The 59,162-nt window shown below is 46.8% G+C and overlaps 2 protein-coding genes across 3 annotated transcripts in view; one reads left to right on the forward strand and one right to left on the reverse strand.

The window, feature by feature from the left end:
• DRGX (dorsal root ganglia homeobox) overlaps positions 1 to 15,957 on the forward strand; it is a gene marked incomplete at both ends in the record, with an annotated part of 22,277 nt that extends 6,320 nt beyond the window's left edge. The window contains 2 exons of the mRNA XM_081326416.1: positions 1,199 to 1,311; positions 15,683 to 15,957. Of these exons, the coding sequence (XP_081182542.1) occupies positions 1,199 to 1,311; positions 15,683 to 15,957 (388 nt within the window). The remainder of the gene's footprint in view (positions 1 to 1,198; positions 1,312 to 15,682) is intronic.
• A 6,808-nt stretch (positions 15,958 to 22,765) lies between these two features.
• LOC308667824 (cardiac-enriched FHL2-interacting protein) lies at positions 22,766 to 50,076 on the reverse strand. 2 transcript variants are annotated; one of them, XM_081327341.1, is made up of 3 exons: positions 49,801 to 50,076; positions 36,737 to 36,885; positions 22,766 to 28,568 (listed from the first exon to the last, which is right to left on the reverse strand). In XM_081327341.1, the coding sequence occupies exon 3, from the start codon at positions 28,425 to 28,427 to the stop codon at positions 24,099 to 24,101; it is 4,329 nt and encodes a 1,442-aa protein (XP_081183467.1). In that variant the 5' UTR covers positions 28,428 to 28,568; positions 36,737 to 36,885; positions 49,801 to 50,076; the 3' UTR covers positions 22,766 to 24,098. The 2 variants fall into 2 exon arrangements, with proteins under 2 accessions (XP_081183467.1, XP_081183468.1); XM_081327342.1 differs by lacking the exons at positions 36,737 to 36,885; positions 49,801 to 50,076 and adding an exon at positions 35,705 to 35,770.
• Between the last annotated feature and the right edge of the window lie 9,086 nt (positions 50,077 to 59,162).

Consider the following 59,162-nt stretch of genomic DNA (forward strand, 5'->3'; position numbering starts at 1 on the left):
GGGACACCAGTGAGGCCCGTCGTATTTTCTCACCTTTCCCATGTTCCTCCATGGGTGGAAAGTGGGTGGCAGGACTAGTCCTTATTTCTGTAATGTCTTTTAAAGTTGAACTTTAATTTTGCTGTTGCTCACCTCCTGACAATAGCCAGCTGTTTCCTTACTTTCCTTGCCAACCGCACTTCTTAAGTCAGATGCTTCTGCCCTTCCTCACCTGCGCTTCTCACAACTTCTGTCCCAACGTTTGCCCGTTTCTCTGCCTATCTTGTTGCGTTTGTGCACCTTTGCCACATCTGGCAGGCTTCCTATCTGGCTCACCAAGGGAACTCCAAGTGGACAAATTGGGTGGATACTCTATGCCCCATGGGAAGATGCCAAAGCATATAAGCTGCTTGGATGCCAAGAGCTGCCACAAAGCCTCGTGTAGTTGTCCTAACGTAAAAATGGTGGTTTTACAGCTAATGACCGAGAAGAGATCAGAATGAAAGGGATAATTGCATCTTTCAGGGTTGACACAGAACTGACTGGGGAATTCTGGGAGTTGAAATCCACAAGTCTTAAAGTTGCCAAGTTTGGAGACCCCTACTCTAGTTTCCACCAGCTACGGCTAAACTGCTCTTTGGGACATTTCAGGATGGGATCTGCCATCTTGTAAATTCAGTCCATTGTTCCATATCCCACACTGTGGAGAAAGAGACAGCCTCTTCGTAGATCCCCCCTGCAAAAATAGAAATAGGTTGAAAAAGTAAGCACTAGACTAGTAGCAACAGGCAATCCAAAGAAGAGGAATTAGCAAATCATCTTCCAAAAGCTTAATGGAATTGGTAAGCTTCCATTTGGCTTTGAAAGGAGCTTGCACGGAAGAGGACCTGCCTGTCTGAGGTAATGGGACCTGGAGAAGAACTTAATGGTTGACCGTGAAGCCCAAGGGGGAGATCTACTGGAGGCACTCCAGTTCCGGGCCACTTAGCATTTAAAGGTCAACACCAGCACCTTGAATGAAACGCCCAACACAAACTGGCAGGTGGCTGCTCTGGAACAGGTGTCCAAAGTGGTGTGACGGTCAACATTCATCCCCAGGCAGGCAACCATTTCTCAGATTCTTGATGTTCCTGAAGGCGGATAATGCTGAGACGACGGTGCATTGATCCGTTCCTGAATTGCTCACTTGTCATCCCACCCTTCCCCTCCCCCGTTGCAGCCTCAGCAGAGCAGTTGGTGCTTCTGGATCTTTCTTCCCTTCCTGTCTACCAGGGACCCTCCTCAACTCAGCGACGTACGCCCAAGCCTTGTCACAAGTGGCCTCCCTCAAAGGTAAGAGACACCGTGTGCCGCGGGGCAGAGTCTTCTTCAGCAATCGCCAGCTGGCACTCGGCTGGGCCGGCGTTCACTCCCTGAGTGCCACGGAGCTGGCTGGGCTCTCTTGGCAGAGCCCGTGTTTTTAAACATTACGTTCGGACTGCATGGTTAAATGTTCAATTTTATTATGGCATGTTTGGGACCTAACTCTAAATGAAATTAAATTTTATTAATTTTTTAAGATGCAATCTTACTTGGGAGGAGATACAATTAAAATCAATGGAACTATTCCTTCTGAGTCAACATTTGTGCTGTTGCTATATTTGGCTAAGTGCCTGCAGAGAAACGGAGGCCTGATTGGAGAGGCAGCTGGGGACACCCTGAGCTGAGAAGGAGAAACCCTATGAAGTCTTGGGGGGGGGGACACAATCCAGGTGCCCCACTGGACTTAGGATCCTTAGACTATTATTTAAAACGTGCTGGGAAAGGATAAGTGCCAGTGCTGGACTGACCAGGCCACTAACCTCTGCCGCCTCCACTCCCAAGGGTTCATGTTCCACCTCAGAGTGACGGAGTTGGAAGGGGCCTTGGGGTGTCAGGTCCCCCGCTCCCCCTCCCCCCCTACCCTGTTCCAGACAACTTCTGTCCCAACGCAAACGTCCTGCGTATCAAAGATGTATGTTCGTGATGAAAGTTCTCTGGCAGAGCTAATCTGCCTGCGCCCTGCTGCCTGCCCTCTCTTTGGGCCAAGCTGAACGCGCAGAGGGAACGACGGAAAGCCAAAGGGCTAGCAGAGTGCAGAGCCCAGACTGTCAGCAAAAGCTCTGATTCAGTAAAACGTCAGTAGTCCTTGCCCTGTTTCTGGTGGATGTCTTTCCCCTGCCTCTTTCTAGCTTCTCTTTAAACTGTCTGAAAAATCACCTTTTTGTCTAAAGCAGCGTTTCTCAGCCGTGGCAACTTTGAGATGCGGGGGCTTCAACTTCCAGAATATGCAGATGCTGGCTGGGAAATTCTGGGAATTGACGTTCCCACAATTTCACACTGGCAAGTTGGAGAAACTTTGCTCTAAGGGATTTCCCAGGGAGCCTTATTTCCATCTTAGGATTTGCCTGCATCCTTGCCTTCCCCCCTGGCAGGCTTGTGTAACAGATCCGTCCAAAAGTCCTCAGTCTCCCACAGCCTCTGGACATTATTTTAGTGGCTCTGGGTGGGTTTATGGCTAGTATCAGACGGTGGTGGAAGGCCCCACCAACTCCCAGTCTGTCACTGCTTTGCCCCTTGCGAACAGGAGGGGGGGGGAACGAAAGGAAGTCGCAAACTAGAAAGAAAGCACAACGGAGCAGCAGAGTGCGAAAAGGGAAATAAAATGGAGAGAACGGGAAAGAAAGAACACCGGGAGAGAGAAAAAGGGATGATTTTTGGTAGGAAAATGTTTCCTCCCGTTCTGATGTTTCACGAGAACGTTGCAGTTGACTGAAGGAAGGAAAATGTCCTTTGCGGCCAGAGAATAGGCTGCAGAAGATAGGGCTTCTCCGCCCCGGCACCGTTGAGCAGGGACCGTGGCCCCCACCCAGGCAGGCAGGCAGGGCAGGAAGACGCCGCCCATCCGCTGCCTTGCCAAGGGAGGCCGGAGGGAGCTTTCGGCTCAGTTTAGCCCGTCAGGAGAGGCTTTCCTCTCCTTCGGTCAGTGGAACAAATGGACAATCGTGTTCCAAAAGTCGCAGGAAGTCCACATTTTGTGAAGGACCCAAAAAATTCATAGCCTCGGAGGGCTTTTTTCTCCCTATTGATGTCAGCTCAGCAACGTTCCTGACTGACTTTAATGGCGGGGTTGGCGAGCGGGGCTGAAAGCCGCCCTCCCTCCCTCCCTCAAAGCCCCTCCGGCCCACTGCACCTCCCACCCAGCGTTTCCCCCTCCCAGCCTGGCCAGTGCAGGGGGGCCTTTGGCCCGGGGATGCCCTGACCTTGCAGCACTTATTGTGTTTCAACAGGATGTGGCAGCCTGCATGACTTTCCCGGCCTGAGCTGTGAGCTGCCATGTAAAGCCAGGGACTCGAGGGGCCCCTCCAGGCCTGGGCAGCTGTGACAAGGTGACCGGAGCCACGGCTGGCCTTTCAATGCGCATTGCATGGTCAGCTTGCCCTTCAGACCTTTTTTTTTTTGGTCGTACCTAGTGGACATCTCTGCAGGTCTGACTTTCCTGGCTTGCCTTGTTTGTTTCCGTCACCCTTTGCACATAGGATAGGTGGAGATAAGAGCCCCGTTTGCTTCCGATGGCGCTGGGACCCGGAGAGCGTCAGCTCCGTCTTTCCTTTGAGATTTCAGTGGGGGAGTTTTTGCCCCAGAGGCTTCGCTCTTGTCTAAACACAATTGATTCACCATCAGTTTTTCCCACTTCAGTATAAAATGTTCACAGAGTGCTATAGACTAAATTGAATATCCTCTGGATTAATATGTTCTCTTATCCGCTTGAAGAAGTCTTCCTTACTTCTGTAAGTTTATATCAAGTTGTGATATCAACAATTTTATCATTGATAAACATTGGTGTGTTACTTAAAGCTTAGATTAAAGGCACGGCTAAAGTTGTTTGCATTAAAGTCACTTGTGGGTTTGATTCTCTGTTACACGCCCCTTTTGCAAAATGAGAGGGTTTTTTGCTTGTAATTTATACAACGCACCCACAAGGCATAAATATTCTGATTCAGAGATTTGCTTTCATTTGAATGCCTGAACTGAAACGACAAACGGAGTCAAAGTGTCAGATCAAACTGGACATTGCTGGATCAACGTAGGCCAGCCTGATTCAGTTGCCTCGGGCTCAGGGCCATGGGAACTGAGTCAGCCTGATTCAGATGATGGGAGTCAGACTGACTCCAAGGACGTGAGTAGAGAACCTCATCCAGGATACTCTGTCTCTGGCAGCCAGTCTCGGCTTGGTGCACTCTGGGGATCGGAGTCCAAACACGGAGTTCCAGGTCTGTAACTCTTACGGGCAGCGCCGGCTGGCTCCCTCTGACTGTCAGTAGAGTCTGTTACTCTCGGCAGCGCGAGAGAGAAGCCGGGATTTAGAGAGCAGCTGAAAGAGAGATGCCAGCAGCGCTAGGAGTTCAGACTGCTTCTAGCTCAAGTCTTTTTCTTTTTTCTGGGCGAATAAATTAAAAGAAAAATAGAACAGGGTGTGGTTTTTAAAAATATAATTTTATACGCGCAAGTAAGGCCCAGCATTATATTCACAGTGTGATTTGTGGGCCCTCTGGCAGAGGACAGGTTGCATCAGCCGTTAAGTAGCATGCTGCATTCTTGCAGAGAGGCGGGAAGTGCAGCATTTGGTACCGGGCAGGGTGCACACCGGTTTTGTAGGATTGTTTTTATGCAACGTTGTTATGCAGGCACTGGAATAAAGAAAAGAAGGAATGGAGAGGAGGATTCAGACTGTACTTTTAGCCAAACTTCTCTGAAATTGGTTCATATTAAACAAGTGATGTGTTTTTAAAATGTAATTATAGATAAAATGATGCTGCAAAATTGCAGATATATTTGCATTTACCTGGTATTAAGCCTGCTTAAGCTGAGTGATGCTTGGCCAGGGAATTGTAGGGGCCGCCCGTGCCCTGGGCCTTTTTTGTCTTCAGGGCCACGGGGAAGATGGAAGCCTGCAGACAAGGCAGAGGAGAAGCTCAAATGTTGAATATTCAGAAAGGCTTTTGGGAGTTGATGGACTTTGGGAGTTGGCCTCCATTTATTTTCCAGCAAGAAATTCCTTAGTGGGAACCGCAGGTATCTTGCCTCTTTTACAGACAGAGCTCAGAGTAGTGTGCATATCATTTATGATGGTGGAGGTGCTTATTTTGAACTGATGGAAGTAATGTGTAAAAGGGTTATATTTTCTCAAATATTTATTTTAATATTTATTTATATTAATATTTATGTTTAAAAAATCCTTCTTTTTTAAGTGAGAGGCAGATTAACACAGAAGCAGCGCCAGGTGGTGATGTTCCCATTGCAGGGATCCTGGCAAGGGAAAAATAACCATATTTCTTAGCCTTTCTTTTAATGCAACCCAAGGTTGCAAGTGATGTGTTTCTAGAGTAGAAAAGAGCCAATTTGTGCATCCCCAGAATTTTGAAAGAGCTGGCCTAAACAAATCCTGCTACGGTCTCTCCTGCTCACCTAATCCCAGCATTTCGCTTCCATGGGACTGACTGATACCCAGAAGGAGGGGGAGGGAGGCGTCCAGGTGAACTCCCCGAGCATTGTTCACAGGCCTGAGATTCATACCTGTCCAGGAGTGTATTTAATCTTGTTTTAAAAGCTCCACTCTTCTGGGAGTGGGCAGCTGGGAGTGTGTGTGTGTGTGTGTGTGTGTGTGTGTGTGTGTGTGCGCGCGTGTGTGTCTCCTGCTTAATCCTTTAACCATCTGCTGTTTTTTTATGCAGAGGCCCCTGGGGCTTCCCTCACTATAGAATGCAAACTGAAGATTTAATAAATGGACACTAAAGCTGCAATCCTTTACTTACTTAGCCACAAGCTTTATTGAAAGGGGTTCCTTCCCCTTTGAGAAGACGAGGCGCCCTCATCCCTCGGTGATCGCGCCCAGTGAGGCTTTCTCTTCCAAGCAGGAATTAACCCAGCCCTGCTTAGCTTCTGGGACAAGCCCCCCCCCCCCGTCCAAGGCTGCCATTTCAGGGGCATCTGAGGAATGGGGGTGGGGCAGTCAGCAAAATCAAGATGGCAAGTGTGACCACACAAAGGTTTGTCCTTATTTTAAGTGTGTGTTCCTTTTTCTCTGTTGCAAAATGGCAGAAGGAATGCCAGTGAAATGCAGAAGTCAGGGCCCAGCATGAACTGGTTTGATCCCGTAGAAAACGTGAATTGGAACTGAATTGCAGAAGGAATATAGGAAGGGGAAGGTTGGGAAAGTGTACCAAACGATGTCTACACCTTGTGGAAGGAAGGACCCTGCGTGGATTGAAAAGTATGGAAGGCACAGTGAAGGATGCTGGGCGGGGTGTGTGTGTGTGTGTGTGTGTGTGTCAGCAGGATTTCGCAATGTTCCTTTTTCCCATCTGAGACCTTCCATCTCCTTGTCCTAACAGTTGGCATTCCTTTCTATCCCCTGTCTAACGTTGCTTACCCTGGAAAGGAACAGCCTGGCGTAGAAGCAGGTTGGTATGGATGCGGGGATCCAAAGTTTTTGCTTCTCTTCACAAGGCAACAGACAACCCCCCACCCACCCCCGGTACTTTTCCAAGCAGAGCGGCTGTGGCTGCTCAAAGGGAAAATCCTTTACATCAAGGTTTCTCAACTGCAGCCTTGTGAAGATGTGTGTTCCCCAGCCAGCAGGCTTCAGCAACACACATCTTGAAGTTGCTGAGATTGAGAAACATTGCCTCACACCACTTGTTTTATTTATGCACTAGGTAGAGACATGGGCTGGCCAGTATAAATTAGCAGGCTTAAAAGCAAGTGCCCAGCACAGTTCCTTAATGGACAGAAACAATTCATTAATTGCAAAATCATTAATGGAGGCCAACAGGAACCTCTGGTTTTTTCAGCTCTCAGAGAGTCTCACTCTCCTCACCTGGAGCAAATTGGAGGGAAAAGCAGAATTCTTTGCTCAGGGCATGATTTGCACTGTCGTCCCCATCCCCCCGTCCCCCCCTCGTGGCGGTTGTCCCCTCTCTTTTATGTGGCTGCTCCTGCCAGGGTACATCCTCCTCCTCCTCCTCCTCCTCCTCCTCCTCCTCCTCCTCCTCCTCCTCCTCCTCCTCCTCCTCCTCCTCCTCCTCCTCCTCCTCCTCCTCCTCCTCCTTGGCCATTGATGGGAAAGTAGCTTTTGCATTATACATCAAAGCAGCCATGGGATCGATCAGGACCATTCAGGGCTTTTGAGCTGCTCTGGTGGCAGAAGGGCTGCTGGACCCTTAATTGCGGTGCTTCTGAGGCAGAGAAAGGGCCGAGCTGTAAATTAGCCTGGATTAATAGAATTTGTCAACTCATCCAACTCTTTACAGGCAGGAACAAAATGGGGGGCTCCGAGTCATTTTGTGCAGGCAAAACCAAGCAAAACATTTTCTTCTGGATGGCGTTTTTATCATCTCCCCACTAACACCTCCTTGAAGGCAAATTTATGCCTTCAGAGAAAGAAAATATTGGAAGTTGTTTCATGAATTCGTAGGAATTCCAGATGCTTTTGATTCAAATTCCTTGCTAGCTGATTCAAAGCCATCCTTGTATCTTCATTATATTTTTGATCGTCATGGTAGGCCTAATCCTGAATGGATCCATTTTTTTCAGTCAGGGCTGCTCCTAAGTCTTTGTACGTGGTCTGTTTTATATGTGTTCAGGAGATGTAGAAAGGGAAGGGGTGTCAGTTTAAAGAAACAGTATTTTATGAAGTGTGAAGGCTCATCTTTTTGTTTTGCAAAAGAAAGTCAATTACCGTAGCCAGCTGATCCCACCATTAATGGAAGCAAATTATAAAAATAGTGAGCCACAAGATGTTTTCATACATCACACTAAGCCGGTATATGTTTGCTTTGATTTTGAACATCCTGTTTCAATCCTGATATCATATGTTTAAGTATTTCCTCATCCATATCGCCCTTCTACAAAATGGTACATTTCAGACATTCTCTGAAAAGTCCAGCAGACGTGGAAAAGGAGCTCTAGTTGAGTTAGTCATATTGTAAAATCCTAAAAAATATACTTCACGTTTTAAAAACATATTGCCATTAATTAACTTGCATAGAATATTTTACCTCCTTATTCCAAAGATAAATAATATCAATTGTAATAATAATCTATATTATAAAAGGTTTGGACACAACTAAAAGATGTTTCCATATTGATGATACTTTAGGAACTCTAGATGTAGCCAAGGCTTCAGGGCCAAACTGTAAATTAAGGAAGGGTTTTAAGTGAATATGCTGCCATTTTGCAGTTTTAATTCCTCCTGTAATATCCCAAGTGGCTTAAAAACCCGATTTGCATTTCATTTCACCCTCAGTGCTGGCCGTTGGTGGGAATGAAAGAAGAAATCCAGGAATCAGAGAACGGTGAAAATTAAAAAAAAAGTTTTTGATTAAGCTCCTGTCGACTGAGCGGCTGAGCTCCTGGGAGCCCTGGATCCTGAACCCAGGGAAGATTGGGCGCAGGGCAGCGGAGTTGGGCCTAATTTAGCATTCCAGAAAATATCCCACTTGGTGGAATAAGAGGCAATCTTGGGTGAGAAGTCAGATTTGGGAAACTGAGTTTTTCCTCTTGACTAGAAGGAAACATCACAGGGAATTTTCAGAATAGATGAAATTTCCAACTACAACGTGTGGAGATGGAAATGAGGAATTTGGGAACTAAGCGTTCAGTGGATGTCTGTCTGCGATAAAGTGAGCGGCAAGTCCCCCGCTTTCTCCATGTGTGCCTAGCTTCGGGTTGATAGGTACAAGGAAGAGCAACTGGAACTGAATGGGGATTTATTTTGCACTGATGGGAAGCAGCCGGGATCACCTGGGATTCAGCCCCGCACAGTTCGTTCTCAGAGAACAAGGCAGCGCTTGGTTAACAAGGAATCCCAACAAAATACATGGGAACCAGTTTGCTTCCGGCCTCTTTGTGCATCGTATGGAAATTGTAAACACAGAAGGACTTGCCACTCACATCTCACCTTATCCCAAGTTGCTTTAAGCCAGAAGTGCAGAAATTCCATTGGTTCTTGAACCGTGTGGAGGCTGGGATCCAAAATTCATTATACCCCCTTTAAAAAACTCACCTCTTTTAGCCCCCCTCTTGCCCCTTGAAGCAGCCCCAAGCCTTCCCATGTATGGCTTTTGGGAGCCATAAAGGGGTTCTCTTGTCTTGTACCGGTAGTTTTGCATCCCTGCCCCAAACTCTTAGGAAGAAGAAATGGGGCAATGGTGAGCTGCTTCTTAAAACCCAAAGCTGAACTGCCCAGGCTGCTCCCGTTTTCCTTGAGTGGCAACTGTATAAATGGGATCCTTTGTGAACCAAACTATAATTCAAGTACCTGGAGTCAAAATGTGCTTTTGGCAGAAATGAGGCAGGACTAATTTAATTTTTCCTGTCAGTCTGTCTGTCGCAGATCAATTAAACTGTCAAGTGGATCAAATATTTCAGACTGTATTTATTACATTAAGTATTTATGTCCGAGCTCTGCCTTTCAAGCATGATGTAATATAGCAACAGTAGGTGCTCCAGATCAATTTTGCAGAATTTGCTCTAACCTAATGGAAAACTAATTGTGTATTTGTAATTTAGAATATGGGAGATGGCAGATTCTTGGAACGGATGAGCAAAGGCCCAGTTAAAAGACTGGGCCTCCAAGTACATTTTGCCGCAAGTGTTCCAGGGTGTGCTGAGAAGTTTGATAGAAGATCTACCTGCTTATGAGGTGTACTTCTTAGCTGGGGAGGAGGGAAGTGGGAAATGGCATGCTGGCTTGCAAAGTAATCTCTAGATTAGAGGTCCTGGCGCTCTGTTTTAGGAATAGTGTGAGGATATTTGGGATAAAATTGGATTTTGCTTGTTTCTGTGGAACATACTGGCCGGAGGAACCAAACTGACGGCACCGTTGCCTAATTAGTATCAAGGAATGGGACAAGGATATGACTACAGCTGGTGGTCTAATCTCCTCTTAACTTAGTAAAGCAAATGTGAAGGTCTCAATGGATCAAGGCCGGGATGGGTGGTGGTCAATAGCCGTGAGTCCATCTGTTATAAGGCAATAGAAACAAAATGAAGTTGTGCTGTTATTCTCACCAAAGTGCATATTTTGCATGGGGGTTCCTTCGGGTGTGCCTACATACGGTGGCAGAACCTTATTAGTCAGGGCAGGGCACTTGGGCTGTACTTATCACGTTGGTTAAGTAACCCACCGGACTTAAAAATGAAATACAGGCATTGCTTAGGCTTTGCCTAACACGTAGTAGAATTTGACTTTCTTTAATGATTTTCTTATTTCTTTTGTCCCATGTTAACAATTTTCCAAAGTGATGGAGCAAATCAATTAACATGCTTTATAATCAGCAATCAACTCTTGAGAGTATCAAATGCATGTAAATAAAAGGCCTCGTTAGTGCCCTCCTCTGCACAGGACAGAAAGCAGAAAGTATGGAAAGCAGCTGAAATATTATCCATCACGCCCGGTGCTCTTGTGCCCCCCAGGGGAGGAGAGGACGGGCGATGCGTGGCATCCTGGCGATGTAGCCCAGGTGTGTGTCATCCACGCTGAGAGGCTGGGTTTGGGGGAAGAAAACGTAGCAGTTCAAGTTGATGGTTGTAGTAGCAGCAGAAGGTCTTAAAGAGAATCTGGGCGTCCCTAGGCAGCTGTCGTTGTTTCTTTCTTCTTCTCCTATCCTCCTGCATTGAAAGAGACCCCTCCCTGTTTTTTAGGATCCCCTCAGGTACCATGGAAGTAAAATGTTGCATTAGGAGGATGCAGAGTACTTTTCCTACAGAGCAGGACTGAGGGGTGAGCTCGGACCAAAGGCTGCTCAAGCCAGGGAAAGTATTGTATTGGGTGTATTCCGATGCTCACGGAGACTAGCAGGAGCAAAAATGAAGATAAAAGAGAATTAAACAAATCAGTTAAAGAATTAAAATGCATTGATGAAAAGAAAAGAAAGCCCACCTTAGCAAACTTACCTCTGATGGAAGTGGAACCAAGCAAAGTGCAATTAGCGGTGTCAGAAAGCAGCCCACCTTGGAGAGCGTGATCTTAATCCAAACAGGATCTTAGGTAAGGAAGGTAAGGCCCATCCTGGCCAGACTACCTGTGAGCCGCCCCACACCCAGCTCTTCTTCACCTCAATGCCTCTAGGATTCGTCGTTTCCCTAATGCTGGAGCCCAGAGGACATCTAGACCCCAGCAATGGCTCCATTCCTCTTACTTGGTCTCCTTTGGGCTGGCCACCAAGATTAAGTATCCATTTCTTTTCATCCATCCAATTTGTTATGTAAAACAAGATTCTGGCAAAATGTCCTAAATACTCCAATTGCTGAAGATTCAGTCTGTCAGTAGATTCAGTCTGTCAGTAGATCTGGTTTGTGCTACTCAGGCACCAGAATCTTCAGAATACTGTTTCTGTGATGATATTAACAGGTCTTTTTTAATTAAATGTGCAACCAGACACAAAATCTGCAGTTACAAGAGCATTTAGTCCCAAGAGTGTTTGTGCATTAATACAAAAGTTTGCTGGGCTAGCGCATAGAAAAGAAGTAGCTGATCAACAATGTGAAATTAAAATAATGGCCAATTCCCCACCCAGTATATGCAATTCTGTTCGGGCAGAAGACAAAGGGCAGAGAGGGCCCCCCCAGACCCACCGCTGAGCCCACCAGAGTCTTCCCCATTGTTTTGAAGATGGAGGAGGGGGGGGGCTTTCTGTTTTGCATGCAGGAAGACTCGGTTGGGAGACCTCTGAGGAGGGGTTGAGAGACTCTCCCAGTCTTGCCGTGGCTCAGCACAACGTGGCTAGAATTGAATCTGGAGCGCAGCTCAAGAACTGTGACTAGTACAAACAACAGAACCACTCAGGCTGGTTCCCAAACTCAGGTCCAGTGCCTCTTCTCCTCTGTAATGGTAATTTGGCCTTTTGCTTCCTACACTCGCTCATTTGTCATAGGTGCCCGTGTACATTTTTCATGTTTCAGATTTGGGAATTTGTAGCTACTAGCAAAACCCTGAAGCGAAACATTTTCAAAGGAAAAAAAACCCAAGAAAGTCCAGTTGCCTTTTGGAAAAAGAACCTTTGGGTCAAGATGACAGCCACAACCAGATGTTTGAAGGCCCGCCCCTTTACATCTGCCACGACAAGAAGCAGGAGCTTCGGTTGCCTGCTGTGACCACCACCTTCGCTTTTTAACTCCTGGGCTGTGCCAAAGGCAGGCTCCCCATTCCTTCAAAGTAAGATGGAGGGCAGGTATGGCCCTCCCCCTTCCCCGGGGCATCCCTTGATGCCATATCCGGAAAACTGGGCATTTACTCCCCCTCACAATCCGCAGGAACACCCAAGCTCAGCGATTCCCAAAGCATCTCAGCAAAAGGGAAAAAGAAGGCCATGTCATTCTTCCACTAGATTTCGTGGCCGGCTACATGACCTCCAACACAAATTGCTTAACTTTTGATTTATAGTGAAGAATAGTTTGCTGGTAGAGACTAAAGGGCATCTGAGGAACAGGAAAAGAGATGCTGAGAGACTCCAGTGTTGGCACTTCCAAGACTGGAAGTTGCATGAGGAGATCTATGGGCACACCACAGTGAAGCTGTAGGAGAACATCTCTTTTGTTCAACCCTACGTCAACTGAAGCCTCCATTTTGTCTAACTTAATCTTACTCTGGGACTAATCTTAGAGAGGAAGCAAGGCAAAGTCATTTGCTTGAGACCACTTTCCCAAGGTTGGAGGTTGATTTTGTTCCCCAGCCGGTCAGTGCTGAAAGGGAGGTCAGGACTGAAGACAAAGGGGCCTCTGGGCATGAAATCAGCCACAACCCACCTTGGCCTTGTCGTTGTGGAGTTATGCCCGTGTGGGAGTCTGAGCTGCTGTTCTTCTCTGGAGACCAAAAGCTTTTTGGTAATTCAGTCCGTAACAGACGAGACTCCAACCAGCGCAGACTTCTAGTCTTGGGGATTCTCTCAGGGACTCTGGAAAGGATTTTATGAGGCCTCCTTAAAACTCACGTTGCTCTCCTCAGTCCACAAAAGGGGCTTAAATTCACCAAGCAAGATTTATGAGTTCCACCGTAATGGGTACAAATGTCTATTAAGGGATCGCCAGTGTGTAGTTCTACTTAAAAATGAAAAAGTTATTACTAGAACAGTCCACGGCCTGCCCACCACATCCTGCTTCTTCCATGAGTCTTTCAGAACTGCTCCTGTTGTGTCAGGGGATGGCGACTTTTCTACCTACCGTGTACTTTTACACTTTTCTACCTACCGTGTACTTTTACACTTGTTCATTTACCATCTTAGTGCAGTTGGTGCCTGGTGGTAATGCTTCCTCGGGGCATAAAGATGTCAGCCCTCCCTTTTCCAGTTGTTTATTTATGTAGTTATTTGTTTTAAAGTAAAATATATGCATTAGGCCAGTCAGAGGCATAATTCACCTGTTTACTATTCCGAGGGAGAAAGAAATGCTAAACGAACATTTGCACTGCCATTATTTATGAGTCTGAAACCAAATTTCAGCAGAGGAATCTTTGGCATGTCCAAAATAGGGCTGGGAGTTAGATGCGGTGTGTCCCCGTCCTCTCCCTCTGCCCTTCTGGACTGGGGGATCTCGTGCAAGTCACTCCCCTTCCTGCCCTTTTGCTATCCCTGTGGAAGCTGGATAGTTGGGGAGCTGAAACAGCAACTGAAAGCATAGAACATAGACTAACAGAGTTGGAAGGGACCTTGGAGGTCTTCTAGTCCAACCCCCTGCTTGAGCAGGAGACCCCCATGCCATTTCAGACACGTGGCTGTCCAGTCTCTTTTTGAAAGCCTCCAGTGATGGAGCACCCACAACGTCTGGAGGCAAGCTGGTCCACTGGTTGATTGCTCTGACCTTTAGGAAATTTCTCCCTATGGTGAGAAATTTACTTACCGTATTTTCCGGTGTATAAGACGACTTTTTAACCCATGAAAATCTTCTCAAAAGTTGGAGGTCGTCTTATACGCCGAGTTGTCTTATACGCTGGAAAATACTATTCATCTCTTTGATCTTTTCTGCTGGACAGCGGGATCGCTGGGTGAATGGAGGTAGGCGATGGCGACCCGTGGTTAAGCGGCCAACAGCGAACGGGTGATGGAGGGCAAACTCTCGTGAGATCATGGGGCGGCTGCTGCAGCTGCCACCATTGCTCTCTCTAGGACTGGCCATGCTGGCGCTTCCAATGCTGGCTGTCAGGTCCCTGACGAGAGGAGGGGCAGGCAGTCCCCAGAGGTGCGCCGCTCAACAGTAGGAAGGGAGCACCTTTGCTCCCGCCAAGGCACCGCCTGACCCACACCGACCAGAAGAATCACTTGCCCGGTCACGGAGTGCGGAACTGAGAGCAGCAGCACACCAAGCGAGAGAGCTCAGAGGAAAGAAGGCGAGGCCCCCCCTTTGGCGGTGAAGGAGCAAAGCTGGGCAAATCACAGAGCAGGCGGAGCAGGGAAACGTTACAGGGGGAAAGGGGGTGGGGTTTAAAGGGCGAGGCGGGCGGGACGTGGAGACGTTCTGTTAGAAGTAACGAAGGAGCCTCCGGGTGCTTTCTGGATCGGATTGTGCAAACTGAGGGTGCCGCTACAGTCCTCGTGTTTCCCAGGGTTGCCTGTCGTGCCAGAGGTATTCCCTGTAGCCCCAGATTCTTTAGCTCCCCACTTTCCTTAATTCGAACGAATTTTGTGCTTCGTGGAGAAACATTAATACGCAAATGCCGTTTGTTTAACCGCGCAAAACTCGGGGGAAACCTTGGTATTTGGGAACGGAAAGGCTTAAGACTTTTCATTTCTGTTTTATGCACGGGCTGGGAGGGTCACGAAGTTTACCTCTTTTATTTTAGCAATATCGTGGCACTTATAAAAAAAGGGTACTAACGCTAAACGAGTTATGCAGATTGTGTGCCAGGAAGTGAAATATTGAGTTATTAGCCCAAACCCTATAATTTAACAGGAAAAGTAGGGGGTCGTCTTATACGCCAGGTCGTCTTATACGTCTGAAAATACGGTACTTACTTCTTACTACTTACTTTTCTCCTAATGAAATTCAGCAGAGAGACTCATGAACCTAAAACGCACTGTGGTTTATTATGAATACTTGTTGTTATTGATTTTAAATTAACATTTCCTAACTGTTTCTGGACGTGTTTTCACCTTGTTTCCCTTGTCTTAATCTGTAGCCAAAGAGCACGTAGGGTTTCCACATCAAGCAAGAGAAAATAGATCCAGGCCTGAGCCAGATTGCGTGGCCAGTGAGGTCTTCCATATTTTAGGCAAAGGTTTTGGAGTGAAGGAAACTCCTGCTGCTTTGTGTTGCTTGTTGATTATGCCTAGGACATGGGGACAAAGGGGCAAAATCCGGTTCCCAGTTCAGAAACTCCGAACGGCTTACGGGTTCTGCTGGACAGTCCGTGGCCGAAGAGGTGCTCCCAAATGTCCTTGATAGCAGTGGATTCCGCTCCTGCTTTGCAAATATTTCCCATTCCATTGCAGCCACGACTTCTGTCAGACTGGGATTCACCCGGTGCGTTTGTCTATTTAAAATGGCCTAGAACAAGGCTCTGCTGCTGCTTCTTCTGGCTCGTATCTAGAGATGGGCATTACGGGCTGAGTCCACTCCCGCTCTCGCTCGTGATCCTTCTGGCAGCCGATGGTTTTATCTGCTCACCTTTCTCTCTCCCCCCCCTCAGGTGGCCCCCTGTGCTCCTGCTGCGTCCCTGACCACGTGGGCCTCTCCTTCCTCCCCACCTATGGCTGTCAGAGCAACCGCACGGCTAGCGTGGCAGCCCTGCGCATGAAGGCCCGGGAGCACTCAGAAGCGGTCCTGCAGTCTGCCAACCTTCTGGCCCCCGGCAGCAGCCCCAGCCCCAGCCCGGCCTCTGGGCCGAAGTCAGCCTCCGAGAATGTCTTGGACAACAAGCCCCCCTTGACCATGGAGCACAAGGAAAGTGAAAAGAGCATTTGAGAGCCCACCATCCAGGCCACGGGGACCCCTCGCGCCCTCCGAAGCCAAATTGAAGTCCAGCTCCTTGGGTTGTTCCACAACTGAAGGAAGACTCGGTGGCTGCAAATTAGCAAGACGTGGGCGCTCACCTGTTTTGGCCATCCCTGATTGGTAGCTTCCCTTCCCTCAGGTTCCTTACCGTTCTCACTAAATCTGCCGGCACCTTCTGCCATTAGCTCGTCTGAAAGAGGAATGAGATCAGGGGAACTTCCCTGTGGAGAAAGGCAGAAGGGCGTTTTCCAATGCCTCCTCTGCATGTAGCGCCCGTGAACCTCTTCATTAAGGAAAACACGCTGGCATTTCACATGGAAGAACCTGAGATTATGAGGACATTATAAGCGTGGTTTAGGAGGCCTGAATCTGCTGATTGACCCAGGCAACAATCTGTAATGTGCAGAAAGGGGAGCCAAAATCACATACCTGCTAATAGGCTTAGCCTTATCCTACCAATGATACCGAATTACTGTCCACGCCCAGGAGAGACGGAACATACCGAATCTGCATTATAGGAATCAGAGACAGTTTCATGAAACCATCATCTCCCTTCCTTTAGAACCACGAGGGCCTCAGCCGTGGCATCTAGTAAGTGTCCAGCCAATGAACATTTGGGGGATGATCCCAGCCCTTACATGTATAGTATAATCTTTCTGAAAGATTTTATGGGTACAGGGACATTTTTTTTAAGTTTGTATCATTTGGAAAAACAAAAACCTTGGGCCAGACTGTAAATTATATCTAATTTTGGGTCATTGGCAGTACAATTCGTAAACATCTTTTCAGAAATAAGTTTCACTGAATTCGGTGGAGTTTCCTTCCAGGTAAGTGGCGATAGGATTATAACCAAAAGTGCTTTGCACACGAATCAGTTCTCGGATCACCTCTTTGACGAAGAGGCATTGCTTTGCTTCCCGTATCAAGAACCCTTTTTCAATTCAATCTGATTCTTGCTGCAGCGAACTGTAAATTTCACAGTAACGTGTCTCTTCTGCCTCAAGATCACACCGAGAGGCTTAAGACAAACATCCTTCTTGTCTGCAGAGGAAGAAAAGCCACTGGAACAATCACCTTCAACCAAAGTTTGATTCATGATTGTAATTAATTAGATCCTGTGGTGTTGCAATTTTTCTAGATCCAATTCCTGCATTGTCCTGATTCCTCTCTGGATGTCTTCTGAAACCAGTTGTGGTTACACACACACCCTTTTTGTAGGAGTCATCCATTCGTGTGAAGGCGTGCCTTCCCTTCCGCCCTGACAAAGACCGGCTGGTGTCCGGAGCAGCTCTCCCAGAGCCTGTGCATCCATCCGCTCACGGGGGCTTCGCATCATAGCTCTCCATCGCAGATACAGCTGGCACCCTTCTAATTCCTGTGGCAGGTCGTGGTGCAAGAAGCGAAAGTAGGCCTTATTGAACGAAAATGGCCCTGAATATATGAACCAGAGATGAAGAGAGCTGTTTTCCCAACTGACAGGATACCTGCATTTCTTAAAATAGCTTGGTGACCAGGAGAGCGTATGAATATGTGGCAATCACACGCCCAGAGCTTTTTCCCGGAAAGAGCTGTCTTCTTTAGAATGATGACCAACAGCCCTGTGGTGCTGTCTTTGTCCAGAGGAAGGGAGGGCCAGTGATGCCGCCTACCTCCCCCCTCCCCAATCTACAAAAGGATTGCTTATTCTCTGTACACTTGATCCAGACTGACCTTTCTGTTGATCTCTTTGATTCACTCGTATTCCCAAAAGAGAACAGGCAGTGGTAGAAAACACGGCTCCCCCACCCCCCACCCCGCATTAGGCCCAGCCCCTCTTCACCTCCAGCCCGGGTGCATTTATCTGGATTGCCCCAGAGCAGCTCTTCCTGCCAACAAAGCCCCCCCAGCCCCCCCATGAACCGTACGGGGGGGGGGAGAGGGAACCTGGCCTTTTTCTGCCATCATCCCCATCCCCATCACGAGATGGGTTTTTTTTATCCTTTTCTTTCAAAAAGTTCCACCATCAAAACGATTTGCCAAACAGAAGCAATTTCACTTCCATTGAAGCATAATTACCGATCACTCAGGTGAATTTGCCCGTTACGTATACTAACTCTTCATCCTAATGGTTTGATTAAACCCATTTTTCCACCAGAAAGGTACATAAATAAGTGAACTGTTGAGCAAATTAAGAACACTTAACAGCATTGCATCTGAAAAGTAGTTATGCTGATTAAATTTTCTGTCCTTGAGGATTTTCAGGAAATTACTTTTGATCGTCAATAACACAATTAAGTAAACTACACACACATTAGCATGAATAATTGATAAGAAATTATGTATTACCACGAAGCACTGATTTAATAATTCATGGCGCGACACTCTAGTGACTGTGCAAAACTGGAGGCCATCACAAAGTCTGATGTGGCTGGAAAAGCTGCCTGGCAGATTCGCTGTATAATAATATGAAATACTCTGCATGATGTATTTTCTGTTGCTTTAATAAAAAAAAGTACATTCAGAAGAAAAAGACTCCAAAGATCATTTTGTATTATTTTTCAGTCTGTTTTTCCTCACTGTTTATCCCTGATCTGACTGATTTTATATAGGTCAGGGGTAGGCAACCTTGGCTCTTTTATGACTCGTGGACTTCAACTCCCAGAATTCCTGAGCCAGCCATGGTGAGGGTAAAGGGAGATTTTCTAAGCTGAGCCATGCTGGCTCAGGAATTCTGGGAGTTGAAGTCCACGAGTCATTAAAGAGCCAAGGTTGCCTACCTCTGGTCTAGGCCTAGGCTGCTTTATGACTCCTGGACTTCAACTCCCAGAATTCCTGAGCCAGCCACGGTGAGGGGAAAGGGAGAGTTTCTAAGCTGAGCCATGCTGGCTCAGGAATTCTGGGAGTTGAAGTCCAAGAGCCAAGGTTGCCTACCCCTGATATAAGTGTAAGTGCACATGTGTGTGCAAGTGCACAGACCCACAGCCCGGTGCCACAGTCGTTCAGAGCCGCTTCGATGTAATTCCAAAAGCACCACTGACCCAAAGCACGCAAAGGACGGGACTTGTGCAGAATCTCAGCCGCGTTCCCGTGAAGGAGAGGCTTCACAGAGAGAGGAGAAATATCAATGATAAATTGATACAAGGCAGATTTGAGTTTCAGTCTTCTGACAAACTATTAATCTAAGAAGGCGAGTTGGAAAACCTTCACTCTGCCCGAATGAATTTCCTGCTTCGAATTGATTCGCCCAGTCCTGTAATTGACACTAATTCTTCAAGATCTCAGGCGGTGATTTATTTTCCATCTTTCCTCTGTGGGATCCTAGAAACATTAACGGAAGAAAACTTGTCTGTGACCAAACTAAGCGGGGTTTGTATATTTGCATGTTTGTGGGTGTGTGACAATTGCAAAGACGGACGTGGGGGCCAGCGGTTCACTTGAGTGCTGTTAGGTTGGTCCTGGCTAAAATCAATTGCTTTCCTCTACTTTTGGCAGAAAGACGCCCAAAGGCCCTGTACCCACAGTAAATGCATAAAAATGCACGGAGCTATCCCCAACAGTCATCGAGTAAGTCTCTTCTGCAACCTCCTTTGGCTTTCCTAAGAAGTAGGGTTACTAATTTATTAATATGGAGAAGTGAGATTGCAGTGAGGGAATGCTTTTGGTTCAAGGTTTTGGCTATTGCATTCCTCTTGGCTTGTCAGGATCAGAAACAGGGATTTGATTTCTTTAATATTCAAATGATGCACCCTCAATTCTATTAATTTATTTCTTCTGATTTCCTGATCTGATCTCTCTCTCTCTCTCTCTCTCTCTCTCTCTCTCTCTCTCTCTCTCTCTCTCTCTCCCTCTCCCTCTCTCTCTCATACAAATCTCCTTCTCATTAATAAATTAATAAGTCCAGGATTCAGAAAAGTATCTGAGTTGTATTAAGACTGTACTTAGTCCATGCTGGTGCTGGAATTAGATACAATCAATGCCTGAAGCCAGAAGCTCTCAGAACTTAAATGTTCAACTTGCAGCTAGATAACAGACCGGGGAGGGGTTTTGCCAACGGGAGGGGCCTTTTCACCTCCACCCTGGGGATGGAGCAAGACTCTGAATGCGGAGCAAGAGCACAAAGGGGAGTTTAAGGCTTGCTCGTGGAGATCACGCTCCAGAGATGCTTCCTGGGCAGAGCCCAAAGGGCTCAAGTCAGCAGCCGGCCCTGCAGATAATGCAACACGCAGTTTGACCCAGTGATCCCAACAGGTACAGAGGGGAGTTACATATTTAACTGTTGGTTCCGTGCGCCTAACTTTCTTTCCTAATTAAGTTAGATTTGCTTTGTCATCTGAACTAGTTTCCCTGTTAATCCTTCTGCCTATGAATTATTCTTTATTAAATTTCAGCATTCTACTTCCCACCAGAGGTTTCCTCTCTTAAATGCAGCTGTAGCCCAAGGATCCATTTCTCCCACCCGCCCAGCGGAGCCTCTGCACTTTGGAGGCCTTTAAGGCTGCAGAGAAAGAGGGAGCCTCGGGCTGAACGGCAAGCAGCAGCCCTCAGGCCGTCTGGTCCACAAATCTGCCTTCCGGAAGAGAGACTCCACATTGGGGCTGAGTTCACACCGTGCTGAGCTTGGCTAACCAGGGTTTAAAGAATAAATCACAATTTGCTGGAGTTGCACAACATGCTAAGCCATAACTTCCCTGTTTGAGAGATCCCACTAAATCAAGCAAACCAGATTTTGGGTTAATGCACTGTGCAAATTCAGTTTATACTATATATAATATAACATTAAATTATAATTGCAGATTATAATAAGGATTTATAAATGGCACGATAGTATCTTCCCCTTGTTCTGTTTCCCCCCCTTTTGTTTGCTCTTGCAAGTTTAGAAATTCTTTAAGTCTCTAACATAACATGGAATATGGCTGGAATATGGGAAAGATGCAGAATAGCAGAGACGCTGGCTAACTTAGAACAAATTGACTTATATTAAATAACTAAAATGGGTTTGAAACAGGTTCACTTACTCCTATAAATTGTCTGTATCCAGTTACCGGACTACCCCGCATACTGGCAATCACACAGCTTTATCTGAACTGCTTTTTAGCTAGGTTCGACAAAGGATATGCTAACGTACTAAAATAATTTTCAATAATTTTAAATGAAATGAAATGTAAATGAATGCCCGCCTTCCATAGAAGACCTGCCTATCGCACAGGTCAGAAGGAGGCCGAGAAGACCCCTGCAGACCCCTCACATCCTGGGCATAAGCTGTTTCAACTCCTCCCCTTGGGATGGCGCTATAGGGCACTGTATGCCAAGACAACCAGACGCAGGGACAGGTTTTTTCCCCTTGCAGCCCTCTCTCTGCTGGCTTCTAGCTTTAACCTCTATATCAACCCGACTTTCATCTTCACTCAGATAATGGGAAATAATTTGAAAGCATGCAGACGCAAGTAGATAAATAGGTTCCACTGTGGTAGGAGGGAAGCAGCGTTCCGTGCGCCTGTGGCATCTAGCCACGCTGGCCATGTGGCCACGAAAATGGTCTTTGGGTAATGTTGGTTCCCTCGGCCAAGAAAGGGAGATGAGCATCGCCCCCCTCCCCCGAGTTGGAGACCATTGGAGGGGGGGGAACCTTCCCCTTCGCCCTGCCCCTGGCTTCTCCAGGAAGAAGGCGCTGAAAGGCAGCCTGGGTGGCAGTGATGGTGGAGAGAACGCCCCCACCCAGCCTTATGGGCCGCCACCCACATCTTCCTCCTGGGCTGCTTCTGGGTTGTCAGCCGGAGGAGGATGAATATTGCCTGCATCGGTTCTGCTTCTTTGGTTTAAAGTCTGTTTTGCTGTTTCCAGAAGTGACAAAACTCCTAAAAATAAAATATGTTTTAATAATATTTTTAAAAAGTAGTAGCCATATTGGGCATGAGAAATAAAAATCCAAAATCAGTGGAGGCAATACTTTTATTTGGCTTATTGAAGTGTTATAAAATTTGCAAGCTTTTGAAATCCAAGAGTTTTTCATCAGGCAACATTAGTCAAAAAAGGGGGGGAGGGAGGGACAACCAAAGGTAAAGTTGCTCTGTTTGTGAAAAGTCCCGATTGATCTTTCTGCAGCCTCCCCGTTCTCCGCCTGAGACCATGAAGCCTTTCAGAGCAGCTGTGTCCTTTTGCCCTTCCCTTCAGAGTATTGCGTGGTGACTGAAAAAAATGGCTTAAAATAAGACACACGTGCACACTCAGAGCTCTCACAACTTAATGTTTTCTTAACAAGCAATAGATATTCAAAGGGCTAAAAATAATGATCTACAGAGCTTTGCTTTGCTGGCAATCATATTCCTGGGGTGTTCTTTTAAACAACAGAAGGAAAATAGCAGTCTTTGTAGTGTTGACCCTCCCTCACCCCCTGGCTCCTGAACTACAGCATGTGGCTAGTAAGATTCAGGCTTATTTCTGTCCAAGAAATCCCTTTGGAGAATGCTAGCTATTCCAATTAGGCGAATAAGCAAACTGAAATAATATTTGAGGAGCCTTTATTTCTGCCCCTGTGGAATCTCATTCAGGAAAGAAATGCTTGCATAGGTACAAACAAGACTTTCATTGTGACAGTCAACGCTACAAAAACTGCTATTTGTTTCAATTCAACATTTCTGTTGTTTGAAGGCAAAACATCCCAGTTGGCCACCAGTTAACTCAGGGGTCTTCAAACCTGGCCCTTTTATGACTTGTGGACTTGCCTGGCTGAGGAATTCTGAGAGTTGAAGTCCACAAGTCATAAAAGGGCCAAGTTTGAAGACCCCTGAGTTAACTGAATCTCTGAATGATCATAATGTGGAGCTCAGCGCAACACTTGACTTAAATTGTGATCTCCATACCCAAAGGGACAATGCAGTCCAACAGCAGAAGACTTCTAGGGTCTTGGAAACCAATTTTCCTGATCCGGGTGTAGGAAGGAGGCCAAAAGGGAAGTGGCAGAAGATTGACAAAGAGAGTTGCAGCCTTCCAATCCTGTTTCCTGTGATGTATCTTATCTCCGTCTTTGGGGAGGGGGAAACTAGGCTGGTTGATTATGTAAGGAATTTAAAAAAGGACACTTGGGGGAGGGAACAGATCCGTGTTCTCCAGACTGCTTTCCATCTTACTAGTTTACCACTGGCAGAAAACTAAATCCAAAATCTTTAGAGATTTGAAGGAGCGGATTCTTTGGAGAAAAATACTTAAGGCCCAATTCACAAGATGGTGATGTGAAATGGGCAGTTCTAGAATTTTCCTGTGCCCATATGTGAGTTTTCATAAAGTCTATATTAAAGTGACATAGTAGAATTAGTGGATCTATTTGCATAAAGTCTATTTCAAAGTGATATAATAGAAGCTGTGCATTTCCTGTCTCAAAACAGCCAGAAACCTCACAACTGATTTTTGTCAATGGCCACTGCAAGGCTAGTGAGGGTGTAGTGAGGGGGCCTAGGGCTACAGGGGTATAGCCCACATCTGCTCTTTTCCCCCCTTAATTTCCAGCTTCATCGGGGCAGGTTGACCATCTCGTGTCTTCCTATAGGGTGGCTGACCACCGGCCATTCAGAGGGAGGGAACACAGAGGTCAGCTGGATCCAGGCCTTGCCTGGGCTTTTTTTTTTTTTTAGTAGTTTCACAAATTTACAGATTTTTTTTTTAAAAAAATGCTAGTTTCTCTTCTCCACTGTGTTGCCAACAAAATAAGCAATAGAAAACAGAACTGTGAAATGTGGGCACATTTCATTTCAAATATATCAATCAGATCCAGTTCAATCACCCAGTTTCAAAACCTGACGTTATACTCGTTTCTCTTCAGACCTATAAAACCTTATGTTTGAACTCAGAATTACGTTTATGATCGTGAGGACCCGAGCGGTGAGGTACGAATTCAGATCGCTCCAACCCAGCCCGTAGGCAGTCAGGTCAAAGTATTTCTGCATTGTACATCCGATGTACGGAATAGATTAGAATTGTTCAGAGTAAACAAAAAAGTGAATTCGCATTAATATATTTTCTTATTCTACATTTGATCTTAGCAAAAAGGCCAAAATGTGACGTTATTTTATAATTGCTGTGCAAGTGGCAATCCTCACCTTTTGTGCTTTCAGGTGTGGCTAGCAATTCTTCTAAAGCTACAGCAAACACTCTTGCGGTGCACCTTCAACCACCAACTCTTTGGCCGAAGCCTTTGTGCCCTCCGCTGTCTCAGGGGCAAGGGGGCTCCTACCCTTTTCGGAGTTTGAGGGGGACCCATCGGCACTCTGGCTATGAATATCAAGCAGGGCTGCGTCTGGGCAGGGCAGACCCTCCGAAGGCCCTGGGCAGGAGACCCTCAGTGGCTCACCTGAGGCCGTCCCCGAGACCTTCACAAACGCTCTGGGAAGCGGAGTGGACGATGGGAGGGTGGGAACGGAAGCCACCCTGGGCGGGAGAGTGCTGGGAGCCCAGGCACTGGTGGGGAAGGAGGCTTCTGAAGAAGGCGTTTGAGATGAGTTCCTTTTGGAGGGAGGAGTGGACACTTGGACATATCTACCGCTCTCCAGATCGTAGAGCGTCTTTAACCGAAGAGGCAAATCTACAATAAAGTATTCTCCTGAATCCGGATCCTGGAGCAGCTTTCGCTGAGTGGCAGGCAAAGAGGGGGAGGGACTGGAGGAGAGCGAAGGCTGATGCTTTATCAGACCACATTTTGGGGTAGTCAAGGGAGAGTCAGGGCAGATGAGGGACTGTAGAGGTGGGGCTGGCATCAGGCATGAAGCATCTTCATTCTGGGGCAGAGTTTCCTCCTGAAGCTTTTTTTGTTGAGCTTCCATCTTTTTCCTCCTGCTTGCAAGCTTCTTTGCCCTCCGCAATGCCTTTTCTGTCTTGGGGGGCACCGTGGGGGGTTTGGCTGCTGCCCTTCCCATCTGACTCATCAGCTGGAGTCTTTCATTCGTCCCCAAAGGGCTGCCAGGATCTCCAGGGAGCTGATAGGCTTGTTCTGGATCAAGCGTGGGTGTTGTGGAAGGTTTATCTATACTTCCTATGGCTTTGTGTAGTGGAAAATTCGCTACTTTTTCAGTGTGCGATATGTTGAGGTCTGCAGTTGTATCTGACAATGGACCTGTGGAAGCTGATGGCACCACAGTATCTGACCTTGGACTTTGTATGGTAGAACCGGCTGAATTACTCAACAAAGAAGTTGTGCCTCCAAAGGCATCACTGGAAACAGGAGAACAAGCGTGATTTTCTGTTACTGTGGGAGACTTTACCTCGTGACTTATTATTTTCTTAATGCAAGGACCACCCTTTTGCCTAGTGAAGGCACGGCTCTTCGTATAATGTGTCCTTTCTCTCGTAGGGGACCTTTCCTCACTTTGTCTTGGCTCACTTTCAAAGTCCAGATTTGGCTGAATGGCAGAACTGGGCCTTAACTTTCTAATTCTGACCTTCTCTTTGGAAATAGCTAATTTCTCGGGGCTTTTTAATTCTTTCTCCGATAACACTGATAAACAATCGGTTTCTTCAGAATCTGCCATCATAGAAAAATGATCTAATCCTTCACTAAAGCTATAATTTGCGGTTAGACTGCTTTCGTCAGCTACCTGAGAGCCCTTGTTCCCTTGGATAGACCCCCATCCTTCCTCCTCCTCCTCTTCCTCCCCCTCCCCCTCCCACTCTCTGTCTGTCTCGGCATCCTTGGGGTTCTCCGGGGCGTTCGGAGCGGCTACTTCACAGGACAAAGACCTGAGCAGAGGCAGCTTGATTGCTTTGGTCACAGGGGGCGACTTAAATGTGTTGTCTTTAATCGTGAACAAAGTGGGCTTCAACACGCTTGATACGGCTGGCGTGAGGGGCTCCTCAGCCTTGCTTTCCGCCTCACAGTCGGTGCTTCTCCAGCCATCTTCTTCCTTCTCCTCCAACGCTGCCTCTTGCAAGGCATCCTCATCTCCGTCCTCCCCCTGGTCTGCTCCATCCACAGCAGAACCACAGTTGCTGAGCAGGTGGTCGTGCAAATCCATTCTGTTGGCTTTCTCTGTCTCTCTGCTGCCCTGCCGTTCTCCTCCACCCGTGCCATTCCCCCTTCTCTGGCTTTCCTGAAGACAGGCTTTCTGGAAGAGCTGCATCAGAGAACAGGGCGTCCCGTGGAACGGTGGGCCTGCAGTGGCAACAGCCGGTTGCTCAGAAGGACCGGGGCTTCCTCCGCCCTTGGGGCCATTCCCAGCCAAGGAGCAGGCCTGGCTTCCACTCTTGCTTCTGTTTTCTTCAGCTGGAGAAAACAGACTTTTAGATGCTTCATCGGCATCTTGACCCAAAGTGACTTTTTTATATTTATGTTTCTGCATGTCCTCCTGCTCTACGGCTGCCACCTCTGTCAGGAAAGGTTCGGGTGAAGAAGCAGGTTGAGTTTTATTGTGTTCGTGCACAGAAATCACCTCAGCGCCCTCTGTGTATACTGAATTACTTTGCTGCAAATGATTCTTATTTTGGCACTTTAAAATACCTGCCCTTGACTTTGATAAGCTCAACATTACATCATCACTGATAAAATTCTCATTTAAACTGGCGAAATTGTCCTTTTCCTCAATGTACTCCATTTGTTCAAAGATGTTAACTTTATCGGCACCAGCAAGTATTTCTTTATTGCTATAATCCGGTGCGCTGGTTGCCACGACATCTGCTTTCAGGTGGGCCTGGCCTTTCAGCTTGTCTTTGTCCTCCAGGCCTCTCAGGAGGGGAGACGGGCTGTAAGTGCTTTTCACACGTTTTCGGATGTCCTTCAGGTTAAACAGTAAACGGGGTGCTTTAGACTTGTAATCGTTCTGGGAATAAAATGTCCTCTCCCCAGGTTCTTTGGTTGCTGCAGCTTCCAACAGGAACGGAGTCACCACTAGTAGCCGGCTTCCCGGGGGTCCTTCGTTCTTCGGCTTCAGGGGTAGGGCCGGAGTCAGCAGGGCCGAGATGCCAAAGGAAGGGTCAGACAAAATCACACGTGACTCAGCTGCAGATGTTTTGGCCAAAGGAGCCATCTCGGGTGACTTTCTGTACGGGGAATCTTTTATTTCTAACACTTCGGCTGCTCTGACCTCCGCCAGTTTCATTCTGCTAAGAGTAGCCTTCTGTTTCCTCCACGGGGGTGGGCAGCCGCCTCCTACCCCAAGTTCAGAGTCTGGCTTGGTGGTTTTCTCTGCTAATATAGAAACGGGTGGCGTCGGCGTCGGCGTCCGTATTTCCTGGGCATCAGCGGGATGGAATGCTGCCTCTGGAGGGAGAGAGGTCTGGTGGGGAGAGGGCGGGGGGGCTGGCGCCTTGGACACTGGAAGTGGGGGGGCCATTCTTGGTGGGAAAAGCGTGCTCGATGTCAGGGAGGCTGGAGAAGGACTCTCGTGCACAGGTGCAAGTACCTGGGGCAACAGCTGTTGGGCTGCAGCACTTTTTGCACCGGTCGGTGAGGGAAAAGATACCCTTGCCAGAGGCAACAAAGGCAAGGAGGCTTTGGAGAGAGACTTTGGTGAAGGATCATCGGAGAAGCTTTCTTCCGTCGCCTTTGGCTTGGAAACGCAAGGCTTCTTAAAGAAAGGTGCTTCCTCAAAGTAACCGAGGCTGCCATCTTTGGGCATCTTCTCTCCCATTTCGATTAGTTTCTTATGGTGTGCATTCCATGACTCAAAAGCGCTGTTTTCACTGTGGAGAAAGCTAGTTTTTCTGGCTAGTTCTTTCGCTTTCCCAGTTCTGGTTTTCGCCATCTTGTCAGAGATGCTGAACTTGGGAACGTTTGAAGCCTTTGCCTGAGAAAGCCGAGGCGCAGGCTGGCTCAGGGAGGCCAGGTCTATTCTGCTCTGTGCTTTGCGCTGACCTCTGGGATCTGCTACACTTGGACGCGGCTCTGGAAGTTCAGAGATCCCCGTTTGGATGTTTACAATTGTTCTGTCACTCCAGAAAGCCGTTTCGTCTCCACAAATTAACGGACACCCTGTCCAGCTGCTGTTTGCCGGCTGCTTGGCTATCAGTAGTGAGACCTGGCTGTCAACCTTATTAAAGGTCTTTATCAAAGAAGACACTTTTGAGATATGTGTACAGTTGTGCAGATCAGAAAGCGGCAAGTCTAGTTTTCTTCTTATGCTTGGGTGGACTAGAGAATACTTCTTGTCTTCATGAGTTTTGGAGTTAGTAGAAACTTCGGAAAGTAGGAATGTCGCATGCTCCTTTTCTGACCGTTGCCTGGGGAAACGGGTGTTTTTCTTGATGGCGTAATTCCAGGGGCCGTGAAAGAATTGGCTAGAGAACTGGTGGGGGATGCCGGATGGCCCAATGGGGTCTACATCTGTGTAAGGTGTTTGAAGCTCAGCCACGCAGAGACTTTTGAAAGCTCGGTCGGTGAGGCTGCACACTTCTCTGTCGGTATCGTCCAGCAGACTCCCAATGCTGGAGGAATCACTCTGTCCATCCGCTTGTTTCTTACTCCCCTGCATGGTCCACATGAGGCATTCATGAAATGGGTGGTTGACTTTTGGGGCTACCGTTTCTCAAGCATTTTTCACAACTTGGGGTTAACTTTTCTTCAGTGATCTGCAATTTTATATTCATTTCTCATAAGGAAGCAGAAAGTGGGGCTTTCCAGTCTGCAAATTGAACATATATAAGTTTACGTTATTGTATTATAATACAACGCAATTGCACATAAACCTTTTCTGTTTAATTCCCACTGATCCCCAATTTAATCTGATATTCTAGAATTACTTTGCATTAAAACATTGATACATTATATATATACTAAAATAGCTTTGAACTAGAAAAGCCCCAAGAAAAATAATTAAGAAAGATCAAGAGTTTTTTAAAACGGTGCAGAAGCTTTCGTGACTCTCCTTCTCTTTCTCCAGAAATTCTTTTAAAAAACCCAAATTTTCTTTTCCCCTCTGAACAGCTGAGTTGTATTGTTAGCAGTCTACCTGGCATGGCCTGGTAGGGTCTCTTTCTCATTTAGCTCAGCCACAGGGAGAACCCCAGCAGGGTGCAGAGCCCTGGATGGCCTTTGCGAGTTTCTATTTATGATGTTATGCCACGCATTCTGTCACGGGAACCGTGTCACGACTGAACAGTGACGATGTCATGTCTCCTTTGAATGCCTACTTGCACCCTGGATGCTTGACCTCTTTCTTTGGCAAAAATTATTTTCTTGGTGATTGACGTGCTCTGTGTGTGATTAAAAACCTCCATTCATGAGTCTGTGAAGTTTTGCACGTCAGTTTGTTTTTCTTGCATAAAGAAATGTTCCGTCTTTAATTGTGTATTCTGAATAAGTTGCTTGGACTTGCTAGGAGTTGGGCTCTAATCTGGCAAGTCTTCCCAGGTGAATAAAAGCAAGATCTTGTGTGACTGCCTGGGGCAAGTTTGAAACTCTAATTCCTGAAGGAGTGGACAGGACACTGAAATCTGCTAGATGCCATCTGCTTACCCTGCCCTTACTGGCTGGTGAAGGCCAATCTCCTGTTGGGTCCAGCCAGCAATATCTGCTTTGCTAAGAGAAGCAGGTGCTACCACCAGCCTTGAGGGAGGCAGTGTGGCCTGCCTCCTCAAAGGCCCTCACTGGACTTCATTTCACACCAAACAAGGTTACCAGGTAAGGTCATTTGTCATTTGGGGTCATACATTGATGATACCCATTGTTCATCTTTTCAAGAAAATTGGAGAGATGAAGGGAACATTCCATGCAAAAATGGGCATGATAAAGGACCAAAATGGCAGGGACCTAACAGAGGCAGAAGAGATTAAGAAGAGGTGGCAAAATTACACAGAAGAACTATACAAGAATGAGCTTAACGTCCCAGATAATCACAATGAGGTGGTCACTGACCTCGAGCCAGACATCCTAGAATGTGAAGTGAAGTGGGCCTTAGAAAAGCTGAGCAACAACAAAGCTAGTGGAGGTGACAGTATTCCAGCTGAGCTATTCAAAATCTTAAAAGACAGTGCAGTAAAAGTGCTACACTCAATTTGCCAGCAAATTTGGAAAACTCAAGTGGCCACAGGATTGGAAAAGATCAGTTTACATTCCAATTCCAAAGAAAGGCAGTGCCAAAGAATGTTCAAACTATCACACCATTGCACTCATTTCTCATGCTAGTAAAGTCATGCTTAAAATCCTACAAGCTAGACTTCAGCAGTATGTGGATCGAGAACTACCAGAAGTACAGGCAGGATTTCGAAGAGGCAGAGGAACTAGAGATCAAATTTCCAACATACGCTGGATCATGGAGAAAGCTAGGGAGTTCCAGAAAAACATCTACTTCTGCTTCATTGACTATGCTAAAGCCTTTGATTGTGTGGATCATAACAAACTGTGGCAAGTTCTTAAAGAGATGGGAGTACCACACCATCTTATTTGTCTCTTGAGAAACCTATATGCGGGTCAAGAAGCAACAATGAGAACTGGACACGGAACCACTGATTGGTTCAAAATTGGGAAAGGAGTCCGGCAAGGCTGTATACTGTCGCCCTGCCTATTTAACGTATATGCAGAGCACATCATGAGAAAGGCAGGGCTAGATGAATCAAAAGTTGGAATTAAGATTGCTGGAAGAAATATCAACAACCTAAGATACGCAGATGATACCACTCTAATGGCAGAAAGTGAAGAAAAACTAAAGAGCCTCTTGTTGCGGGTGAAGAAGGAGAGTGCAAAACTTGGGTTGAAACTTAACATTAAGAAAACCAAGATCATGGCATCTGGCCCTCTCAATTCCTGGCAAATAGATGGGGAAGAAATGGAGGTACTGACAGATTTTGTTTTCCTGGGCTCCAAGATCACTGCAGATGGGGACTGTAGCCAAGAAATTAAAAGACGCTTGCTCCTGGGAAGGAAAGCCATGGCAAATCTAGACAGCACACTAAAAAGCAGAGACATCACCCTGTCAACAAAAGTGCGTATAGTCAAGGCTATGGTCTTCCCAGTTGCAATGTATGGCAGTGAAAGTTGGACCATAAGAAAGGCTGAGTGCCAAAGAATTGAGGCCTTTGAACTATGGTGCTGGAGAAGACTCCTGCGAGTCCCTTGGACTGCAAGGCGATCAAACCGGTCAGTCCTAGAGGAGATCAATCCTGACTGCTCTTTAGAAGGCCAGATCCTGAAGCTAAAACTCAAATACTTTGGCCACCTAATGAGAAGGAAGGACTCACTGGAGAAGAGCCTAATGCTGGGAAAGATCGAGGGCAATAGAAGAAGGGGACGACAGAGAATGAGGTGGCTGGATGGAGTCACTGAAGCAGTAGGCGTGAGCTTAAATGGACTCCAGAAGATGGTAGAAGACAGGAAGGCCTGGAGGAATGTTGTCCATAGGGTCGCGATGAGTCGGACACGACTTCGCAGCTAACAACAACAATTGTTCATCTTGACAGCAAGCTGGCCAAGTGGTGCCATCAAGGTCTTGTCTTAATGTCTGGAAGAACAGGCTCAAGGTTAACCTTTACAAGGCCAAGTGGCCATGGTGATGTAGGCTACCTGCATCTAGACCTGTTCCCTATTTAGTCTTCAACAGGGTTGTATTTCCCCCTTTAGAACTGATGTACATCCTGAGGTCTTTGGGGACTCCTGCTTGATGAACAGTTGGCAGATGTGGCCAAGAAGGCCTTCACACAAATTCCTCTGGAGTACCAGCTGTGCCCATAACTCTTAGGACATAACTCTTTGGTCACCTCACATTTGGAGCCTGGCAGTGGATTGCAGTTGCTGAGGCTGCCCTTGAACACGTGGGAGACGAGCTGGTCCAGAAGGCAGCATCCCAGCAGGAAGTTGTTTTAACAGTGTCACACAAACACTCCATTAAGTGACTCTTAAAACTTGGCTCTTCCCCCAGGATCTCGGGCAAGGGTGCATGTGTGAAATTACTGGTCTGCTGTTATTTTTTCAGATGTTTGTTTATTTGTATTATGTATTACATTGATTAAAAAGGAATGACGTGGGAGATGCAATGGGAATAACACTTCATGAAAACATGTATTTTTTGCAATGTCCTAAAATTTTGGGGAAAAGTTATTACACGTATGAATTTGCCTCAGATATCAGGTTTAATATTTTCAACATCTATACTCTTTGGAACCAGGCAGCTCTCGCGGCTGTGCTGGCCAACAGGAAGGGGTCCTGGTGACCTCCTTATCGCCCTTCAACACCGGAAAGATAAAAGATAAAATTATGGCCCCAGTTCCTCAGTGGATCAAAGACCAGATGTTACTATGACTTACAAATGAGTTGGTTACATAGGTAGGTTATATATACATATGATTACAGTTACTATAAATGTGCTTATCCTTTATTGAAATTGTTATACAAAAATTATATTTATGTACTACCTGCATAATTTTTATTGCACTGTTTTCTTTCTCTTGCTTTCCTTTCTCTTTCCTTTTGTTATTCTTTTTCCTTTGTTCTCTTTTATAAAGGCAAAACAAATAAAAAAAAGCCCCCCTGCAACATGGGGTGCATCACGAATCTCCATTATCTCTTTAATATTTAATTGGTGCTAGAGCCCCCGGAGTGATTAATAAGATAAACTGGTGATACCCAGGAAAAGCACAGGCCTGAACTGGAATACAAATTGTCCCTATATTCATATGGTATTTGGGTGCTTCTTAAATATTATATTTGTTGAAATTGTATAATAATATGGAAAATATGCAAGTATACAAAAAAAAATCAAACGTCATGCCTATTGGCAATAATGTTCCTAAAGATGTGATTTTCATATTTATTTTTTGTTCAAAATCTATTAAATTGTGATTATAATTCCTATGAATTATAATTTTAGAAGATATAAACAATTTAAACTACACTGGCCAGATGAAAGGAGACGTGGAGAGATAGATGCAGAGGCACCTGTGCTTGTAGGAAAGAGCAAATATTAAAATATAGGTCTGTCTCTGTCTCTATATCTATTTTATTTGCTAATCACACTTATATGGTCAACTATCTAAACAAAAAGCGACTCCGGATGACTTTAATAAAACAACAGATACATATAAATCATTATAAAAATATTTTCAGAATGTTGCCAGCTTGTTTCAATATTTTTAGCTGCCTGGCAAATTAATGACTATTTTGTAATGGGAAGAGCAAAAGGCAGGCCTTCTCTTCTCCGGCTAGCCTTTACTGGTTTCAGCCTTAGTGACGGTAGAACCGCTGGCTGACTGGGGAGCTCCAGGGGTTGAAGTCAACAAGTCTTAAAGTTGCCCTCGTTTCCACCACCCCCCCCGCACCCCCTCCCCCGCCTTCTCCCCCGTCTAAGCAGTTGCTGTCTTAAAGAGAGGATGGGCTTCATCAGCGGCCAGTTCAGCCTTTTAATGGACGGCCGGACCATGGAGGGCACAGGGAAAAATGAAGGTGAACACAAATGGCTGTTGCCACATTTCAGCATTGTATATAGTCTCTGTTTGTGTCACATTTGTCTTTACTGGGAATAATTAATAATTGCTGATCTATTAATTTTGGCAAGATTATTTCCGTCCATGTTTCATTCATTCTCTTCCTTCCTCATTAGTTTTATGTTCCCTCTTCTTATTGGATTTGTTTCCCATTATTTTAAAATACTCATTTTAAAAATTTTAATTTTTACTATTTTATTTTTGAATATTACAGTGTAATTTCTCAATTGTTAGTTTACTTTGCATTTGTCAATCTTGACTGAGGGTGAACTAGATATTACATTTTTTAGTCTATTTGCTAAAATTCCTAATGATGCCACGAAGAAAAAATGGTCTAGGTCAATGTCTTGAACTTTAGCATCTTGATTCTTGAAGGTATGTGGACTTCAGCTCCCAGGATTCTTCAGTGACCAGGGCTAAGGAATTCTGGGAGTTGAACTCCACATATCCTCAGGTTGCCCAGATCTAGAATATCTGGTCCAGGAAACTGCATTTACTGGATTCCACTCCTTACTACTACTTAGTATCCTTGTTGAGTTTCTTATCTTGATATTCAATTAATAAAACTTCAGTACCTACATTAAATCCTGATGTAATTTTGCTAATTCTAAACTAATAACTTATCTTGTTTCTCCCTATTTTCAAAATATTTTTGTTTTAGATTTTTTTTTGCTTCTATAAAACCAATTAAATCAGTATTGTTCTTTAACTGTCATTAATTATACATATGTGCTTACTAACCACTGTTCTTTTACTTTTATCAATCTGTTTATACTTTATTTTTCCTTCAAAATATTAGTACTGTAAGAAACTCACTGCCATTCTAAGGCTTTCAAGTGGTTTTAATATTTCTTGCAATAATATAGCACATTTACAAGGATTGAATACGCTATTGAAATCATCTGTCATTACCATTTCCTAGCTGTTTTTATTTCCTTAATCAGGTTAATTAAAAGTTGGTGATAGATCTGGTGCATAAAGTGATAGCGTTGCTGTAACAAGAGAATAATCTGTAATTGTTACTTATAAAACATTTTTATTGGATACTGGCACTGCAGAGAATGTTTCCCAAGAAATGACTTTTCCTGCTACAGGAAATGGAGTTGAAATACGAATGCTTATATATGCCTCCTGTTTTTCCCTTTTAGTCAGAATTTAAAAGGACTTTGCCAAGGTGACATTTTCATTTATTTTCTCTGAGTTGTATCTCCTCTTAGCTACAGAAGACAAAGTAGGTTGGACTGGAGAGAAGGGAACTTTTGTGGAGAGTGCAGACTGGATTCTTCCAGCACCTTCAGCCCGGACGAATCTGGCTAAGAATATGCACGCAGCCCTTACTGGATGGCTTTAAACGCATTTCAAAAATTATTTTTAAAAATGATAGCCTGCATTTCTGTTTATTCCAAATACCAAAAGTAGCTTACAACAATGAAAATGCAGAGTATTAAAAAAACAAACCAAAATTAATGCAGTTAAATGAATCATTAAATTAATTAGCAATTAAAAGCTTGGTCCAAAAAATATTGCCACATTTTGGATGAACAGGAGCGGACCTTGCTAGAGCCGGGAGTGAGGCAGGGCAAGGCCCTTCTCCGGGACGTTTCAGCTTCCGACAACAAGCATCCTGAGCCTCTCCTGATGATCCAACCAGGGAGGCCCATAGGGAGAGAGGCTTCCACACAAAGGAGCAGGGCCCCCCCCAGCCCTTTAGAGGACAAAACCAGCATCTTAAATTGGCCAGGTAGAAGTTGGTACCTGATGCCAATCTTTCACTGCAGGCTTCCTACAATTCCTGTTCCTTGTTCCATTCAGGAACAAGGAACATTTGCACTTTTTGCCACATCTTGTACTCGAGGTCCCGCTGTAGGGCATAGTTGATGTAAAGGCCCGGATGCAAACACTTTCAAACGCGGTGCCAGCAGGGGATCCAGGAACTCCCAAGGTTTTGGAGTCTTTCTGGGCAAATGCAGCCCCATCCAGAACCAACTTCAACCTCAGTCCCAAAGTGCAGTGACCTCTGACTTGCCTTGATTTAACCTGACTTGTAGTCCCTCAATTATCTCTCCTTGCTGAGATTAGGAGACATTTAAAGGTACTGACGGTGGCTTTAGAGCTGGGCAGCAGAGAGCAGCCGAGCTCAGGGTCATAAGCATACATTGCTTCATACTAGAAGTTGGGAATTATCTCCCTGGGCAGCTCATGGCTGTGTTACGGAGCACAGAAGAAGACAAGGACCAGGACGTTGAACAGTGGACCTCTGGCACCACCTTCTGGGGAAGTCCCAACAGGAAGGGCCAGAACTCCTGCAGAAGAGTGACTCAACCGAATGACTCAGACAACTGACCTGGAAAGATGACAGGGCACCGAAAGCTGCTGAGAAGTTCAGAAGAACCATCTGTTTTCCCACGTGAATCATCCACCAGAACAATCACTTCATCCTGAACAAAACCTTGCTAGAAATTGGCTCAGAAACAGTTTCATGCAGATGTACCTGGGCCTAAGAGGCCACCCCTTTCTGAATCAATTTACTGCAAAATACTTAATACTAGTTTTTAATTAGACGGAAATTCCAATTTAATGCATAGCACATTTACACGTGAAATATTGTATACTGTATACAGGCCATCGTTGAAAAAGGATAGAACAGAGCTGGAAAAGGTGCAGCAGAGGCCTGGCAAAATGGTCGGGGGGGGGTGTCAAACAATTTCCCCACGAGAAAAGGGTCGCCCTCTTTAGCTTGGAGCTGGGTGGGGATGAGCCTGGGGTGTGTAAAGTCAGGCATGGCCAAGGGGACGGGGAGACAAAAGTAGGGGCAGGAGGCATCTGGTGATGCTGAACTGGAAGAAGAATTTGAACAGACTGGGGAGTGGGGGGGAGAATCCTCCGGGTGGGCTACGTCTTTGGCTTTGCAAAAAGTATCCCCTGAGACTTCCTGAGCAGGTTGTCTCGCCGGCTTTTGGGGCCGTGCTTGAAGGAGTTGTGGTGACCCGTGTGACGCCCGGTCTTTGGCCTCGAAGATGAATTCCGCTCCACGTCTGATACGCTCCTCCTAGTTTTATTCCTTTGCCTTATAAATCAATTTACACCCTCAAATGTAAATTAAATGCAATTTCCTTTTTGGAAGGGGTATCCTCCAGGATTCCTACTTCTTAATTTATTGACCGGTTGGAAAAGATGCTTTAATTTCCCACGCTTTTAGTACCACCGCTGAGCATTAATTTTAGGTTCAGTCTTTCTTTATGGACAACGTTCAGATACATTTGAAGTTTGGGAAATTCATGTGACTTTTTAGGCTACAGCATCATTTCTTAACGTCTTTCGATTTTAATGAAGTAAGCCTTAGGCAATGTTATGTTTGTGCCCAGGTTGTTCTTACCTGTTGTGTTAACAGACACTACAGAAGTTTTGATCTTCTCATATTCTTATTGCCCCTTTGATGCTCACCAGTCAGGATGAGTGGAAATTATTTTTTTGGAAAGTCTTTCCAAGCTACATATTTCATTATGTTTTGTAGATTATTTCAGTCTGCAAATGAATAAACAAAGAAAAGAAAAATGAAGTTGTAGGAAATAAGGCTCATTATTAAACATATGTTCATTACTCTTCTCATCCTGCTTTGATTGCCAGCAACAATTCTGTTTTCTTGAGTTGTCAATGGGTCTGAGCTTCTTGTTTAAAGACAGAACTCCTCAAAGGATGCCAGTTTTACATAAAAGTCCCATCAACTCGCCAAGGCCGTTTTGCAAAGCAACATGGCTGCCACAGGAAGCCACAGAAGACGCAGCCATGTCCCTTGCTCTGGCCTGGATCCGTTCCTCAGCCTCTACACGTGGCTGCCAAAGCCAGAGCTTTCTACCCAGCAGTGCTCTCCTCTCAGGAGCTCTGGCCCCGACAAAGATTGGGAAAGTGCCACTAAAGTAATGTGTGGATGTGCAGTGTTGGAGCTACAGATTGCTCAACTGAGAATTGAGGGACAAGAGACTGGAGACAACCTGCACAGCAATTGCCTCTCCTGGGAGTCTTATGATTTTCCCTGTAATTAACTTATTCTTTTTAAAAAAGAGGAGGAAGAAGAGGGAGGGAAGGAGGAAGAGAAATAACAGAAAATAAACCAGGGACCCAGAAGAGTTTTCTGTACTTTTAGAAGATTTTTAATTTCCAAACTAGTAAAAGGAAGCCACAGAGACGTCAGGAGTGAGAAGTTCAGAAGACTCATTGTGCGTGCAAGAGATGCCCCTGCAAACTAGGCTTTCTGCCCAGGGTTGTCCCTTGTTCCAAACCGCAGCCCCCCCCCACCCCCACAGCAATCTCAGTCGTGGCCATAGACCAGCATAGGCCAGTTCAGAGGCACAGCGTACAGACTCTCAATACCAACCGCATCTACTGCACAAATGACCCCCCAGCGGATGCTGATCAGATTGCAGAGCTCTTTCGGTTTTGGAGACAGAGTGTGCTCATCACAGGCTTAGATGGGCGGGTGGATAGCTCAGATATGGGGACCGTGCTGGGCAGTACTGGGTTGGGTTAGGCCAATCTGACTGTGCGTCCCCTGGGAAAGCTGAATGGGGTTCTGCAGGCTGTGTGTCTGTTCCACCACCAGAGGACAACATTCAGGATGGTGGTTTCACAGTACACCTGGAGGCATCTCCCTTTGTAGCTACTAAATGTTGGGGGATTTATAGGTGTCCATCTCTAGGGTAACAAAGGTGAAGGGTCATGGTATCAAAGCTCCGTCCTTCATTATGCAGCCTCCTTTTTCTGGCCAAGGGCTTTTCAGCCAGGCAGCCTTTCTCCGCTTCACCTCCCTTCTGGATCTCTTACTGAAGTTTATTACAGTTCCTGGTTGATGGCAGTGAACTCTGCTTCTACAGCAACCATGAAAGAAACTCATATGACTGTATGAACAGCGAGGCGAAAATTGCAGTGTAACTTCTTGCCCCATCTTAATCCTGCATTTTTGTTTCCGATGCTTCTGAAATATTTCCCTGTGTGGGACTCATCCCCAAGTCACTTTTCTTGATCAGAGTCCGTGCATGCATGCAGTTGGTGCAGGAACAATTACTAGCAATGGCTGCTGTGTGAAGAGACCTTATCAATTCGGATTCTGCTGTAGACCACAGAACTTTCCCTAAATCCACTAAAGCAGTCCAGCTCTTCCCAGGCTTCTGCACATCCAAAATACTGATCTAAGGGGGGGGGGGAATCTTACTGAAAGTAAATATGGGTGAGTCAACATTCTTTGCCTCTTGTTCATGTGGAAGTTGGAGGCAAATGACTGGAATAGAAATAAGAGAGCATCTTGGTTGAATTTAGAATTCGGGGCCCGGGTGATCAAGTTGAGACTGTTCTTCACAAATGGATTTGTCCCAGGGCTGTGGAAGAGGGTCCTGGTTGGATCTTGTTTCTGTGCTGCATGTAACAAGACACCGTGTGTGACGGCCAACCACTTTAAAGCTTAGGAGGGCTTATAGTTAAGAATACACAGGAGGCAGATCCTTTCCTTCACAGCCCCGGAGAAAAAGCAGCAGAGATGCTCTCTGGAACAATTGTCACAAAGTCCACCTGGCGGCAGCTCTTTGGCCAATCCCGTTCTCTGCCAGTCCAAATTCCCTCAATGGAGAGGTTGTTGTGGGGAAATATTGAGGACTTAAGGACAGGCAGAATATAAATCTAACAAATAAATCAATTCAATATTGGCAAACAGCCCCAATGGAGACATTGTAACCTTGGTTTGGGAACAGAAAAGTCCTTCTCAAAACTGTCAAGTCCTTGTCATCTCTGAGTTGAATTAAAGTTTTCTTTCTAGGCACACTCACAGTAAACAGGTACTGAAAAATATTATACAGTTGATTTGAAAATGTATCTCCATTAAGATCTCTTTTTGGAGAATCGTGTGCCAAATCTCTGCCAGGAAATTTCTGTTTAGGACCAGGCGGGCTCTCTGCTTCTTGTCCTGCCCTCGGGGGCTTTGGAGAAGAGGTGGACCCCCCCTCTTGTCTCTGGCAGCCCTTCAGGTATTGGAAAGCAGCTACCAGGTCCCTCCGAATTCTTCCCTTCGGTAGGCCAGACCCACCCGGATCCCTTAACCGGGCATCGCACAGCTCAGCCCTGATCACCTTTTGGCTCTTCTCTGCACGTTTTCCAAGGGTTCAGCATCTTTTTGACCACTTGAGCATCTTGTCCCCTCGAGGTTCATGGGACATTCAAGCTCCAACCCCTTGGAATACTTCCCAAGAGTAATTTTCAGCAGATGTAACAGGGGCGAGGACCAGCTCCCACTTCCCCACCACCACACACCTTTTTCTCTGCTCTCTGCTCCCCAGTGTAGACTTTCCACCCACCGGGGGCTCAGCCACATTCACCGTAGACTTTGGCCTCCCACACTTTGGGCATCTGCCAGCCAGTTTCAGGGCCTGAACTTGCTCAGTAAACCAGTGAGCTGTGAGCTTGGCAAGCCTGCGGAGCTTACCCTGCGGGAAAGGAGGGTGAAACGGGACCCCCCAGCCTGACCCCAAAGCCTCAGAGGGGAGTTTGGCACAATAGAAACCAACCCACTAGAAAATTCTGAAACTCCACCGGTTCCAAAAGACCCAGTCGCAAAGCCAAGCCGGGGCCCCTGTGGGGATAGGTTAAGGTTGAGTAAACCTTTCTGACCTAACCAGATGGTGATCCATCCACGACAGAGAATCAGTTCTGATCCCTCAACAGAGGTTTTCCAGGTAAAAGACCAGGTGCAGATAATAATAGCCAGAAATCACGCTTGACGTGACCGCCGTAGCAGCTCCAGGGGAGACTGGACCCCCTGTGACTCCCAACCCCGTCTCTGAAACCGGTACCTCCAGGTCAGGCAATGAAACTGCAAGATAGCAGAGCGTGTAGTAAAAGACCAGAAACCCCTAAATCTGGCCAGGGATGGGTGGCATCTCACCGAGGGCTGGGAACTCTCGTCTCTGCTCCCGAATGCATAAATCTACCATGTCTTCTGTGCTCCAGTTCTTACGTTAACTATATTTGTGCATTTGAAATGTTTGCCTTTCACATCCTTCAGGTAGGGAGGTTTCTTTGGAACCACCTGTCTGAGATCAAAAAGTGAAGCAGTTTGCACCTGGTTCTTCCACACCCAATGTAATCACTATGACATTTTTGTTTTTCTAACACATTTTTGAATAAAAATGGGAAGTGCCGACTAGCTGAATACGACATGAATCTAGCTGAATCTTGCTAATCAAAACAGGAGACTTGAAAACCTCATGCTTAGCCATTTGGGGTACCTTCACTTGGTGAACACACGAAGTGTGGTGGATGGAAGTTATGCTTCGTGCGCTATAATTATTTTTCTTAACACCCGATACACCCTCAATATAGAGTAGAAGGTCAGCCCTGCAGCACTTTGGCGAGGCTGCTGGCCATGACACGGCAGGGACAGGGATCTCTCAGTGACAACCTACGTCCACTGTGGGCACAGCCCTCCCCGTTTGGAGGTGGGCGCTGCATCCCACAGACACCTTGGCTGCAGCTGCAGCTGGGTAAAAATAAGTCTCCACTCCACTTGACCCTTGAACTCTGGCCGCCGTAGCTCCTTTCAGGTAAATAGCCTGGAAACAAACTAGAGTGCTCTGGCTTAGGAAAGGCCGGAGAGGGAAGGTGACTTGCGGGTGGAGATCCGCCCCGCCAGACTGTACACAGTGGAATCTCTATTCTCATCCCGCCAGAAATTTTAATACTTTTAAAACAGATCAATTTGTAATTTCTGAATGTCACACTGCCTTTTGTCTGCTGCATTTCAATTGTTGACTCTCACCTGGCAGAATGAAAATAAATCCTTAATGATGAGAGAAATTCCCCTTGAGGAACTGGGGACTATTTACTCCCTGCCCCCTTACTCAGGGCTGGGGGTTGCGGAGGAAGAAAACCATCCTGACCCCTGTGCATCCCCTGGGGGTGGGGGGGGAGACCCCTTCCTTGGCAGTGGCTCAGCACCTTGTCTGCTCTTTCCACCCCTCCCGCTTTCTTGCCAGTCACCTGACCTGAGTAGAGCAATTGTAAAGAGATTCAACGGATTCCCCCGGGTCCCTAACTTATTACCTACAATGTAATCATGTCCCACAAGCAAATTCTCCTCAGTGGGCCCCTGATGGCCAACATCCCAGCTTGTGGCCAGCAACTCTCTCTGGTCAGGGGAAGCCAGAACCAACTGCAGATGCAGGCCGGTTTGCAGTGCTATGGCGCACAATACAGCAGCAGTTTACAAGCATCAATTTCCTTTTTCTCCATGTAGCTGGTAGTAGGGTCACTTCATATTTTGGGCAATTTTGAGCAAAAATGGTTTTCTGGAGGCCTGCAGGGTAAAGACACCAACCATGGCCCAGTCGTCAAGGTCCCAGAGTGAAAACGAACGGTGTCCCTACTTTACTGTCTTGAAAAGAAACTCCACTTTTTAACTGAAAGCTGAAATAAGGAAGGGCAAACACAGGGAGGGCGGTGGCAGCTCTGCTGTTCTTCAGAAGCAAGGATGGCAGCCTTGACCTGCCATTCCACAGCTCTGGGCCCCGTTTTCCCTCCTCCAGCCCGATTCATATTTCCCTCCTCCAGCCCGATTCATATTTCCCTCCCTCCCTCCCAAAAGCTCTTTTCCCACGGCCACCTCCTGGTGACGGAAGTTTCAAGATATCCAACATTTACCTGGATTTCATTTTCTTTTAAACTTAACTGACTCAGACTCCAAATTAAGAGGCTGCAGCAATGGCTCTCCCTTTCCCAGTAGGTCTTCATCCACAAAGGTTCAAGTTACAGCCGGGTCACGCAACTGCCAAACTACGCAGGGGGATTTTAGCTGGTAGGACTTGCATTTAAGCCTCCCACCCTTGAGCGACAAAAGTCTTTCTTCCCAGAGTGTGGAAAGGAGGAATTGTTGGCTAGAAAGTAAGAGGGGGGCAGAAGGGAGAGCGGTCGATGAAGAAAAGGGATCCTTTTCTGCAGATCTTTTGGGGAGCGACCAATCTGCCTTCCTGACCTGCGTGCAGATCGCAAAGCGCCTCCCCACAGTCGCGGGCGGGCTTCACTTTCGGTTTGGCCCATGCTACTCATCCTCCGCAATTTTAAGGTGCGTGGACTTCATTTCCCAGCATTCCCCAGCCGGCACTTCTGGGAATTGAGGTCCGCATGTCCCAAAGGCTGAAAAACGCCGGGCTGGGCAAAAGGCTGAAGCGTTTCTGATGTCCCGAGCAAGGAGAGAGAGAGAGGCACCCTGCGTCTTTCGCGCCCCCTCCCACCCAGCCAGACGCCCCCGAGGATTGTGGGGGGACGAAAGATTCTTTTGGAGTGGGAGGGAAGGGGAGGAAGGCAGAGAGCGGCCGGATCGCGACGGAGCAGAAAGTTCGGGGAAGAGGCTGCGGGCTCGGGACGAGGCGGGGAAGGGGACGAGGCCGAAGCGCCACGCAGGACAGGCGGCACTCGAGGACTACTCGGCTCTTGCCCAGGAGCAGCCGCAGCCCCTCCCCTCCAGCCAGGGTGCCCTGTGGGCGGGGGCCTCCCCTCCCCTCCCCTCCCTCCCCTTCGGATAAACTGGGTAAGTGAAGCCCCCGCGCTTCTCTCCTCCGCCGAACTGGCCCTGCGCCGCTTGGAAAGGGGGGGTCTGCAGAGGCGTCGGGAGAAGGGGCGCCCCCCCACTTTCTGCCTCCCTGGGAGGAGGAGGGGCGGGGGCCGTTCTTGCCGCGGGGGGCTCCGGCTTAACCGGCCCCTTCCTTCTGGGGGAGGGTTGGAAAGCTCGGGGACCGGACTAGACGACCTCCAAGGTCCCTCCGAGTCCAAGCTGTGGGGGAGAGCCGAGGCGCTGGGCGGGCCAGGCGAGGGAAGCCAGGACGGGGCGGCTGCCGGAGAGAGAGCCGGTCTCGGAAGGGCCCGGGACGAGCAGCCCCGCGGAGGCCTCTCCCCCGTCTGAAGGCTCTGGAGCCGGAGGCGGAAAAACGCGGAGCCCGATCCCGTCCGAGGCGCCGCGCTTGTCCCCCGGGGGGCGGGTCGTCCCTGCGGGTGATGAATGGACGGCCCTCCTGGTGGGGACGAGAGACTCCGGCCCCCCCGCCCGCCCCTCTGGCGGGAGGAGGGGGGAGCACCCGAAGACCTGTAACCCTCCGTAGGGGCAGCTTTCCGACCCCCCTGAGGAGGGGGCGATGCCTGAGCCAGGCTCTCTCCCTGCCCTCGAACGAGGAGGGTCCCTCTGGGTGGGCTCCACGCCTGGAGCGGGGCAGGAGACTCACCTGAGCGGGCGGGCGGAAGGAGGAGGGATTTACAATAGAGGCTGGTAGTTACTTCAAGAGAGAAGGAATCAGAATAAGACAAGATGCAAAAAAATAATGTACTATTAGAGTGGGTTTCTTGTAATTAATTGTAATGAATTAAACGAAAAGTTGATAATCTAGGCATTTTGGGAATGGTTGACACCAGCGCAGTACTTTATAATGCCGACAGTCCTTGCTTAGCAACCAAAGGTTGGCAACTAGGTCATTAAGCAAAGCAGTCACTAAGTTGCTCAAAGAAAGAGTTTTGGGGGGATTGCACGTATCAAAAGGCGACTGGACCCCATTTATTATAGCCTTGATATTACTTCGGTCCCGATGTCGGAGCTGTTTAAGTGTCACCTGGAGAATGAAAATGGCGCCGCCCGCGTGGGGAGAGGGCAGCTGGGAAAAGCAGAGGTGGCCGGAGAAGAGAGGGGAGGACCTGACAGAGAAAAAGGCGAGGAGCCTGGCTGCAAGACAGCTCCAGCCTCACCCTCGGGGCTGTCGCAGAATCACAGGAGAAAGAGAGGAACGGATAAAGGTAGAGAAAGAAGACTATAAAGATGTTAGGATTAAACAATGGAGAAGAACCCAGGGAAATGACTGCGTAACCGAAGGCCGAACAATGAAGTAGAGGACGTAGAACAGGCCAAGGCCCCAAGGAAGGTCCTTGCGCTCAGGCGCGCAGACCCAAAGCGCACTGCTGACGTTACCTAGTTGGGTCAGGAAACGTCTGCAAGCAAAGAGCCAAACTCGGGGAGCCCCACGGACGCCACCCTTCAGCTGGGAACCACAGATGCTCCTCTCTTCCTGGGCTCTCACCCGTTCCTGGTTTTAGGTCCAGCCGTGTTCTAGGCCTGCCTTCCAGTTAAAGTAACTCTCCTCCATGAAGTTCTGCTTAAAGTTCTAACGAACCTGTTGCTGTTCAGTGCAGCTCCTCAGTGCCGGCTGAATTGGTGCCAGGTTTGCCCCTTCAGTTCCGGCCCATGTGAGCAAAAACGGTGATATTTTAACTGACAACCCATTAGCCAAGTGGGGAAAAAAAACAGTTCCAGCTGCCTTCAGGATAGGGGACAAAGAGCAGAATGACCATCAGCCAGCAATCGCCCTCCGAAAGAAGACGTGCAAAGCGTGGCCTCCGGACTTTTTTTTCCCCCATCCGTGGCCACGGGAGGCATCCTGCGTTTTCTTCCTTATGGTAGAATAAGAGGTTGCGTCTGTCTGCAGGTGGGCCTTCCCCCCACGTCCACCATCGGGGTATGTGCAGGTGTGTTTCCTGTGAAGCTGCGGCAGAGGCTTACATAATGCCTCTCTGTGTGCACGTGTGCATTTCTCTCTGGGTGTTGTGCTTGTGTTTTTCTGTGTGGTGTATGCTGAGCCCAGAGTGGCACGGAGGAAGGAGGCTTGGAACAGGAGAGTTCAAGGGCTTCTCCCGTGGGGATCTTGGAGGAATATTGTTCTCTTCAGCCTCCTCAACAAGCAGGTTTTCAAACTCCTTGGTTTTTTTTTGGGGGGGGGGGGCAATTTAAACAGAGAAAAATTGCTCCCGTTCTGTTCAGCTTTTTGACAGCAATTCTGCTGATGGGCCAAGTCCTGAGTCCTGGCGTCCTCACCGTTTTTGCTTATCAATCATAGGATTAAAAAAAAGAGTCATTGGCTTGATCAGAAAAAATGACCTGAGTCACAGTAACAACTTCCTGCAATGTGGTCTGTGACAAGCTCCAACGTGACAAGCCAACATCACTGTGAGAAGGGCAAACTCTCGTTCTCTCCGTGGGAGCCTCTGACACAGTGGAAATGAAAGTATGAACCTGGGTCAGGAGGTTCTTCCCAGGAAGCAGATAAAAAACCTGGATTCTTGATATTGTTCAGACCTGTGCCTACATTCATAGGACACCCTGAACCGCAATATAGCCAGACACGTTTTATCTTAGTCTATATAAAAACTCACCCCTCTTGGTCATTTATGACTTAATGGGTCTTGTAGATCTTGAGTATTGAGTTAATGGAATAAATAATGGTTTAATTGTAAGCACGCCCTGTAACACAACTTACAATTTACTCCTTGCAGTTTATGCTGTAGAGATTTATGATGAAAAATGAAAATATAAACTGAAGATTTGCTTAATAGATAGAAACTGTGCTGGAAAATAAGATAGCCCCCAGAGAAACATTTGACACAGTTAAGACATAATGTCCTCTTTCACTCCGGCTGTAATCATAGTCAACAGTTAAGAATCCGAAGTCTTTGTGTGTGTGTGAAAAGTTACACAGAGGAATGAGTACATTCCAACTTTCAGTCCTGCACAACATGTGACTAACCTTGATCTGCTCTCTGGACTTCCTTCCAAAAAGGAGAAACGTGGGCAGAGCCAGAACCGAGGAAAGGATGATTGGAAAAGGGGGATCACCTTGGTTCTGGCGAGGAGCAAAGCTGTGCCCTGCTGACTTTTAAGAAAGTAAGCGAACCGAGATGAGTGGGGAGAAGGACCAGGAGAGGCTTCTGGAAAAAGTGCAGATGCTTCTCTGTTTTGTAGAATTGCAGGTAAGAAAGATGTAGAAAGATGGTGAGAAACTGGGGAATCACAAAGAAAAGAGGATCCGATTCAGAACCAGGAAAGTTACATGCTGTTGAATGTAAGGAACGTAGCTTTGTAATTTGGGACAGGAGGCAAAACACCCTCAGGCAGAATATCTCAAGTCCAGTAGGACATAATTTATTGGCTGCAAGCAATTGGCCAAGATCCAAGGCGAATCCAAGCCAGTTTGTCTGCTCCCTTCCTGCTCCCCAGATTGGTGGTCCTCCTCCGAGGGGGGCCGTCTCGCCCTGGGGGGCGGCCACCAGGTAGCACCAGGCATTTTCCACCACCGGAGTTCTGACATTCCCCACCTAGGGAGCTAAACTAGGTCCTCTTTGGCCCAGCAGGTGGGCTGCAAAACTTCTTTTGTTTCGTTTAATTTGTTCCTAAAGCCAGCTCCTTGGTATTTTAAGATTGTTCTGTTCTGCTTTAAATTGGTAGTTTTGAGATGGTTCTTAAAATTGTATATGGCCTTGGGGGATGAGAGGCAATTAAAATATTTTACTCAGTACTTTTTATTTGTCTCAGTCCTACTCTTTTCATTTATTGCTGTTATAAACCTTTACTTGGTTTTCTCCTGTTTAGCCAAACTTAAAGATTTGTATGCCCAACTCTGTAGACTAGATGCCCTCAGGGTGCCAACGCAAACAACAAAAAGCCCCAGCAACAACCCCAAGCCCAGTTTGCAGGGTTTAAATTCTGGGGCCCGGGAGATTTGTCTCAGATTTCTGGATGGTGCCGGGTTCAACACCTGCCACCCTCCCTCCCTCATCTTACTCTGCACAGAGTCACTTTCTCGTGGAAAGAGACAAACAGGAGCAGCCATTCATCCTTCCTTAGTGGGTTGGGAAGTCCTCCAGAGCCGGCCTCACTCCGCCGTGGCATTTTTGAAAGCTTGGGTGTGGACAAACCCTTGAGGGAAGGGTTGCTTTGAGGCAGCCTGGCATTTTTCAGTTGTTGGAGCTTATCCATCCTTTATCTTCTCCATTTAAAAAAAAATACGATTGATACCTCCTTCGTGAATAATACAGGAACAGATACTTCAAGGATTTCCTCAACGGTAGTGACTGTGAGAGAGATCTAGGCGTCCCAGTGGATCACCACTTACATAGGAGCCAGCCGTGTGCTGCAGCTGCCAAAAAAGCCGATGCAGTCCTAGGCTGCATCAACAGAAAGATAGTATCAAGATCACAAGAAGTGTTAGTCCTGGTTCATACTGCACTTGGGTGGCCACACTTGGAATACTGTGTCCACTTCTGGTTATCAGTTCTGCTTACAAAAAGAGATGCAGAGTCCCTAGAAAGAGCGCAGAGAAGAGCAACAAAGCTGATCAGGGATCTGGAGGCTAAATCATACGATGAACAGTTGTGGGAACTAGGTACGTCCAATCTAGGCCTAAGAGAAGGATTGGGAATCACATCATAGCAGTCTTCCAGTACTTTAGGGGCTGCCACAATGAAGAGGGAGTCAAGCTATTCTCCAAAGCACCTGAAGGCAGGACAAGGATGGAAGACCGTCAAAGGAGAGAAGCAACCTAGAACCAAGGAGAAACTTCCTGACACTGAGAACAATCAACCAGTGGAACAGAAGTTGCCTCCCGAAGCTGTGGGTCCTCCATCACTGGAGGTTTTCAAGAAGAGACTGGGATGGAGTAAGGACTCCTGCTCAAGCAGGGGGCTGGACCACCAGTCCTCCAAGGTCCCTTCCAACCCCGTTGTTCTAGGTTCTACTTTTCAGCATTTCTCTCTCGGAAGAGAATTTGCCACGAAGGTGGAGTGAAGCCCTGGGAAAGACCCTCACTGCTGCTTAAAATGGCTAAGAGGGAGGTGATTTGGATGGAGGCCGCACTGCAAGGTGCCTGGTTGGTCACAGCCAGCCTGCAAGCGGGAGGTTCTCCCTTCCTGGATTAGCCATTATTTTGTCTTTGACCCACTGAATTTGCGGATAGTGACAGCATCATTTTGATGCCCACTGAACTGCATGTGATGAATGATGGAAGACCGTAGGCACAAAGACACAAAGGCATAAAAGTTGGAGCAATCTGCTCTACTAATTAATCTAAGCTGAAAATGGGCCGGGCTTTGCAGCTCATAAGGTCACAGGATTCTGCCAGTAAACGTGTTTCCTTCTCAGCAGACCTCAGCTCAGCTGTAATTAGCACCAGCCGAAGCAGATGCACACCCCCGAGACTTAATAAACTGCAGCGGGAGACGGGAGCAGCATTTGTGGATTCGGTTTCTCAAGTGTGGCTCCCACTTCAAGGATAGAATAGAATAGAGCTGGAATTTCCTCCTTGGTTGCTACCCTGACTTTCAGCTTCGGTCAGCTGCTCTCCCTGCTGGCTGGTTTTGTGGCATTTTGTTTGCTCTTATTCTACGCAACGACATCAGGTCCATTTGTAGGCATACTTAAACATGCCATAAATGCAGGGAATAAATCATGATGAAATAATGTTCATCTAATAATAAATTAATAACATTGTTCTTGAGAAGGCTGGAACTTTCTTGGGACTGGCCTGGAGTTTCCTCCCCACTGAGCACCCACAGAGGTGCCCATTTGAGGGGCAATGGGAGTTTGTGGGCGTTGTGCCTCGTGGCCTTCAAGGGATGCTTCCCCTGCTGATCTGAGCTGGGGACGGGGGGGGGGGGTAGATCCCACTGGAGAAATCTGCCCAGAAGAAGGGGGGGGAAGCTGGCTTGAGGCCCCACAGATTTATGGCTGATGTGTTGGGCAAGCAAGGATAAAGGACCCGATGGTCTGAGAAGAAGGGCCTGTGGTGGGCTAGAATCGGTGAACTGTGGAAAAACTCAAGTGATCTATTTGGTAAGTGGAGCTGCGGTCGCAAGAAAATAAGGCATCTCCATTTCCAGTTAATTTATTTTGTCCTAAACAACATAAAGCCATTCACATGGCAGTGTACAAGTATCTTTTATATACCCGTGTTTGGGAACAATATTAGTGCATATAATGTTTCACAGAGCATTTTTCAAAACCATGAGAAATTGCTCATTTACGTCTATAAACCAGTTTCGGGACATAATTAAATAAAACCACTGACAATCGGATTTGAAAAATTCAACTTATTGAGGACACTTTTACTGATATGTGATAATTAACCGTCTCATAATTTTTTCCTTCACATTATTAGTGAATTAGAGTATTTAAATGAAAATAAGTTTCTATTCTGACAAAATATGTGTCAAATTAGGTCCCTCAACCTCAGAGATAAATAGCATTTGGGACAGAACACTAAATAAAATATATTTTAATAAACTGAACAGTCGGTTCTATACGTGCTCTTGAGAAATAGGTTCTCCTGATCTCCAAGATCCCAAGTGACTATGCATACATCTATTTATCAATACTTGGGTTAACTGGAAGAAAAAATGTGTATGGAAAATTAAAGTTTCAGTGCTGTTTAGAGACTGGAATTATAGATAAGGATAATTCAGAGGTATAGTCCTACATAAAAACACACAAGATGGCTTATGTTTCGTACTCCATTATAAGCTTTGGCAGTATTCTTGCGAGCGCAGCCACTCAACCCACTTGCAATGTCCATGCAGGGCCTTGTTCTGTCTTACCTTTGGCATCCAGGCTTCTTAAAATCAGGGACCGGGGAACATGGTGCTACCTTCAGCCAATCCAATTTTCCCAGGCACGTCCAATTTCTCCCTAGTTTGCTTAACAACGGCACTTCCTGTAACTTATATCCTTGGTGTGGGCTCTTTCTTCTGAGTAGGAAGGAGAGCTGTGATTGTAAAAGTTGCAGGAGCCAAGCCTTTCCCTGCCAAGGTCTGTCCAAAGAGGCAAAAAGTTGCTGAACGAGGAACCCAAAGTCGGCCAAACACACTTAGATCTGTCCCAGGCGAGGAGAAGCCCAGAGCGGAGGAAGGGCAGAAGAGCTACGTAGGAGAAGAACCACGCAGTGTCGAGTGACAGGCAGCTTCTCGTGGGCTATTTTTACCCCCGGCTTGGCTGCTGGCAGTGCTTCAAACAAGACCGAGGGGGAGAAGACGAGGTTCGGGGACTGGCCGGGTCCCAGGGCTGATTCAGATTATAATCCCTGCATTTTCACACTGTTAGCCACAGCTTGGAAAGGTTTGAACAAGTCAGCACTAAAAAAATAATGGCCAAAGATGTGCCCATGACTTGTGCGCGTGGTCGTCTTCATGGTGACCTTTCATAAATAGCACATTTCATCACCGGGGCCAGACGAGCGCAGGGAAGGGCCCCCCCTCCCACCCCCACCTGCTCTGGGAGCCAATAGAAGCAAAATGGCTGTGACCCAGACAAGTAAACACCGAGTTCCAATTTTAATAATACAATAAAATAGTTAACTGGCGGTGAAGTACGTGTCACCGAGTCTGGCTTTCTTATACAGAATTGCAGGGAGATACCCAGTCAGGGGAGCTGTGAATTGGGGGCAGAAGGGAAGCCCCTCTCCCTCTGAGCAACGAGGGGACATTCCTGCACGGGATCACGTGGCCTTGGGCCGAGTCCTGTAGGGTTTGTCATGTGCCTCCAGAGTTCATGACACAGAGAAAAATAACAACTGCTGAAAGAGGATCCGGCAGCATCAAAACTTTGAAGATGGCAGATGTGGTTTCATTTGAAAACAAAAGCTGCTGGTTTTCAGCCCAAATCACTTCTGCAGAAGAAAGCAGAGTCAGCGGAGGGCCTTGGGCAGACTTAGGGGGCCAGCGAGTCAGAGTAGCTGACCAGATCCTTGCACGGTCAGAATTACACTCCAGCAAGTGGAGTCTGCTTCTGAACGCAAGTGAGGACTTAACTGGTCCTCTTCCGTGTTTTTACACAGCTCCCTTATTCGGGTGGAGCCATGGGCGCAAAAATTCTGCCTCTCCCCAAAATGCCCTCCTGAGGCCCAGGAGAGCCAAGGAAGGCCTCCCAAGGCCCAGGTGACTCCACACGTGAAACTGCGCATACATACACCCCAAGCCTTGCAGTAGATGCTATTGTATGATTCAATTTGATTTCATATTTGCCTTTATATTTGCTTCAGATGGAGAAAGTGAATCTGCTGGATAGACAAAGGATTAATGGAGAGAAAAATCCTGATCTCGCAAAAGCTGGATACCTTCTCTATTTTATTTTATTATTTACAGTATTTTGCTAATGTCTGCATTTCTATCCCGTCACAATCAATATGACTCTTGGTGGCTTAGCTAGAATTTTTCTCAGGTGGAATGAAAAAATATTTGGATCCTTGAAGAATGTTAACATCAATGCTGTGTCCCGGAGACCTGTCTCAAAAACGTCGGTCCTGTCGCTATTGGACCAGCAAAATCAAGGAAATCATGGCTGGGGCTGCCATCGCCATCATCATCACCATCTGGCAAGGAATGTTTTGTGCTCTCTTGGCCATCGCTGAGGTGCGTCACTTGCAGGGCAAAGCTGGGTCCCGGAACAAAAGTAGAGACTCCCTGGACAGAGAATGGGTGAGTCTGCGATGGCCCGGCCACCCCTGGGAAGATCCTGAGGGGCAGCTTTTGGCTCTGCACTGGGGTGGGGGGTGAGGCAGGACCCGGAATCTACTTCTCTGCTGCTCCCGAGCAGATTTGCGCCAAAGGATCAGGGCCAGCCTGGGACATCCCTGAGAATCTCTCTTTTGAGAGCCACGATAACGGTCCTTTGTGGCTCCGAAGAGGATAAAGACTGTGGCAGACGACAGACTCAGCAGGCTTATCATGCTGTTGATTGAGCATCGGGAGGGCTAAGCGATCTCACCCTTCAGCCCAGGTGAGCCCAGGAGAACCTGGGTGGCTTCTCTGTAGAGATCGTGAGAAGCTCCATCCTTGCCCTGAGCGTCTCAGAGGCATCGGGCCAAGCTCTCGAAGCAAACCTGCTTGGCTCCCCTCAGCCACAGGCACCCCACAAGCAATTACGCTGTCCTTTAAAAAAAAGAAATACGGTATGGTGAACGTGACGACCCTGGAAGGCGATGCTGACCTAAGCATCTTTTTAAAGCCCCAGTGACAAGCTACCGGTGGCCCTGAAGGCAATTGGACTAACAAGCGATGTGCTTTTCCCGTGGCTGTGCCTTCGCTGGGCCGGCCAGCCAGATGTCGCTTTTGAAGCCACCGAGGACTCGGCACTGAGCTTGTTCACCCGAGCCGAGAAAGAAAATGTGGTCAGTGAAAAGTTCAGACTCTCCCACGGTGTCAGAGGCAAGCCAGGACGGAGGCTTTCCTCCTGAGGAGCTGGGCTTTGGGGTCAGGCCGAGGAAGGCCCGTCTTGATCCATCACCAAGAGCGAAGATGGGATGCCAAGCAATGAAGGTGACGCTTTCAAGGCTAATCCCTTTGGGAGCCATTAGGGGGGAAATCTCCCCTGAGGCTCCTCGTGTGACCCAATGATTTGGAAAGTAGAATTATTCCTACTATAATGACACTGGCAATAATTTTCTGCAGGTTTCATAGCATGTTTGTTTATACCATAATTTATATTTCAAAAGTTACCTCTGGTTGACATATAAATTTAAAGCCAGAGAGATAGAAGACAAGAAGACAAAAAAGGAAGGTGGTCTTTTTAGTGGAACAGACATAAAAGCCTCCCCCCCCCAAGGAACTCCACATCCCACAGTGGCTTGGAGTCTGGAGAAAGAGCCAGGACTTCAAGACCCACCAAAGGGGAAACGGGGTTGGTTGAAATATCGGGGTGCTTCTGTGAGACCAAAATCGAGGCTCCCTGGGCCCCATCAGGTGATGTTTATTGGGTGGGATCCAGGTGGTGCTGACTGGGATCAGAGCAGAAGCAACAGGAGACCCACAGCCCCTCGGATAACAGGCCCCCTGGCATTTAGGGTTTCGTAGGTGATAATCCCCCACAAATTGCACCCAGGAGCTTATTGTGCAGTTTGCAAAGCGGAGGCATTACATGAACATACTCTAGCAGGTGTCCTTAAATGCCATTACCACTTTCTGGACCAGCTGAAGCTTCAAAACAGTCTTCAAGGGCAGTGCATTGCAGTAGTCCATACGTGAGATAGCCAAGGCGTGAGTGATGAGTGAGAGTCCAGCCCCCCCTCTCCCCGCCCGTTCAGGAATACTGTGGTTGCAATTAGGGCACCAGATTACTCTGCGTGGAGGCCTCTCTGGCTACAGTGGCCGCCTGCTCTGCCCATTCGGAAGCAGAGCTGGACAGCTCCGTTCTTCTCCATCCAGACCCCACAACCTCCAGGCAACCTTGACCAGGAGTCAAGATACACAGTTTAGCATCATCAGCCGACCGATGACCTCATCCCACGGCCTCATGCAGGGGGTCAGCGGGAGGGGGGAGAGGGTGAAGCAACAGCCCTCTGAGCCCTAATTTGGGAAAAGCTCCAGGAAAGCAGCCCCCTTCAACTCCATGCCGCAGAGGTCTAGATCTGGCTGAAGGGCCAGTGCAGAGAGTGATCCTGTGGGGAATAAGGGCCTAGTCTTCAGGAGGGCCCCTGTGCAGACGGCCCCAGGAGCTTCAGCCTGAGCTTGGGCGTCTCCACAAGGCTCTGCTTCTTCCAGGGAGGCTCACCCTGGACCCCACCACCTCCTGACCTGGCCTGTGCATTGGACAGGAGAGTTATCCCCCTGAATTCCAGGCAGGGTCTCGGCTTCTGGACTGTTTCTGGAACTCATTTGGGTTGTTTGTCTTTCTCTTTACTAAAACACTTAGAACAAACTCTGGTTTGCTTTATGACAACGACCCTGATAATTATGAGCTGGTTCCACTGTGGACAGGGTGCAAGATATTGAATTCCTTGATATTTTTATTCAGCTGGTTGGTACAAAAGGAGGAGAGAACAATTAAGATTTAGACAAGACCTTCAGCCAGATGGAAACAAATTAGAGCGTATAAATTCTTTAAAGTGAACATGATACATCACAATAAACGCATTGTTGGCCTAAAGGAGAGCAGAAACACAGACCAAAATATTGTCCTTTCCATAATTTTGACTAATGAAGTAGACAAAACTCAAAGCCAAACTGAAACCCTAAGCAAGCCATGTTATCAATGTTTTAAGAAAACAACATCCTCAAGCTTTCCATTAGATCTCAGTAAATCTTGTGTTATTTCTTACAATCCAAAGTCAAAACTCTTGTATTGCAATTTTTCTCCATAGAAAATAATCTTTCATAATGGGCAAACCTTGAAAAAAATGTGTTTATGTACATGGGTGCCTTTGAGCCAGTGTCTCTGCCATTTTCTCAGCAAGGTTTTCCAGAATTCGCTTGCCATTGCCCGCTTCCTAGGGCCAAGAGAGGGTGACTGGCCCAAGCTCACCCAGATGGCTTCGATGCCTGAGGCGGGATGAGAACTACCAGGCTCCTGGTTTCCAGCCTGGCGCCTTAACCGCTACTCCAAACTGGCTCTCTTGCTGGTGCTTTTCTAGAAAACACAAAAGATTGTGTGTACCAATGTGGTGTGCATGTGTGTTACACAATAGAAATAACGCACAAGAGATTTAACATTTTGGAAACCATGTTGCACCATGTGATAAAAATAATTTAAAATGAGTAAATTACACTTTTACTTCTAAGCTGTGGATTCTTTCTCTGTGGAAAATCCCATTCAAGGCGGCCTGCAGACAAATGCAGCTGTCGTCATTCACACAGGCTCCATACACAACTTTTGCCTTTTCCCTCTGGCCTTAAACCGCAGCCAGGGACGGGGAAGCTAAAATTGGAGCCAAACACACTGGATATTTTCCCATGGTCCACTTGTCAAGCCAACACTGTGCAGATTGTCATGATGGACGCACCCATCTGTGTCCCTGGTCAGAGGCAGACAGCCATGACTGACAGCTTCGCAAGAATGTCCACTGTTATGGCAGAGATGAAGGAGAGGCTGTTTCCTCCCCCCAGGGTGTACACTTCTACACCCCCCCACACTCTGGAGTGTAGAATTATAAGACTGTCAGGGACCATTTCAAGCCAAATCTGCTGCTTTTTAAGCGTTACTTTTAGAATTTTAGCATTAGTTTTTTATTTTTTTTACCATCACCTTTTTAAGCATTATTTTTAGATTCCCCCAGTGGGAGGCTAAGTCTCTCCCGTAAGATTTCCTTGTTCAATGAGTGGGATCTTTCAGCTCCCATCTGCAAATCAGAAAAGATATGTCGGGTAGAGAGAAGCAGAAAGCAACAATGATTTCCAGTGATCTGGACACTGGACCCCAATATTTTATTTGATTTTTTTTTAAAAAAATAAAACCAGCTGCATCACACTTTAGCTTGTGTTTAACGTGATCAACAAGGAGACTGAGGTCGTTGGACCCTATAATAGCACATTGTGTATAAATAATTCCTTTCGTGTGTCCCAAATTCTTCCAACATCCAACATTTCTTTTTCCTAAAATCCATTATTTAAAGCTACTTGGCCGTCTCCATAAAGCCACCCCAAGTTAAGCTGAGCTGGAGAGACACTTCTTTTTTTTTTATTGAAAAGTTTTAAAATACATTTTATCTTTAACAATCCCCCCCTCCCCCTCCCCTACCTATCCCTCCCTACCCCTCCCCCCCTTTCCCCCTCCCCCCCCCCCGGACTTCCCAGAGCTAAGTACAGGGTATAAAAACAAAGAACAATCATAAGCATCCATATGCTACCAACAATAAATTCTTAAATCTATCACTCTCTAGCTCATATAGGATAACTACAAACAATACTAATATTTCATATAGAAAAAAAAAGAAAATAGAAAGGAAGACTTATTCAAATGCTAAATGAAACTTTTTAGTCCCATATTTGTTCTGGATATATTCAATCCATTTTTTCCACTCCATAATATAACGTTCTTGCGAATGATCTTTCAAATAAGCCGAGATCTTTGCCATTTCCGCCAGGTCAGAAACCTTTAAAGTCCATTCTTCTATAGTCGGCAGTTCCTCCTTCTTCCAATATTGACCTATTAAAAGTCTTGCTGCTGTAATTAAATTCAACATCAACTTAGTGTCCACAACAGTAGCATCTGTAATTATACCCAACAAAAAGAATTGCGGACAAAACTTTATCCTTTGCTTGAAAATCTTCTGCATATTCCACCAAATTTTTATCCAAAAAGCCTTGACCTTTTTACAGTTCCACCATATATGAAAATATGTTGCATCTTCGCCACCACACCTCCAGCATTTTGGCTGATAATTCGGATACATACTTGCAAGCTTTTTAGGATCTAAATGCCATCTATAAAACATTTTATAAAAGTTCTCTCTTAGATTTTGAGCTTGTGTAAATTTTACGTTCCTCACCCAGATCTTTTCCCACGTGTCCATTGTAATAACTTCTTGGATATTCTGGGCCCATTTTATCAATCCATTATTTAAAGCTACTTGGCCGTCTCCATAAAGCCACCCCAAGTTAAGCTGAGCTGGAGAGACACTTCTTTAATAAGATATAAGAAGTAATAACAATTTTTGCAAAATAATCTCTCTTTTTATTTTGGAAAAGGAAGAGTGCTCCAAAATAATTTGTTTCTGGAACAATCAGCAGTTTCAATCTTTCTTCTAAATGTTAGACTAGTGCAATAAACATCTGCAAAGCCTCACTTCTAGCTAACAGTTGAGCAATCTGTTCCGCCAGCCTGATTCTTTTTGCTCTTCTGCTCCGCAGCTGATCTTGGGGAAATTCACAGCAGCCTCTGGAGATCCCCCTGCCCCCCCCCCGCCCGGGTCAGCATGGTCCCCCCTTGCTTTATGGCTCCTGTCTATAACTAAACCACAGGAGAGAAACCATTTGCCTTCAGAAGATCCCTAGTAGGGATAACAGACCAGGATAAGTTTGCTTCATTTAATTGCCTCTATTTTTAATTTGAAATTCAGATTAAAAAATTATTCCTATGCAGGGCCAAAGGGGAGTGTGACTTGCTCAAACTGTCAGGAATTCATCAGTCTTGATCCGCTGACCTGATCCCAGGAATTCGCCTCTCTTAAGTTCCCTCAAGAGTTCCTGTGGTCATATGAACAGAGCCAGTCCTTCCCTCCGTTGTCCCTGTGATGGAGGAGGGCCGAGCCCAGTCTGGTCCAGGAGAGGCCCTTTCTCGACCACCAGAAATATCGGTCACTGGCCACTCTGCTTCTTAGGTTTTTTTTTTATAAAATTACTTGGGCTTCACTGCATCCTGCAATCTTTATGCTGCAGGTTCCGTGTCATGTTTTTGTTGTTGTTGTTGTTTTAGTTCACTTGTGTGATTTTCAGCACTATGGTGGAAACTTCAGTAATGTATCCAGATTTTGTGGTCCTCCAAATAATGAAATTCCCCTTGAAGCTTTTCTGGACTTTGGAATAGACACCCGTGTGTCTTTTGCTCCCAGGCAGTCTGTAGAACCGATGCTTTTATGGTTGCAGTCTTATCTAGGTTTATTCAAGAGTAGGTCACATCATCAAGTTCACCCATCAAGATCAAATCTTTGAAAAGCAAAAACATCAGCTGTCTACATTCATCAGCAGAAACATTTTCCTAGAGAGTTTTGAAACTAGAATGGCAGGAGTAAACCACAAGATTCAATATATTACAACACGATGAGGTATTTTAAGGTTTAGTGGAGATCTGAAACAATTATTGTAAAAGATTGCAGACTTGCCTCAAAGGTTGAAAGCCAATGGCATTTTTACTGCTAGCCGGTTACGTGTTTTTATGAAAGACAGCTTTATTTTTATTCCTGTCCATGTGTTGCAAATATATGAGCAGTATTTAATTAATAAAGAACTTTATGTACTATTATCTTCAAAGAGGTGGCATGAGTGTTTTAAAACTTTTCTTTGTTTTGCAAGAGTTCTGTCACAGAAGCTATGCTAGAACGCTTAAAAAAAGTGATTTTAATGCATATTTGTGAAACAATGTAGGGAAAAGCAAGATCTTTCTTTCTTATTCCCTTGTAGGAAGAGAATGCTAAATAAGAGAATTCCAGCTGTGCAACAGGAATGCTACAATGGGTTATGCAAGTCATTAATATTGCAATGAAAACTAATTAAACCTCGAGCTATGAAGAAGAACTCAACAGAGATTTAACTATTGGAAGTGCAGGATTACAGGGCCTTTATAAAACTTTATTTCAGCCCTCGGAGTAGAATTGCAAACAAAATAATGTAACCAACTTGATTTAAAAGAAATTAACCACAGGCCCTCCCCAGGGCTTTGCTCTTCTCATGTGGATGACTTGCCTGGCTTCCAACCACCAGCCCCACACCCCGAGTTGATTTTGTGGGTACACACAACAGGACGCCCAATCTGATGAGAGAGACCTTCGCTCCACCAACAGTCCCAGGCTGACCATTCGGACGGTTTCCCCCCCTCTCTAGAAAACCTGCCCTAAGAAGCCCTGCCGAGGGGGCAGCAGCGGCAACAGCGGCTGAGGTGACGGTGCTCGGCCCAGCAGCCTCTTTGCAAACCTGAGGATGACTGGGGGGGCTGTGGAAAACAAAGAGGCTTAGGGTAGGCGGGGGTCCCCCTTTCGGGCCACCTTCCCTGGGAGGGTCCTGCCCAGGCTGCTCCTGTTGAGGAGACACCTTTGGGAGGCAAGAAGGAGTGGTGGCCCCCAGGGATACAGTCACCCTCCCGGGTGGCCCTAGCAGAATAAGGCGGGCCCCCAGATTCTGGGTGGGCACTGTGGCTATTCAGACATTTGGAGGGAGCTGCGTGGGAGCGCCATGCCCAGCTGCAGATGGCGTGGGTCAGGGCCCAGTCTTTGTCTCCGCACTGGTCAGCGGTGGCTCCTGACGGCCGGTGTCCAGAGCCCCACCTCATCAAAGCGGCCGAGAGAGCAGCACCTCCTACTTTACTGCCAGACATTTGCCCCCCCACACACACATTTGTTAAAAACAAATGTCAATGATGCAGAACGAGATTGACTTGTAAATGGACGGGGTTAGGGTTAGGCTGCCCCACCTGCCGGCCCCCAACCCCCCTCACAACAGCCGGTGCCATTATGGGCTGCTTCACCCTGGAGGGGCTT

Source organism: Vipera berus (genome assembly GCF_964194415.1).
Source record: "Vipera berus genome assembly, chromosome: 4".
NCBI classification, from domain to species: domain Eukaryota; kingdom Metazoa; phylum Chordata; class Lepidosauria; order Squamata; family Viperidae; genus Vipera; species Vipera berus.

Excerpts from the sequence above, each read along its gene's own strand:
- LOC308667824 (XM_081327341.1), bottom strand. The coding sequence starts at position 28,427 with ATGTGGACCATGCAGGGGAGTAAGAAACAAGCGGATGGACAGAGTGAT.